This window comes from Sarcophilus harrisii, chromosome 1, assembly GCF_902635505.1.
Source record: "Sarcophilus harrisii chromosome 1, mSarHar1.11, whole genome shotgun sequence".
NCBI lineage: Eukaryota > Metazoa > Chordata > Mammalia > Dasyuromorphia > Dasyuridae > Sarcophilus > Sarcophilus harrisii.
The window spans coordinates 641,192,922-641,253,869 of record NC_045426.1 but is presented as its reverse complement, the minus strand read 5'-3'; the positions used below and the strand labels follow the sequence as shown (position 1 = coordinate 641,253,869).

Sequence of the window (60,948 nt, the reverse complement as noted above, 5' to 3'; positions counted from 1 at the left end):
AGAAATGAAACTAATTAGAAATCTAAAATCTGAAAAGACATCAAGGAATAATCAATGATAGAGATTAGTTATCTTACCCCAGAAGAATGTAATGCTCCTTGGGAGCAGGGACTGGCTATATAATGAGGGGTGGAAATTCATGTCATATAACTTCTGTAATATCCAATTAATGGGGAATCAGGGGAGGGACTTATGTTTCAGCAGGGACTTAAATGCTGCCTTTGGAGTTTCAAAGGTGTGTCTACTCATCTAGGCATCCATTCTTGCAAGAATGCAAAATAAGTATGTCAGTGGAGTTCTTCATAAGATATTTAGTTTCTTTCATTAGCTATTTATCTTGGTATAAATAGATATAGCAATAAAAAATTTGGTTAGAGACTAGAAATATGTTATTTTAAATTGATCTGTTCAGGAAATCATTTTGAATTTTGGAAGGAAAATAACTGGCCAATTTAAAGCTACTGCCCAATGATAAGTAAGTTTGCTAAGGAAGTAAACGATAGAATGAAATGTCTCATATATACCAGAATATTTATAGCAGCACTCATTATAAGAGGAAAATGTGTAGGGTAGAGAGAAGAGAGAAGATTTTGAGGTTAGGAAGGGGAACCCCAAAAGTTTGGGATCATAGACTAGTATCAGGATGTCTCAAAAAAATTCACAGGCTTGAACCCATCTCTTTAGCCAAAGGGCAAAGTTTATTGTAACACCATTACAAAGCTGGCTGACCGTACAAAAGAAATTAGCAGATAAACAGAAGCAAGGAGACACATTTATCCAGCTTTCTATCATTGATGTGCTAATTCTATGAGCTCATAAGTAGGAAGGAGGAGTGGTCCTTTGGTTCTCACTGACCATTATCACTCAAGAGTTTTGTCCATGGGACTATCTTGAGGATAGATGCTATTTGATGGTCAGTAATGAATTGAGGAGTGGTCTATTCAAAATTAGACAGATTGTTGTTCTTAGGTTGGGAGCATGGGAAGTTCTTGAGATAGACTCCAAAGCCAGGAGATTTAGGATTACTGACTTATTGTTAGAGCAGAAGCCTCTCCTCCAAATCATATTCCATCATCATTACATATTACAAATCACAAAATCATATTATATCAAAGATTATGGACAATTGGCTTTTGAATGGTCAGAGAAATCATAATGAATAGAATATTATTAATTTTTAATTAATTACAGACAGGAGGAATTTAGGAAAACATGGCTAGAAAAGTATGAATTAGTAAAGAAGAAAATGAACATCATTAGGATAATATATAGAATGACAGCTGTAGGATCTCCTGAGGCTTCTTTTCTTGGCAGATAACATGTCATATTCTCCTTGATTCTGCTATTTTCCTATTTATCTTACGAAAGAGAAATCCTCTGAATCTTGTAACAAATTCCTATTCACTTGCTCAAGATCAATTGGTTCTGAAGAGCACACAGGAGGCCCTCAGATTTTTGCTAATTGATTGTCCATAAACTCTTCATCTTTCCCTGAGGGACTCCAGGCATCTAGCATATTCATTCCAAAAATACTTGTCCTTCATCTATCTTCACTTTACATTAGCAAGCCTCCATAAATCCAAGCCCTTGAATTGTTGGAGAAAAAAAAAGCCAACTAATGAGTACTTATGTAGAGGAACTTCAGTGATAAAGTAAAGACAGCTGTAATCTCTCTAGTATCTACGCCTAACAATGGAGTTGGGCACAGGTGTCTGTGTAGCAAAGGACATAATACCTTTAAATTAAATGGGCCCCAAAGCAACCTGAGTTCAGTGGTCCTCAAGTAAAGCCCAGTTACATGTTATGTCTTAGCTGACCATTACCCTGTTACTTCAGGTGAGTGGATTTTTGAAGTTTGTCTCACCAAGATGGCAGAATATGGGTATTCAGGGGTAACAAGACAAAGATTTAGGTAGAGAAGGATCAGTATGATTACAGTTTTGGTGCTTTTTTGACCCTTGTTGCCTTTATCTTCTGAAGGTATCCTCAGGAGGTTATACCTTGATTCCATATCCAGTTTCTCCATATAGGCTACCTAAGGCTCATTCTTTTTTAGAGGGTGGGAAGAGTGAAGAGAAGTAAAGAAAAGAAGAGAGAGGCATTGAGCTAATTTAATTCAGTTATGGCCATATTATTAGTTCGTGGTGGAATTGTAGTAAATCTTTTTCCTCTATCGGCCTTGATTTCCATTTACAAAATAATCAGAAAGCTGGAGTTGTCAGTCTCTAGTTTGTTTTCTAGTTCTGTAGCTTTTCTACAAAAAAAAAGAGTAGGGAGGGTGTTAACATGGGAACTTAGGCTGAGGACTGTCAGAAGGAATGGTTCATGTGATTGGAAATGAGATATTTGGAGGCAGAAGGGAATTCATTTTTTTCATTTATTTTTATTCATTTATTGTTTATTTTTTTCAGTTATATTGAACTCTGAGTGACCTCTTTTTAGGGCAAGTTTCCTGATAAAGTTCCAGGTCCATTGCTCTAGCTCTAGCAAGTCAAATCTTCTCTGACTTTCCAGGACTTCCTATTTCAAAGCTAATCATCATAATAGCATAAATGTCAGAAACCTCCTTTCTCTAGCAACTCCTAGGTTGGAGTATTGCTGTTTTCAATTTCAGATACCTTAAACAACTTGTCTAAGGTCACAGAATTGTTAAAAGTGTCAGAGTTGAAAACTGGTCTAACCTTAAGGGAAGAGTTCTTTGTGATGGCAATAACAATGGTGACCTTTCTTGGGCCAGGTAGTTGGATAAAAGTATTGGGAAAATATGGTGGCCCAATTTGAAGAATGGGAAGCTTAAAAAAAAGCTTTGGAGGTGTTTCTAGCTCAGCCTAGGAAACAGGGCAAGCTGAGGGGCAATTGGTAGATTGGGATTAAACATTTCCTGTACCTACGTTTGTAATTCTAATTATATTTGTTGGTCTGCATTTACTGGTGGCCTAGAATAGGATGAGTGGGATTGAAAAGGTAGAATAGTGTTATTAAATCCCCAGGATTCATTATTCGATTTCTGACCTTTCCCCTTGGCAGGTCTTGGCAATTCTGTGTTTGGGTCCCAGGTCCCAAAGCCCTTCTCATGTACTCTCTGACTTATCTAAGTGCTCGGCAACTGGTCCAGGATGAGGAGGCTACATGTAAACTCTTGGAATTTATGCCACGGATCATGTATATTATCCTATTCAAGGTGGCTTTCAGAGAAAATAAGAAAAAGCTGCTGTGTGAACTGGTGAAGATGTGGCCTTACTCCCAACTTAAATTCCAACAGCTGCTGCAAACATGTTGGTGCTGGTCTTGGACATCTTCTGAGAAGTGTCCTGAATGTCAGTGGTCTGTCATACATAGTGAGTCAAACAGAGGTAAAATTGATGCCATCATCTTGGGACTGATGAAATATATAAGGAAAGTACTCATGGATGATCCACAGCAGCTCCCAAACAGGTTTGTCCTTAAAATATACCTGGGAAGTTCTACTTCATTCTGGGAAACAGATTCTGTGAATTTATTTCAGCTGTGATTTGCTAAGCATTTTTTTCATATGAAAGGATACTAGGGTGGGAATTTAAAGAGACGATGGATACAGTACATATTTAGATTATTTAATGCAGAGCAACCTCCATATGGGAAAAACACTACGCTAGGGAGTGGGGAGTGGGTGTTGGGGAAGGGGAGTGAGAGTGGATTTGGAGGTGAAGGGAAGATGGCAAAAATGACCTCAAGCAAGACATGATAGAACTTTGAATACCCACATTCATGAAGGCAAAATTAAGTGAACTAAATGAACACTAAATTACAAGAAAATAATGATAAGCAACTTTAATGTAATTCCCTCAGAGTTGGGCACATTTAACATAAAGACAAGCAAAAAGGAAAATGTAGAATTTAACAAATTTCTGGAGAAATAAGAGTTAAAAACTTATTGTATCATTTGAGTGGGAAGCTTTCAGTGATGAAATAAAAGTAAAGAGAGAGTATATTTTAGTTTGAGTTTTGAAAAAGCTCAGGTCAATGGGAGGAAAAAGGTATTAGTCAACCAGGTTAATCAGGACAGTGTATGTGTCAAAGATAAATACAAAAAAGAAAGGAGTAGAAAGAAACATGGGAGTTAAAAAAAAATCTTCATCTTGATACTGGATTCCTCAAGAGGAAATGGGGAGCACCTGAAGACTGAGCAGGGAAGTGATGTCAAACTTACCTTTTAGGAATGTAAATTTGAATAGAATATATAAAGGTTGGATTGGAATGGGGGAGATTCTGGAGTGATGTCAAACTTACCTTTTAGGAATGTAAATTTGAAGAGAATATGTAAAGGTTGGATTGGAATGGGGGAGATTCTAGAAGCAGGGAGACAAACTCAGAAGCTATTCAAATCCTATTAGTTCCTAGGCTAGGTCAAGCTACGTGACAGGAGATGGGGAAACAACAAAAGAGATGTGTTCAAAAAATCAAGACAACGGGAAACTGACTATAGAGCATAAGGGGAAAGAGAAGGAAGGAAGAGAAGGATGAAGATGTACAGTACAATACAATGACTACCAGTCAGTTGGTGTAAAGCACTTAAGACTGACATAGCAGATACCGATTTGGCCTCAAAACCAGGAAGATCTGGGTTCAAGACTCGCCTCTAATATCAGTTACTTGGCAAGTCACTGAAGTTCTCAGTGTTCTGGGTTTTGAGGTTGGAAAGGGACCCCAATCCAAAGGTGAGGGGTCACAGACTGGTGTTTCCAGGTGTCTCAAAAGAATTTGCAGACTTGAACCCATATCCAAGTCAAGGGGCAAAGTTTATGTAATTGTAATGCCAATTGAAGCATTTGAAGGCAAAATTCCAAATGAATTTAGTGAAGCACCTGGAGCAAGGAGACAAATTTATCCAGTTCATGCCATTGATATGCTAATTTTACCTCCTAGAGGTAGAACTGAAGAGTGGGCTCAGGAATTTAGTTATTACTGACCAGCAGACCTAGGACTATTCTAGGCCAGAAGACTTTAGAATCATTGACAGTCATGATTGTCAGAACAACAGTATTCTAAGGTTAGAGAGTCTCAGGATCACTAATGTATCTTCCCTAAAGTTTAAGTGAAGAAATATTATATTTCTAGGCCAGAGACTTTTACAATCATCAACAGACAGATTGCTAGGACAATAGTACTCCAATGTTGGTGGGGTGGGGAAAAGAGGAAGGGACCTTAAGAGCACAGATTCCAAAGCCAGAAGACTTTAGAATCACTGACAGATTGTTAGAATAGAAGAACCCTAAGGTCAGAGGACCTTAAAATTATTGCTGTCTCCTCTAGAGGCTATATTCTATCACAGGCATTCTCGATAGAATTTGCAAAGATGGTGGTGAGATGGATTGGTAAAGGAAGTTTCCCATATTGAATTTATATTGAATGTCATATATTAATTACACCCTCAGTCTTACGTCTTGCCCTAAGAGATACTATATTTGGCACTAGATATAAAAATGCCAAAGAGAATTAATCTCTCCCATCAGAAAGGCTACAATTTTGCAAGAGAGACAATGTATATTTAAGTATATACAAGGTATGAGAAATGAACGGACATTTATTTGATTTCCACAGAAAACTAAATTGGAGAAATGAAACTTAAAAGTAGAAAAGTGAAATCCACAAGGACATCAAAGAATAATCAAGGGTGGAGATTAGTTATTTTACCCAAAAGAAATTAAGCTTCTTGGGGGCAAGAACTGACAAAGAATATTTTGTTCTTTGTCCTTAGCCCTCCTCTGTTACCTTCCCCCTTTTAGGATGTAAGCTTCTTTGGGGCAGGGACTGGCTATATAATGAGGGGTGGAGATTCATGTTATGTAACTTCTATAACAACATCCAATTAATGGGGAATCAGAGAAGGGACTTGTGCTTCAGGGGGGAAAAAAAATCTGCCTTGGGAATTTCAAAGGTGAGTCTACTCACCTAGGCACCCATTTTTATAAGAATTTAAAATAAATCTTTCCTGCATTTACAACGATTTTTTTTTTCTTCATGATAGGAAGGAAGTTAACATTGGAGGATGTCAAGAAAGGCTCTATAGATCTTTTTTTCTAAGGCAGAGGAGTAGACAAATAGGTGCATTACAAAAAATAAATATCATCCCCAACAGAAGTGAAGATTCATTCAAATGAGATCAAAGTTATGATTGTTGATAACCTCTAAGTGTGGTTGAGGCAGAATGGTAAATTATGGGGAGCTGAATAGGCTAAGAACATCAGCATGTTCCCTAATACAAAGGCAGGAACAGGAGTGAGAAGAAGGATGGCCACAAGTCGGTAGATACATCTAGGATCTTGCCTAGCTGATAATTTTGAATAGAGTAAATCTCAAAGGAGCAATGATTTCTTAGTGCTAACAGTAGATAGACTACATCATTGAGAAGTAAGGAGTCTTCAGACTTCCACCACCAAGATGAATGTATTCAGAGTTATGAGGGGAAGACAGCCAGAGTGAATACAATAGCCAGGAACAGTGCAATCTCAACTTAATGAGAATCAGACAATTGAAGAAGCTGGAGGTAGAAATTAAAAAACAAAAAAAGAGTTGTGCTACTTATTAAAAAGGATCTTCTAGAAAACAGAATAAATGCATGCATAAGGAGTGATGGTATATTTGGCAAGGTTGTTGGAATTGAGCAAACAGAGAGCTATGTTTGAGAAGAAGGTTGCACTTATTGACAGATGGGTATTCAGTATCACTGAGTAGAGGAAGAGGCAGTGGAGATGTGCTAAACTCTGAGGAATGTATGTAAATAGTGTATCAGTGGGTGAGAAAACGCTGAAGAAGACAAGTAGTTAGAAATTTCAAAGTTTGGCTCATTCATTAACTGCTGGTTTTCATGGCAAGCAGTGCAACTCTCCCCTGAGAGAATTTCAGAATTGTTTGGAAGTCATAGCTTTAGGAGTTATATCCTCAGCCAAGAAAAAAAGGATGGCTGGTATTGTGGACACTAAGGGGCAGCCTAAGGTAGTAAGCGCTGGGCCTGGAAACTTGACACAGAAATAAGCAAAATTAGAGTGGTGTGTGTGTGCCTTTAGGAGGAAGGCATGAATGACTTGTCCTAGGGCAGTTTTGTTGAGAATCAGGGCTAGATCTAGGATATCACTGAAATAGAGAATTTTTGGATAAATTAAGTATCATAATCAATGCTTGTTGGTAACTTTTCTGCCATAAACAGTCTTGGGAAGTTGCCTAGAACACTGAAAAATTACGTGACTTATCCAATTTATATGTGTCAGAGGTAGAACTTTAACCCAGGTCTTCTTTGAATCCTGGTTTTTGATTATGCCACAAAAACTCTCAAGGAGGATCAAATAAAGATATGCAGAACTGTGATTATTTTTCAGTTGATGTCAGAGTCTGAGGCATCCATCTCCATTTACCTCCATTGTGGAGGTGGAAAAGGTTATAGTTGGGGGGAAAAAGGCTATTTGTCCAAAAGAGTCCATGGAGCCAATTACTTTTGGGATAAAACAAAAAGGTCTATTCTTGGCCAATCAACCAGTTATGACATCCTTGACTATCCAGTTGATTCTTCTGTTTAATGATCTCTTAATAGGAGGAAAGACAAGAAAGGTGAATTTTGGACCACATTGGACCTCTTATCATAAAGCTAATAGAACTCAACAAATAAATTGAGCCAGGTTATGACTTATTTTTTTGTTTGTGTGGTGTGTGTGTGTGTGTATGTATGTATGTATATTGGGTTTTGTTTGTTTGTTTTTTGTCCTTAATTCAGGAGGCTACGGCAGCTAGATATGACAGGATTATTTAATGAACGTTTTATTTGGAACTTGAGATTCGTGAGGCTGTGGACCATCTCAGTAAGCAGAGCCCATATCCACATCTTCCGTCAACAGGCAACATGTGACTTAGGAAGTCAAGCAAGGAACAAGGAGACAAAAGTATCTCTAGCCACATTTCCAATGGAAGCACTTGTGAATCTCCTGGTGGACCTCCATGTGGAACCTTCCTCTGAAGAGTTTCTAAAAGTAGCCCTCCAGGACAATGTCAACAGCCTTTTGCCTGTTCTCTGCCGAGATTTCTACTGTACCTATGACTTTGCTGTTAAGGCTGAAAAATTCCTGCCCCTTTTGGACCCTCTGGCACTACGTAGAATGGACCTAATTCATAGCAGTATAACCTTGGGAGATATCAGATGGCTTGTGTCACAGATTATTAGCTTCCAAAACCTAAAGAGCTTGAAACTACCCACTTTTGCTGAAAAAGGACAATGGTGGAAAGATCCCATGTTAAAGGCCAACTTTGACTTTTTGGTTGAAAAGCTGAACCAATTGAGACACCTCAGGGAGATTGCCTTACGTGGTATTTGTCTTTCAGGTCAACTGGAATATCTACTTGGGTAAGTGAGGCTGGGGGACAATGCTAAGCCCCATCTTCTTCAAATGTCCTGTCTTGAAATTTCTGCCAGGATAATGGAAGATTTTTTGGCAACAATATCTGGTCCATTAGGCTAGGGAAGAGCAGGTTAAATGACACATCTCATAGCCACTGTAAGGTCATTAGAGGGAAGCAGTGGAAAGAATGTCACAGAAGCTGGGCTTCAATCTGAAACCAAAATTTCCTGCTCATGCATGGGCACACACACATACACACACAAATATATATGTACAATTATGCATATTTCTATTTATCATTTCTCTGGACAGCATCTTTATGTATCCTTTATAGTTACTTTGAGTATTTATTCTTACCATATGCAATGTTCTCTTGGTTCTACTCGTTTCACTCTGTTGTTTAGTCCAAGTTTTTCCATATTTTTCTAAAAATCTGTAACAATAATATATCATATCGTATATATATATCAAATATATATCATAATTTGTTCAAACATTCCCTAGTTGTTTAACACTACAAAGAGATCTGCTGTAAATATTTTAAAACATAGATTATTTTCCTTTTTCCCTTATCATCTTTGGAAATAGACTAATTTGTGATATTGCTGGGTCAAAGATATAGGTAGTTTAATAACTTTTGGGAATAATTCCAGATTGCTTTACACATTGATTGGATCAATTTGCTATTCCATCAACAATGAATTCAACATCCATTCTAACAGTTGTCACTTTTCAATCTGGTAGGTGTAAAATGATATCTCAAGGTTATTTTAATGTATATTTTTTATAATTGATAATTTAGAGCATTTGTTTATATGAGTTTAAATTGCTTTGATTTCTTCGTTAGAAAACTACTTATTCAGAACCTTTGACAATTTATCATTTGAGTAATGTCATTATGTTATTGTTGTGGTCGAGTCATATCAGTCATGTGACCCCCACTTTGGTGTTTTCCTTGCAGATATTGGAGTGATTTGTCATTTCTTTCAGTAGCTTATTTTACTGGTGAGGAAACTGAGGCAAAAAGGGTCAAGTGAGTTTTGGGGAGTCACACGGATAGAAAATATCTGTTGCCAGATTTGAATCGATAAACATGAGTCTTTCTGATTCCAAACCCAATGCTCTATCCAATGTGCCATCTCACTCAATTATGATAATAATCTCTCCAAAATCATAGCCCCCAAATCTGAGGGGGAAGACACTTCCTTGTTGTAAATGAGCATAGTAACGTAAAACAAATCCATAAATTGGCCATGTCCAAAACAATGTGTATTGCTCTTCCTTTCTCAGGTCTATCATTTTTCCATAAGGCCGTACAGGTCTTATGCTTCGGCATATGCCTTCCTAAGTCCTGGCTTTTCAAAGTATTAGAGTTCTTAAGTATTTCAAAGTAATTCTTTATGGTCATTTAATTATAATGTTAATTTTTCTTTTACTTTTACTCTCTCTTTACATCTACTCTAAGAAGCTATCCTTTTCATAATTTGTCCAGTAATTTTCCCAGATGATATTAACCCCCTTAATATTCAATTCTATAAATATTTTTAAAATTCAACTGAATTATTTCCTTTTGCTTTGAATCTCTTTGGGGCATGACTAGCAACCCCACTCACTAAATCAAAGGTTATGTGCAATTTAATAACTTTTAGCATATAGCTCCACTTTGCTTTCCTGAAACAGCTTGACAATTCACAACTCCACTGAAAGTATGTTGGTATGTTTCTCTTTCTATATCTCCTCCAACAATCATCATTTATCTGTTTTGTCATGTTTGCCAATCTGATAGTGTGATATAGAATAGGTGATCTGTTTATACTCCATTTTTCCTGTCTTTTCCTTGTTCAAACAACTAAGATTGGATTTTTATTTTTATTTTTTTGTCCTTTTTATCCTCTCCTGACAAATTGATCTCCATATTTGGGATTAGATTTGCATATAACTAGTCTATATTTGGTCCAATGCTTCCTTATGTTGTTTAAATGTTTTTTCACTAAACTGTTTCTACATGTTTCATATACGTGTTCAAAAGTCCTTTGACTAGTTAAGAGGAAAGAAAAGTACAGATAATGTCAGTTCCTCATCTTCCCCACCTGTCCCCCATCCTTCACATTTGTAGAGACTTTTTCTCTGTTTTCTAGAATACATGGGCATATCAAGTCAGCCTGCCACAATACTTGATGAGGCCCTGGAGTGTCCATGCCTGGCCTCTTCCATGCCATTTGATCATTAAGTTTCACATCTTCCTGGCACTTTAGACATATCAGTGTAGGTTTGATGAAGCCATGGGACTTCTCTCATTAGCTTTCTATGTTTGTGAGCACATGGATCAACTAGAATTTTACAGAAGACCCTTCCATTTTTCCTTCTGGCCACTACTTTGATATTTTGATAAATCTTATCTGTGCTGCCATCGTAATCTTAGATGATTTTCTTTAAATCAGAGTCGGGGAACATGGACTTATAAAAAGTGAGGTTAACAAGATTTTAGCAATCTGCATTAGAACCTTCTGTGTATTTCTAGGTGAGATGCAAATCCTAAATTGACTTGCTTCTAATTTTGATATTTCTAGAATGACATGTCTCAGGTTTCCAGGGTATTTTCTCTTAGGTCTTCCTAAGTTTCTAGGGCTGAATGTTTTTCATTTCTTCACAACAATCTTCCAAAGCCCTTTTTTATAATCCTTTTACTCTACCCAGGCCTTCTTTGGTTATGATAAAAGATTCATTTTGATGGTCATTAATAGATTTTTTAAAAACTATAACTTTTTAAAGCTCTGTATTAGCAAGTTTCTTCATTAGTACATTTTATTACTATTTATTATTTATTTTTATTTATTTATTTCTTTGTCCATTTATTATTTATATATTATTTATTACTATTCTGTATCTATCTTGGTCAAAATATATATCTTCCATAAACAGGGCAAATTTGTTCTACTCGGGTAGAAATCTAGAAGCTGAAGGCATTCCATAAGCATGGAATAGGAGTGGAGATAGAAATGGACATTTCAGTTTTTATATATAAATCATGTCTTTATTTTTTATTTTATTTTCAGAGGTCTAGAGTACTCCCTGGAGAGCCTTCGACTTTCTTCTTGCTCTCTAACAAGCAAAGACTTAACCTACCTGTCCCAAAGTCACCATAGTTCCCATCTCATAAAGCTGGATCTTGAAGGCAATAACATAACAGATCAACTAGACTCCTTTCTGAAACTTCTAAAGTCAGTCTCAAACTCACTGAGGTGGCTGAATGTGTCAATGTGTAGGATCAAGGACGCAGACTTTTATAAAATCTTGCCCTATCTATATTCCTGTGCCAGACTCTCCCATCTTGGTCTGTATGGCAACCCTCTATCTGGCTTGAGTATTTTTATTTTCATGAAGCAGTGCAAGAGCAAATTGCCCAAACTGAAAGCAGTATCAGTTCCAGTCTTCCCAGAATGTGGTAAAGACCTGCTCCAGTATAATCGTTCTCCTGTACTATTGCAGCGTCCTATGGGCAATGAGGTGTTTTCCTCTGTGATGAATAAAATTCTACAGTCATCAACAATAAGACAAGAAGCTATCAATCAGTTTAATTTTAGTGACAGTCCTGAGATGGGTGACTATTTTGAATTACAGTAGTGGGCTGACTATCAGGAGTGGGATGGGGGGGGGGGAATCTCACACTCCTAAGATGATAATGATGATAGTTTATCATTTTTTGAGAACTATTTTAACTAGAATCTTAACCAAGAAAGATATAAGAAATAAATCTCATCTAAAACCCTAACATTTTACAAAAGAGAACAATAAGGATATCTAGTCACTATTCTCACAATCTTTGTGTAAAAACCTTTCATATCTTTCTATGTTTTTAATTTATCATTTTAAATAAATGTGAATTTAAAGCATTGTTTACATGAGTATAATGTAATTTATTATTTTTCTTAGACATGTTTTCAAATTTTGGCTAACATAAAGCAGCTATAGATAGTTTTGAGATGGGTTTGTGTGTGCATGTATACACCTGTGTGTGCATACATATATACATATACATACATGTACACATGTATGTGTATACTATGTGTGTACATATATACATGTGTGCACACATGCCCATGCATGCACACACATGCTCAAATATGTGTGTGTATATATATACCTGCATAAACAAAGTTTCCCACTGCAAACCCAAGGTCAAAGCCAAGACACAGAGCTGTATAGGAAGCTTGAGACAGCATCCCCTTTACCCCAGGAGCAGAGCTCGATCATAAAAGTGAAAAAAGAACAATACCAAAAGAAAAGGAAAGAAGATGAACAAGAAACAGAAAAGAACTTTAACCATACAAAGCTACTAGGGTGATGGTGAAGACTAAAACACCAACTCAGAAGAGGACAAAATATCCATAGAGGAAATCTCAGAGTGATATGAATTGTTCTTCAGCCCAAAGAAGTTTCTTAGAAGTGTTCATAAAATACTTTAAAAGGCAAATAAGAGAGGTAGAAATAAAAATGAGAAAAGAAATGAGGTATACAAGAGAGAGTCAACAACTTGGAAAAGGAAGACAATTCCTTTAAAAAGACAATACTATATTCACTTATTTTTTCTGTTTTTTTTTCTCCTATGTTTTTTCCCTTTTGTTCTGATTTTTTTTCCCCTCCTAACATGTTTCATAAAAGCAATGTATACTAAAAACAAATAAATTAATTTAAAAAAATATGGGTAGGATTAGATTGCTTATGTACTTATTACATATATGTAATAAGTACATAAGCAATCTAATCTATATTACATATGAAAAACTGTATATTTTCAGAAATGTTTGCTACAAAGAATTATATGTAAAACAATATTTTCAGCAATCTATAGTAAAAGAACATAATTTTTGGTGATTACAGTGACCTAATCTCTAATTTCCATTGGTTCACTATTTGAATTTTTACTTTAACATTTATCCCACAAAAAAAATTGACTATATGTGAAATCCAAATGAATTTGGAGTTGGGGGTGGGGAAGCAAGGAGACAGAGATCTAGTAGCACTTAAAGAATACAGAAAATCTTTCCTAAATGATAGATTACTAAATAAAAATGAAGAATAAAAGAAATACATTCTAGATATGGGTGAAAGTTTAAGCCAGGGATGAGAAATGGAACATCATGTATAAGGATCAAGGTTTTGAAGAGATATGGAATATTTGTATGGAATGATGTACAATGAAGTGTATGGTACCAGAAAAGCAATTTATCTTACAATATCAAAGTTATAAAAATGAAAACTTTTGAAAGACTCTGATTCAATAAATGATCCACTGTGATTCTAATAGACTCATCTAAAACCTGATATCAAGGAGATTATGAACCAATATGCAGAATAAAAATACATTTTCCTGAGACAATAGGCTAGCATTTTTTGCTGACTGGACTTTTTTTTTTTTTAAGACAAGGGCAATGATGCTAACTAGTAGAAAAACAGGATTAAAGTTGAGTTAGTTCTGTAGCAGATGCACTTGGACAGCAGAGCTTTTAAGGCTAATTACTTATTGGACATACTCTATTAGCATATGCTTGGAAAATGGCCCGCTCCACTATTCTGTGTTGGCTTGATCTGTTGGTGTATACAGAGAATTGTAGGAGGAGAATTGTAGAGGGTGGAGTAAGACAAGCCAGAGTTAGGCTGGAGAGAAAGAAGAAAGGTGTGGAGATTCCTGTGTCCATTCTTCTCACTTCGACAAAGAATAAAGACCAAGGGCTTTTTTGCTTATCCTAACTCCGGCTGATTTTAAAGTATCCAGGGTGCTGATTCTAAAGGTCCAATTACTGACTACTTTTGCTTTTTTTAAGTCCCAAATAAAATCCCATTTTCTGTAGGAATCTTCTCTAAGCCCTCTTAATTCTTGTGCCTTTCTACTGTTAAGTATTTCTTTTCTAACTTGTATATAGCTTACTTTAAATATATGTCTGTACATTGCCTCCCCATTAAATTCTAAGCCCCTTGATAGCAGGAACTCTTGCTTATTTTTGTAGACCAAGCACTTAGAACAGAGCCTGAAACAGAGCAAACACTAAAAACGTTCATTGATTGAGAAAGGATCAGAAAACAGAATCATTCTATGGAGTACATGGGATAAATGACAACAACAACAAAAAAAACCAGGTGGAAACTGTGGACATCTTACTGTGTTTCTCTTTTTATGCAAAAGATAATGAATGCGAATTAACATCTGTGGTAGCCCAAAAAGCTCATGTAGTGGAAAGAAAATGGTCTCAGAAAGAATGGAAAGCTAGAGGAAATTGAAGCTCTCTCTTCTCCATAAATATACACATTGAATCACCAGGATGAGATTCCTCCTACTGTCTCCTCTTTCTGTTATCAGTTGAAGATGAAGCCCTCAAGGGAATATAATAAAGATGACAATACTCCCTAAACTAATCTCTTTATTTAGTGCTATACCAGACTCCCAAGAAACTATTTTAATGACCTAGAAAAAGTAACAACAAAATTCATATGGAAGAACAAATATTTATATATTATTTATTACCATTCTGTATTGATCACAAAATAGAAAATTTTGATTATATCAAATTATATCAAATCAAAAGCCTTTGTACAAACAAAACTAATGCAAACAAGATTAGAAGGGAAGCAACAAACTGGGAAAATATTTTTACAGTTAAAGGTTTGAATAAAGGTCTCATGTCCAAAATATATAGCGAACTCTATTTTATAAAACTCTAATTTATAGGAAATCAAGCCATTCTCCAATTGATAAATGGTCAAAGGATATGAACAGAATTTTCAGATGATGAAATTGAAATTATTTCCACTCATTGAAAGAGAGCTCCAAATCACTATTGATCTGAGAAATGCAAATTAAGACAACTCTGAGATACCACTACACACCTGTCAAATTGGCTAAGATGACAGGAAAAAATAATGATGATTGTTGGAGGGGATGTGGGAAAACTGGGACACTGATGCATTGTTGGTGGAGTTGTAAACGAATCCATCCATTCTGGAGAGCAATCTGGAATTATGCCCCAAAAGTTATCAAACTGTGCATACCCTTTGATCCAGCAGTGCTACTACTGGGCTTATATCCCAAAGAGATCATAAAGAGGGGAAAGAGACCTGTATTGCCAAAATGTTTGTGGCAGCCCTTTTTGTAGTGGCTAGAAACTGGAAATTGAATGGATGGCCACCAATTGGAGAATGGCTGAATAAATTGTGGTATACGAATGTTATGGAATATTATTGATCTGTAAGAAATGACCAGGAGGATGAATACAGAGAGACATAGAAAGACTTTACATGAACTGATGCTGAGTGAAATGAGCAGAACCAGGAGATCATTATATACTTCAACAACAATACTGTATGAGGATGTATTCTGATGGAAGTGGATATCTTCAACAAAGAGAAGATCTAACTCAGTTCCAATTGATCAATGATGGACAGAATTAGCTACACCCAGAGAAGGGACACTGGGAAATGAGTGTGAACTGTTTGCATTTTTGTTTTTCTTCCCAGGTTATTTTTACCTTCTGAATCCAATTCTTCCTGTGCAACAAGAGAACTGTTCGGTTCTGCACACATATATTGTATCTAAGATATACTATGACATATTTAACATGTATAAGACTGCCTGCCATATAGGGGAGAGGGTGGAGGGAGGGAAGGGACAAATCTGAACAGAAGTGAGTACAAGGGATAATGTTATAAAAAAATTAACCATGCACATATACTATCAATAAAAAGTTATAAGAAAAAAAAAGATGAGGCCCTTTTCAATTCCTCTAATAAAACACTTCATCCTTCTCCTTCAAAAAATTGCCATTTTGATGATCCCTCTCTCTTAATTTTCAGTCTCTGATCTATTGTTTAGTTCCCTACTGATTGCAAACATTTTCACTTCCTATCCTTAAAAAAATGCACTTGATTTTACCATCATCTCTAGCCAGCATCCAGAATCTCTCCTTTCACACATAGACTCTTGGAAAAGACAATCTATATTCATTGTCTCCATTTCATTATTTCATTTTTCTCCCCTTATCTATGCTTTTGTACCCAATATTTTTTCCAAACATCTTTCTGATACAGACAAGAAAGCAACAAAAAAGAGCAGCTGAGAAAACAAATTAATATCTATCTCACACTTGTCAGACTGGCCAATAGGACAGAAAAAGAAAAAGAAAAGGAGATTTGTTATAAAAGTCAAAGGCTTTGTGAAACCTGGGTTGATCTAACTGTTTAGAAGATAGTGTAAATATACTTCCAAAGTCAATAGAGTGTGCCTAACATTTGACCCAGCAATACCATTTTTAGGCTATTCTCCAAAGAGATCAAATAAAGAGAATAAGGATCATCTAGGTAAAAATATTTTAGTAGTTCCTTTTGTTAGAACAGAGAATTAGAAACTAAAGACCTTATGAAATGGAAAACAACTCAGACTCTGCAAAATGACATTGACCAAATAATTAAAAAAAAAAAAGGAAGGATTGTGAGATGATAAAGTACACTAGTGTAATGTTGCTGGAAATGTGAATTACTACAACCATTTTGGAAAATAATTTGAAGTTATGCACATAAGTTTACTAAAATGTCCATGTCTTTTGAAGCGGAGATTCTATTCATTGGTCATTAATGATAAAGTATCGATGCAAACCAAAATATTTATTATAACACTTTGTGTTATAGCAAAGAATTGGAAACAAAGTTCATTCCCATTGATTGAGAAATGGCTAAGCAAATTGTGAAACATAAATGTAATGGAAAAGCACTGTACTATAAGCAATAATGAATTGATATTGTTCTGTAAGAAATGACCAGCAGGATGAATACAGAGAGGCTTGGAGAGACTTACATGAACTGATGCTAAGTGAAATGAGCAGAACCAGGAGATTATTATACACTTCAACAACGATACTGTCTGTATAAGGATGTATTCTGATGGAAGTGGATTTCTTCGACAAAGAGATCTTCCTGTGCAACAAGAGAACTGTTTGATTCTGCACATATACATTGTATCTAGGATATACTGTGACATATTTAGCATGTATAGGACTGCTTGCCATCTGGGGTGGAGGGAGGGAGGGGAAAAGTTGGAACAGAAGTGAGTGCAAGGGATAATGTTGTAAAAAATTACCCAGGCATGGGTTCTGTCAATAAAAAGTTATAATTATTTAAAAAAAAGAAATAATGAATTGAATGATCATAGAGGTATAGATACACAGAATCTAATGTGAAGTAAATTCAAGAAAAATATACCCAATGTTCATAACAATGTAAAAGGATTAAAAAAAAATCAAGTGAACATTGAAAGTAAAAAAGGACAAGTGTGGCTCATCAGAAGAGAGATGCAAAGCCTCCTCTCCTTCCAAAAGCCCAATCTCTTTGCTGAGGTGAGAGATCTACAATGGCACATTTTTTTCAGACTTAGTGATGTATTCATCAACTATGCAGGTTCTTTTGATTATTTTTAATTTTTTAAAAACGCTGTTTTGTGGGATGATCATGGGGAAGAAGAGGAAGTAGCACCAGAGAATGTTATGGTGATGTAGAAAACAAGACATAAAAACATTTTTGAAATCTTTGATTTTTTTACTCCATACTCAAAAATTGGGGAATTGTGAGAAAATATGGGAACTGCCAATATTAGAGTGGTTGTGGGGGGAAATGCAATCTAGTGCATTGTTGGTAGGACTCTGAACTAAAACAATCATTTTGGAAAGCAATTTAAAATTTTTTAAAATATTGTGACTGAAACGTGTACGACCATCGATGCAGAGATTTCAATACTAGGCTTATTCCCCATAGAGGTGATTCATAATAAATACATACTATAAATGCCAAAATAGTTATAGGAACATTATTTTTATAGTAAAGTACTGGAATCAAAATGAATGTTCATAAAATGGGGAATACAAAATAAGTTGTGGTACATGAAAGTAAAGGAATTCTTCTTAGCTGTGAAAATTACAAATATGATGAATATAGATTAGTTTAGAAAGATTTACAGTATATGAAATAGATTGAAGTGAGCAGAGGAAAAAAAAAACAAACAAACCCCATTATAAACAGTATAACTGGAAATAGCAACCATTAAAAAAATCAAAAGTAAATGCTGTAAAATTACGATATTAAGCATGTTCTAAAAATGAACAACAAAAAACATGTTAGACCACAGAAAGAGAGAAGAGATACAAGTATGATACATTACACATATTTTCTACTTTTTCTATATATTTATTAGTTTTGAAGTTTTTTATGTTTTCTTTTAAATATTTATTATATGGGATGATTCTCTGGGAGGAAGAAGAAGAGGGATCCTGGGAGAAATTATAGTGACTCAAAAAAATTAATCTTTCCTTTAAAAAAAATTTTTATAAAGCAAAGCTTAAAGAGCAGCTTTATTGCAATATCCAAATGAAAACTCCCCAGTTTTTGCTGAGTGACCATTTTACACAGTATACACAGGTATACCCAATGAGAAATAAATAACTGATCTCCATTGCTGAGGTGTTAGAAGAAAAGATTTTTCTGCCTTCTGAGTCATGGTTGAGAAGTTGAAAATAAGCTTCACAAATCATCACCATTATATTGTTACCAAAAGGTAATGATAATGTGTGGGCCCTCTGAGTAGATATTTTATTCAGCATATAGGATTGATTTGCTGACACAACTTATAAGATCCAGACCTGCTGCTCAGCCAGGTAAGTATCTTTCATGTTTAGTATTATGTAAAAAGTCACCTCCTTTGAAGGTGGTATAGCTGTAGGAAGGACCTTCTTGGGGACTATTCAAACCAGCATGAGAGCCTAAAAAATCTCTAATTCTTGTTGCTACTTATTGAACCAGCCCCAAGGAAAAAAACACAACATCTAAATAAGTGATCTTGTGACTGAGACTTAACCAGGCAGACTTATAATTTTATTACTATGTGATTGTGGCTGCCATTACTGCTGGAAGGAAAAAGTAGAGAGTTGGGGGAAATGTTGGGAAGAGATGACAAGAGAAAGAAATTTTCATACTCTTCCTTTTTTTCTTCTCTTTCCTAGAAGCCTGTAATTTATGAAATGATGCAAAGGACAGACTCAGAAGAATGGAGAACACATTAACTACTACCATGTTAAAAGAAAAATATAAATAAAGTATAGCAAGTGTTGATATCTGATTGAAAGACTTTGGAGCTCTAGCCTCAAAGAGCACACATGAATAACCTAGCATATCCTATTTGGTTCCTTTGTTTGAGTGTGTATGTGTGTCTGAGTGTGTATTTTACTGAAGGTGATTAGTTATAAAAATCAAGATGAATTACACTTTGTTCTTAACACAATGTTTGATAGATAGTAGACTTAATAATGTGTTGATGAAATTTATTAAAATAATGCCTTACAGATTTCTTTTTATGCCTCAAACTTAATTACAATGTAGTATTTTAATATATTAATGTCTTATAATTTTTTTGAACTATCTTCATATCTTTGGGTAGCTTCAGATTTTCTGTAATTACATATATTGCTTCTAGGAAAATTTTTGACCAAGACTCTTTAAAAAGTTTTTTTTATTTTTAACTTAAAATCAAATGCAAAAAAATCAAAGAATATCCCCATAAGATAGAAGAAGAGAAAGAGGATTGTATATGAATAAACCTAAACCTCCATTTCATATCTTATTAATTGTTTGTGGTTGCTGTTGCTTGGTCATATATAATTCTTCATGACCTCATTTAGAGTTTTCCTGACAAAGATACCAAAATGATTTCCCATTTCCTTATCTAACTCATTTTTCAGATGAGAAAACTGAAGAAAATAGGGTTAAGTGACTTGCCCAGAGTCACACAACAAGTGAATGTTTGAAGTTAGATTTGAACTCACAAAGATGAGTTTTCCCAGATCAATCTCAGAACTCTATCCATTGCACCAAATACTATATAATAAAAACCACACAATACTTTCTTCTAGCATTTTTGGAAATATTTCAATCTCATACTCTTTTTGTAATCACTATTTCCATCCTTTCTTTCCCATTCCATTCTCCCTCTTCCCCACCACTCAAAAAAAAAAAAAAAAGCAGAAACAAAACAAAACAGAGAAAAACTCATAGTAGTAAAAAAAAAAGTCACAAAAAGTGAAATGAAAGTATACATATCCAAAAATGTCTATTTGGTGCTGTTCCTTGACTATATCACCACTGTTAGGTGTTGAGTATTATATTTTGCCATAAATTCTTTAAACTATAGTTTGTAGACAGTCAGAAATGAGCCAGTAATGAGGGAGATATTGAAAATAAGTGCAAGAGTAGAGAATGACATAAGGGAAATCCTATTGAAGGAGATGGGGAAGAATGGGATCATTTGAACAAGTACAGGGATTAACCTTGGTAAAGTCAAGACCACTTCATTATGTTGAAAAGGAGTGAAGGAAGTTACCTGAGTGATATATAAGGAAGGGGGTAGAATTGGTGGTAAACGATCTCAATTTCTTTCCTGTGAAATATGAGGCAAGGTTTTCAGCCTAAAGGGAGGATGGAGCAGGAATCATTAGAGGACTGAGGAAAAATGAAAAGTTTTGGAAGAGTAGTTGTGAATAGTGGGATAATAAGTTAATAAGAGGTATATAGAAGAATCAAGTTATATAACTTAAATTTGTAGTAGACTCAGAATAGTTGCAAATTTTTTTTACCTTCATTAAAAAGCATATGTAAGCAAGAAGATGATAAATAATGGAAGTTATACAAGGCTTAGTTTTGGCTGGTGTTGCCAGTGAAATTCTATTGAGGCACAGTTTTTCTATGGAAAAAAACACTTTACAAGTAGGGGCACTATCTGCCAAGAGAATGGATCAGTAACTTTGCCTTAAAATAAGCCAAAGACCTTGAGGTATACATATAGCTCTTTTCTTATTCAACCATTCCTCAATTGATGAGCATCTACTCACTTTCCAATTCTTTTTCACCATAAAAAGAGTTGTTACATTTGTGTACATGTGGATATTTCCCCCTCCTTTATGATTTCTTTGGGTTACAGATTCTATAACAGCACTGCTGAGTCAAAGGGTATGCACAATTTTATAACCCTTTGGGCATAGTTTCAAATTGCTCTCCAGAATGGTTGGATCATTTCACAACTCCACCAACAATGCATCAGTAGCCCAGTTTTCTCACATCCCCATCAGTATTTATCATTATATTTTCTTGTCATCTTAGCCAATCTGAGAGGTGTGAAGTGGTACCTCAAAGTTATAATAATAGTAATTTAGAGCATTTTTTCATATGACTATAGATAGCTTTAATTTCTTCATCTGAAAATTGTTTGTTCTTATCCTTTGACCATTTCTCAAGTGGGGAATGATTTATGTTCTTATAAATTTGATGCAATTCTTTATATATTTTAGAAATTCATATATTTATGTCTTTTAGAATAAGGCCTTTATCAGGAACACTAGATGTTTAAAAAAAAAAGTTTTTCCGACCAGCCCTGAAGTCAATAGGACCTGAGTTCAAATCTGGCCTCAGATACTTAACACTTCCTAGCTGTGTGACCTCTTCAAGATAACTTTACAGATATAATATAATACAAATAGAATGGATATAACTATTGTCCTATAATAAAAAATGAACAAGAGGGTTTCAGAAACACCTGGGAAGATTTATATGAAGTGATGCAAAGTGAAGTAAGCAACACTAAGAAAACATTGTACACAATAACAACAATATTGTAAAAATGATCAAATGTGAAAGATTTAGCTATTCTAATCAGGAAAATGATCCAAGAAACTTCCAAAAGACCCATGATGAAAAATGGCATTCACCTCCAAAGAGAGAATTGATGGATTCTAAAGCTAGTTTTTTTTAACTTTAGTACCTTCCTTGTATTGATCATTTACAGTTGATCCTACATGTAACTTGTTTTTAGAATGTTTTTCTCCACTCTCTACTCATGTCAGACTATGAGCTCCACAAGAGCAAGGATTATCTTTTGCCTTTCTTCGCACTCCCTGCATGTATCCCCTTATGGCTGAATGTGATTTAGCCCACATAAAACTATAATTTTACACTTAAATTTTGTTTATTTGTTCTGATTTATTTTTCTTTTTACAGGATTATAGTTTGTGTTTGCCACGCTTTGTTTCTAGTTTTTCCACTATATTCTTTCAGAAAGATCTGTCAAGACCTTATACTCTTCAGACTTAATTGCATTTAGTGCAACAATTAGCATAACATCTGGCACCATCATAAAGTGTGGGAAAAAAAATATATGCCTGGACTTTCCTTCCAGCTTTTTCCCTTCTTACTTGGTAGACTTGAACAAGTAGGATTAATTCTCTAAACCTCAGTTTCTAACTTCTCTAAAACTGGAAAGATGATATTTATACTACCTGGCAGCTTGTTTTGAGGAAAGTTCCTCATAAGCCAAAAGCATTATGTGTCTGTCAATCTAGTGTCCTAGCTATTAATCTTGCTACACATAGATACTGTAATAGAGATTTTGTTAGAAATGTACAATTCTGAATTAGACTATCTGTTCTGGAAATAAATTTTGAGAGGAATATAACCAAACAATTCAAAGCTACTGACCCAGTGGTCCCATTGATGATTATGCATGCCAAGGAAGTAAATGACAGAATGAAATGTCTTATATATACCAGAATATTTATAGCAGAATTCAATGTAATAGGATGAAATGGCTAGGAGAAGTAGAATTAAGGATCATGGATTGTAGAATAGCCAGAGAAATAATTTTGAATAGCCACAATAAAATATTATTGGTTTGTAAGTAACTAAGGATAGGAGGAATTAAAGGAAACATAGCAAGAAATGTATAAATGGAGACAGAGGAAAGTAATCCTCCCAATTAATACACTTGGTTCTGGGGAGTACATAGATCCTTCTGAACTGATTGTGAAGAAACTTTTCATCTCTCCTTAAGGGATCCCAGGCATCTAGCAATTCTTTCCAAAAATGCTTATCCTTTAACTACTGAAGGAAAAAGTCAACAATTGAAAATTTAGGTCAATTAACCTGTGTGATAAAGTAAAGGCAGGTGTAATCTCTCTAGCATCTGTGCTTAATAAGGGACCTGGGCACAGGTGTTTTAGTATAACAGAAGTATAAATTAAATGGGCCCCAGAGCAAGCTGAGTTTAGCTTGTTCTTAAGTAATATCCAGTTGCGTGTGTGTTCTAGTTGACCATTACACGTTATTGCCAGAATATTTCCCAACAAAACATCAGGTAAGTAGTTGGTTGGAAGTGGTCTCAAATACAAAGGTAGTAGAATTTGCTTATTCAAGGATAGCAACAGTCTTGCTGCCTCATTGACCTACGGGTTCCTTACCTTCTGATAGTCTCCTCAGAAGGTTATATCTTGGTTCCACACCAAGTTTCTCCACAGAGACTATTGAGCCTCTGCTACATGTATGGCTCATGCTTTTGGTAGAGGGTGAAAAGAGGAACTGAAGTAAAGAGAGGCATTAAGAAGAGGGAGATAATTAATTTATATTTTAATATATTTAACATTTACTGGTCATCCTGTCATCTGGGGGAGGGGGTGGGGGGTAAGAGGTGAAAAATTAGAACAAGAAGTTTGGCAATTGTTAATGCTGTAAAGTTACCCATGCATATAACCTGTAAATAAAAGGCTATTAAATTAAAAAAAATTAAAATTAAAAAAAAAGAGGGAGATACTGAAGTATTTGAGTTCTACTATGGTCTTATTACTAAGTTTATGTGACTTTGGACAAACCCTTTTGTTCTTTGTACCTAGGTTTCTAATTATGAAACAGCTGGAGTTGACAGTCCCTTTAGCTCTTTAAAATTATTTGAAAAAGTATTAGGAGGCTATTAAGTTACCAAGAGGGCTTAGGCTGAGGACTGTGAGAAAGGGTGGTCCATGTGACTGGAAACATGATGTTTGGGTTAAGAGGAAAATAAGTTAGATTTGAATTATTTATTATTGTTTAGTCATTTTTAATTGTGTCCAACTCTTTGTGAGCCTTTCTTTGGTGAGCGTATTGGCAAAATGGCAGGCCCAGTGCTCTACCCTGGTACCACCTAGCTGGCCTAAGATTGAACAGGAAAGGCCAAAAGAGATTCAATCTTCTCAGACTTTCCAGGACTGTTACCATTTAATTATCATAGTGGCACACTTGTATACATTGCTTTAAATGTCAGAAATTTCCTTCCACCAGCCACCCTGCAAGGTAAAAGTATTGCTATCTTTGATTTCATAGAAAGACAAACAGATTTAGAAGCTAAGCAACCTACCCAAAGTTATACAGATGTTGAAAGTGTCTGAGCTCTGATATTAAGGACAAAGTTCTTTGTTCTTTACCAGGCTGGCTTATTTGATAGTGATAACTTCGGTGACATTTCTCAGATCATGTATTTGGATTTAGGGATTGAAAAAATATGATGACCTCATCTTAAGATTGGGAAGCTTAGAGAAAAATTTTAGAAGGGTTTCTAGACCAGTCTAGAGCAAGCCCAAAGGAACAGATGCAATTGGATGATTAGTATTAAGCCTTTGATATCTTTACCTTTATATTTTTAAAATTAAATTATAGACCCTGGAAAAACCATGAGAGCAAATACTCCCAAGAAGTGAGGAAAAACAAAGATGAGTTTAACCTTACAAACATTTTTAAAGCATCCACTATGTGCTAGGTACAAAGCCAGCCATCGGGGAATATAAAGTTGACAAAAGAAGGAAGAGCCCTGACTTCACAGTTGATTGTGAAAGTGGAGAAAAATATTCATGCCCATCCCATAGGTAAAGAAATATAAAGTTAGCTTGAAAGGGGCTTTGTCAATGGGGAAAAAAAACATATCCCTTTACTTTTTCCCCCTATAAATAAAGTTTGGTTTTTTTCATTTGAGAGTTCGAAAAAGTAGATACCTCAAGGTAATGTTTTTAAATATGCAACACACATAGGATTATCAAGGAAAGCAAGGAAAGTTGCTTGGTTTTTATTTCTACTTAACTACATCGAATATCACAACAATGTTTTAATCAGAGCCAAGTCTTTGGCAGAGTCTTTTTTGCACTTCAGCCCATCGGCAGCCTTTCCCATAAAGGGATCCTGTTCTATATTACATGGGATCCAGATTCATTCTCAGAGGAGGGTAATGTCAAAACAGATTTCTCTCATGTTGATTCATTATGCTTCCATATACAGAATTGCAGAAAATTTTCTAAGTTGTAACATATTTATGACATGTCCAAGGTCTCCCCACAGTCTCTCTAATTGGTCAATGTACAAACTGGATATTGAACATAACGTGGTTATGTGTTTTTCTATCACTAAAGAAATTAAAGAAAAATAAGGAAATAAAGGAAAAGATTCAGAAGCAAAAAGCATGGTAAAATAAAACAAGAATATGTCAGTACTATGTTGTCACAAAAAGATAAAAGTAATATTTCAGATGTCTTACTAGATGCTTGATTCAGCCTGTTGTCCTGCAATACCCACATGACTCACAGAATCCATAACTACGGACCAGTCAGACATGGGTTTTGGGGTTCAACGTCCTATTAAGGTAATCTCCTTTGAAGTACAATGAAGTTGTAAAAATGATCCTCTCTGGGGGAGTCCAAATCAACTTGGAAACCCTGGAACTCCCTCATTCTGAAGGCAGTTGTCAATATTTTAATTCCACACTATTTTTGGCATCAATATTACTAATATTCCTACTGTTGCCTTTGAGGGGAAAAATGGGAGAAAAAAAATGTTGTAACAACAAAAACCAGTCAAACAAAGCAAACTCATGAAATGGCTATGTCCAAAAATATATTTCTATTTTTGCACTATATGTTCTGTAGTAATTGAGTCATTCTTTGAGTTTACCAGAGTTCCTAAGTCTTTTTAAAGTGTTTGTTTTGAAAAAGTTTTATTTTTGCATAAAGTTAAGAAAGAAAGAGGAGTGACCTGGGGACTATGTAGACAAGTTACCAGAATTTTATTATTTATTGGATGACATTTATAAATAGTAAGAACATCCAAAAAAGATTGAGTCTAGAAAGAAAGGGGAGAACTTTGAAGGGTCAATGGAATTCCCATCTCAACTGGAGTGAGTTGAAGAGAATGGGTGAAAGAAAAGAAAAGGTGGCCAGGGAAACTTATTAGGGAAATTCAGATCTTAATAAGAGGTAGTAGATCCAAGGAATGGAAAAGAAGTAATTTTAAGATAAAGATAAATTTATGGAACACGCATTCCAGGATGTATAGAAGAAGGGCTGGATGAATATAGGATGAAATTTAGGGGTAGGTGTTTGAGGATGGTAGGAATGAGGAATCAGGTGGTAAAGGGGTTTGGATCATGATGTTCAGGACTTCAGAATCAATGAAATATGAGATGTGAACAGGTGAAGATGATCATCATTGAGCAGAGGGCTTCTACAAAAAATTAAGGCACACAAGAGATAGGTAGCCTAAGGTAGAAGGGAGGATTGGCTTTTTGACACTGGAGGTTTTCCACCTCCCATTTGGGAGATGGAGTCCTCAAGAGGAGGAGAAAAATGCCTTGTGATGGGACAAATGGAAATGGCCTCTTTGGGGAAGATCCCCATTCTTACTAGACTTTCCTTAAGTAATACATTCTGCATAGCAGGTCTATGCCCAGTATTCTCAGGTCCTGCCCAAGGAAGCTAATTTGAACTGGCACCAGGAAAAGGCAGAATTTCTATGAAGATTATAGGCATTTGGTCTGCCTAATCCCATGGGATGAATGACTTCCCTAGTAGTCCCATTGTCTGAGGTCTTCTCACCAATGATGCTGGCTGTGAAGAAGCAGGAAATGATAGCTTCTTGTGAAGATGGAAGAAGCCCAGTTTGGTATCTAGCAGCCTTCCATTGGGGGCATATTGTGTCTACTAGGACATGGAAGGATTAAGTCTCCCTCATTTTAGAAAGTTGGGATTGTACTTTCCCGATTACATTTAAAGATAGTTTTCAACATACATTCTGTAAGATTTTGAAGTTTAAATTTTTTCACTTACCTCTTCCATCCCCAAGACAGCAAACAATCTGATATAAGTTATACATATGGAATTATTTTAAATATATTTCAGAATTTTTCATGTTGTAAAAGAAATTCAAACAAAAAAGGAAAAACCCACAAGAAAGAAAAAGCAAACAAAAAAAGGTGAAAATAGTATACTTTAATCCACATTGTCTTCATAGTTTTCCCTCTGGAAACGAATGGCATTTTCCATCCCAAGTCTATGAGAATTGTATTGGATAGCTGCATTGCTGAGATGTCTATACTTTCTTCAAAATTACTGTTTTCACTTGCATAGTGACAATATTTTCTTTTAATAATAATTTCCTTCTCTCCTTTTGTGTACTTGTATTGCCAATGTATTATCTTTGTTTCTTTGAGACTTATAATTCCAGTTTTTTTATTCTTATTATTTTTGAATAATGAAGGCCATAAATTCTACTCTCATACTTTTCTTTCCTTTGTAGAACCACTCAGAAACAGCATGTTGGGGGTTTTTTTGTCCTTAAATTTCAGAGTCCTTCAGGGTTTCAGTAGATTTTGGATCATTTTCCTTTGTTTAGTAAGTCTTACTCATAGGTATCTGAACTCCTTCAGTAGATCTAAGGAACATTAATTCCTTGTATTAATACTGTTTTTTGCTATAGGTCTTTTGCGTTTTCATCTTCTGAAATCTTTGGTAATTTCAGTATTTACTTTCTTTCTTTTCCCCAACTCCCATCTATCATTTCCTATCATTCACTTTCTGAATCTTTCCCTTTTATTGTGGTTTTTCTGAATGCTGGATTTCAAATTGTCTCAAACTCTTCCTATTCGGAACAATTGATAGTTACACTTGAATGTAATGGCATATTATGAAGAAGTATCCTCTCCATTTGTCACATTAGGAGCTCCTTGAAGATAGGAATTCTCTTTTGGGTAAACAATATAACCTTATCAAGCATGGACTAGCTGCTCAAATGAAAAGATCAAGGATGTTGAGAATAGTGCAAACATAGATGCCTGTTATAAGTTATCACTGTGACATGCCTACCAAGGGCTCTACTGTTCAAGTGTCCTAGAAGAAGAAAAGTCATGGCTCACTTGGAGAAAATAGTCTAGAAGGTGGAGAGATGAAAGAGCTTGGCAATATGTAATCTATAGGAAGTATTAATTAGAACAAATTAATTACAGGTCAGCATCAGTGGAAATAATGAAGGGGTAAAGGTAGCTTGGGGATGTGTAATACTCTCCAAAAAATGACTTATCAGGACAGTTAGGTAGTACAGTGAAGCGGTCACCAGCCCCAGAGTCAGGATAACCCAAGTTCAAATTTGGCCTCTGATTCTTGATACTTATTAACTGTGTGACCCTGAACAAGCCACTTGATTCCAATTTCCTTGCCAAAAAAGACTAGTCAACTGAATACTGATGACTGTTGAAAAGACAGATGCTATGGTTTCATGGAGTTGATGAGTGGGATTGAAAAAGGGGTCTAGAACTATTAAATACCTAGGACTAATTCTTAATTTTATGACTTCTCTCCCTTTGCAGGTATTGGCAATTCTTTGTTTGGATACCAGATCCCCTAATACAAGCCATGTACTCTCTGACTTTTCTAAGTGCTCAGCAACTGGTCCAGGATGAGGAGGCTATGTGTAAAATCTTGGAATCTATGCCACGGAGCATGTTTAATATTCTATTCAAGATGGCTTTCAGAAAAAATAAGACTCAACTGCTGTGTGAGCTGGTGAAGATGTGGCCTTATTCGGAATTTAAATTACAGCTGCAGCTGCAGACATGTCGGCACTGTTCTTGGACTTATAAAAAGTGTCCAGAATGTAGAAGAATTCTGACATATGATGAATTAGGCAAAAATAAAATTGATGCCATCATATTGGGAGTGATGAAATATATAAGAAAAGTAATCATGGATGGTTCCCAAGAGCCTCCACACAGGTTTGTCCTTAGTTTTTCAGAATAGGGGTAAAACTTTTCCAGGTATCCTAACATATGCAAAGATTGCAGATTGGGGATGTAAAGGGAGGATGGGTATAGCACAAATTCATATTAATTAATAAAAAGCAATTTCAAGATGGGGAGAACACTAATAGCTACAGTGGGATGGGAAAAGACCACCAGTAAGAATTAGTGAATATAACTTTGAGCATAAATTCACTAAGATAAAATTAACTGAACTTCAAGAAATTACAGCAAAAGATTAGTAGGAAATTTTAATGTGCTTCTGTCAAAGTTTGACACATTTATCATAAACACAAGCAAAAAGTAAAATATATAGAATTAAGCATTTCTAGAAAAATAAGAATTAAAAATTCATTGCATCATCTGAGCAGTAAGAAATTATATCTTTAAGACTTTGAAAAATGCTGCTAGTGATGACAAACCATCATAGGGCTCAGTTCAGAAAGGAGGAAACGGCTACTATGAGACCAGATTGACTGCAACAGTGTATAATGTATATCTATTAAATAAATACAAAAAAGGACTAGAAATTGAAATTAGACTGGAAGACTTAAATGTCAGTTTAAGGGTTGTTGTTGTTTTTTTAATCTTGCTCTAGAGGAACTAGAGCCCCCACGGATTGAGTAGGGAAGTAATATCAGATTTAATTTTTAGGAATGAAAGTTTGAAGATGGTAATGGAGGATGCTTTGGAGTGAAGATACTCTGGAAGCAGGGAGACGAATTCAGAAGTTATTAAAACAGTTCTCTTAGCTTGACCTAGCCTAGGAATTATATAACAGGAGATAGGGAGACAAAAAAGAGAGAGAGATGTGCTCAAAGAATTGAGAAGACTGGGAAATGAGCTATGAACCAAGTGGAATTGTGATAATGAAAACCACACAACAAATTGTGGATGACTTCCAGCCAGTTGATACTAAGCAATTAAGATAGCAAATATAGATTTGGCCTTGGAGCCAGAAACACCTGGGTCAAGGTCCACCTCTAATATTACTGAACAGGAAAGGCACTGAAGCTCTCAGGGTTCCAAATAATTTCTTCCCTAGAATTCGCAGAAAATGTGGTGATATGCACTAGTAAGAGGGAGTTTCCAATATTGGAAATATATTGAATTCCCTATATTAGCTACTTCATCGGTCTGATCACTTTCTTTATCATGTATTGTATGAAATACTATGGATAAAAATTCCAAAGAACAATAATCTTTACCCACAAAGTTTATATTTTGTAAGAATGATAGTAAGTAAAGCCTCAGAGTAAGTAAGAGACCAAATAGACTGAGATTCTCAACATGTTTTCTAGTACAAAACTAGAGTGAGGAGGACAATGTCTACTGATCAGTAGTTAACATCCAAGAGCTAGCATAGATGATCAGTTTGGGTAGAATGAATCTCAAAGGAGTGGTTTCTAAGTGATCAAAATAGAAATTGACCAGTGGAAAGCAAGGAGTCTTTAAACCTTTTCCAACCAAGACTAGTAAATCAGGATTTCAATGAGTATCAGAAAATTGAAGGAGCTAGGAGATTTGTAAAAGCATATTACTTAAGGGAAAGATATTTTACAAAAGTCAGTAAAGAAGTATATTATAAAGAGTGGTATATTTTGCAAAGTAATTAGAATTGAGAGTAAATAGCTGAAAATTGGAAATGAGCAAGTGAACACCTGTATAAGTAGAATGAAAGACTGTGGAAATAGGCTAACCATTGGGAAAAGAATTCAGATAAAGTGCAAGAAATTCACTGAAGACAGTTGAAAGTGTTTGGATCTGGTCCTGTTCTTAATTTCCTGGCTTCTTGACAAGTAGTGTGCCTCTGCTCTGATAGACTTGCAGAAGTCTACAGGACCCCAAACCGGAGGAGTCAAGTCCTTAGTCTGGGGTGGGGAAAACAAACAAACAGATGAAGTAGTTTTATGGCCTTGGGGATAGCTTAAGGCAATAAGAGTTAGGTTCTCGATCAGCTGGAAGCTTGATATGTAATTAAGACATATTTGTGTATGTGTGTGTGTGTTTTGAATTAAGTCCCATAGGCAATGCTTGTTGGCAACTTCTCTGCTACCTACAGTCTTAGGGAGTTTCTTAGAAGACTGAAGAACTATATGCATTTCCTAGTTAGTATTCCTCAGAGAAAAGAATTCACCCCAGGATTTCCTGACCGTGGATTTTACACTTTCTACTCTGCCACAAATATCTGTCAGGATAGGTCAAATGGAGAAATGCAGAGTTGTAACTATTTTTCAATTCATGTCAGCCTCTAGCATCCATCTCCATCGTGGAAGTGGAGAAGTCTACAGTAGAGTGAAATCCATTCTGTCAAAAAGTGTCCATAGGGCAAATGACTTATGAGATTAAATAAAATTTCTCAGTCATTCAAACAGGTATGATATCAGTGACTATAACCCAGCTGACTCCTCTGCTTGGTGATCTTTTCATGAGTGGAACTCAAAGAAGGATGATATTTTGGACCCAGCTGGTCCTCCTTTCAAAAGGATGAACAGAACTCAATAAGAATTTTTGGGCCAGGTTATAACTTTTTTTTTTTTTTTTTTGTCCTTGATGTAGGAGATTACAGCTTCTGGATATGACAGGATTACTTGATAAAGGTTTTTCTTGGAATTTAAAACTCACAAGGTTGTGGGTCAGCTCAATAAGGCAAGCCAGAGTCTACAGCTCTGGCCCACAAAGCCAGTCAAGTACTGAGGGAGCAGAAGCATCCTCAGTAACTTTTCCAGCAGAAGCAAGTGTGAATCTCTTGGTGGATCTCGTCTTGTGCCCTCCCACTGCGGACATGCTAAAGGAACTTCTCCAAGAAAATGCCAACGGCCCTCTCCACCTGAAGTGCAGAGATTTCTACATCACTTTCATGGTTTTTCGTGATGTGTTAAAATTCCTGCCTATTTTGGACCCTCTGGAACTCCGCCGCATAGACATAAGTCATTGCTTTATGACCTCGGAGCTTATCGTGTCCCTATTATCACATTTCACAACCTTCCCAAACTTTCAGAGCTTTAAACTGACTTTTAATATAAATAAGGTATCGAACTTGGTGCCTATGCTAAATACCGAGACTGAGCTTCTAGCTGCAGAGCTGAGAAAATTGAGATGGCTCAAAGAGATTGCTTTGCCCAGTATGTGTCTTTCAGACCAACTAGAGAATCTGCTTGGGTAAGTGGGACTGTGCAAAAGCCCCAATAGCTCATGGATTATACCTTGTTGTATTTCTCTTTCCACCTCCCCTCCAAATATCATTATTTATCTGTTTGGACATCTTTGCCCATTTGATGGATGTGAGGTAAAACTCGCAGATGATCTGCTACACACACACACACACACACACACACACATACACTTCTTCCCCCCTTATTTAGACCTGTAATAGTAGGTTTTTCATCTCTTTTCTTACCTGTTTCTTCTTTTGTGACAAGCCAATCTTCATATTTGGAGTTGAATTGGTCTGGTCTGTATTAGAGCCCCTGCTTCCTTATATAGTTCATAGTATTCTATTTTTATTGTCTTTGGTTTTTTTTTTTTTTTCCTCTAAACTCTCTCTCTCTCTAATATATAATGTTCAATCCTTTTTTGACTACTTCAGATGAAAGTAAAATTCTAGTGTTAGGTTGCCCACTACATGTCCAAGTTGTAGATAGTTTTGTTTTTGTTTTGTTTTTCTCTTGTACCTATTGCTCCCCGGAAATATCAAGTTAGTCTGCCAGAATACTTAATAGGCCCTAGAGACTTTCCTATAAAATCATTAAACTTCACATCATTCTGGCATCTATCATACATTAGTGTGAGTTCCATGTTCCTATGCAACTTCTTCTGTACTGCTAGTTTTCTGAGCACATGAATCATTTAGACTTTTATGAAATTCATTTGCATTGGATCTCTGGGTTTCAGTACATAAAAGACATCTTTATTTTTAAATTTTATTTTCAGAGGTCTACAGTACTCCCTGGAGAGCCTTCAACTATCTTTCTGTTCTTTGACAAAGAAAGACCTAACTTATCTGGCCCGGAGTCACCATAGCACCCATCTCATAAAGCTGGATCTTTCAGGCAATGACATAATACAACAACTAGACATCTTCCTGGAACTTCTAAAGTCAACCTCAAAGTCACTGAAGTGGCTGAATATGACATTGTGTGAGATCAAGGACAGTGACTTTTATGCAACTTTGCCTTATCTATCTTCCTGTACCAAGCTCTCCCATCTTGGTCTGAGTGACAATCCACTTTCTAGCAAGAGTATTTTCACTTTCCTGGGGTCACCCTATCACAAACTGTCCAACTTAAAATTAATGTCACTCCCAATATTCCTGGATTGTTGCCAGAATCTGCCCCAGTCTCTTCCTAGATCACTGGAATCTTACGTGAACGCTGAAATGACTTCCCATGTAATAAATAAAATAAAGCAGATGCTAATCGGGAGAAGAAACTCTGACATTGTGTTCACTCCAAGGTTTACCTTTGATGTGGGTGACTATTTTGACCTATGATAATGGATTAACAGGAATGGGAAGAATCGCATAGTTCCATAATGATGGTTCATTTTCAAGAAATTTTTAATACAATTTTAATTATGAAAGATACTTAAATGTACAAAAATAAAGAATAAATCTCACATAAACCCATAGCATTTAACAAAGAACAAAAGGGATTTACAGACAACTAAGACACAAATGTTTAATTACTATTTTTAATCTCAAGTTGGATACAATGTATATCATTATTCTCATTATCTCTTTTTAAGAAAACCTTTCATAGCTTTCCATGTTCCTATTTATCATTTTAAATAAATTTGTATTTTAAAGTATTGTTTCTTAAAGGTTATACCATAATTTATTGTCGTTGTTTGATATGTTTAGAATTTGAGCTTGATACAAATAAAATAGTTATAGATATTTTTATGGAGACAATTATTTTAAATGAAATTTCCCTTTATTTTTTACAGCTGGTCTTTGAGAATATATAAAAATGCTGATGTTTTATGTGAGCTAGTATAATATCCTGCAACTTTGCTAAAGTTGTTAATTATTTCAACTAGTCTTTAGTTAATGCTATAGTATTCTCTAAGTATGTCATATCATCTGCAAAAAGTGATAATTTGTTTCCTTGTTCCTTATATTTATTTTATTTGCCTTATTGCTGTAGATAGCATTTCTGGAACAATATTTAATAGTAATGGTCATAATAGATATTCTGGCTTGAAACCTTTCCGATATTAGAGTTAAAGTTGATTTCCTTTACAGCTAGTGTTTGCTCTTGGGTTTTAGATAAATACTCATCTTTAATTTTTATATTATATGTATATATATATAATATATATATTATATGTGTATATATATGTATGTATATACTCCTTTTGTTGAATCTTTAGTTTGAATTTGAGATCAATGATCACTAGTTCTTTTTTTCCTTAAATCCTATTCCTAATTCTTTTTATAGTAATTTGTATATATCTCATTTCCTATCCTGCTAACTTCTGTTTTAATTCTACTCAACTTGCATTGCTAGTGTTTAACCTCCCCCATCCATGGATCCTTTACTTGTCTTCTTCCACCTGTTCCTTCCCTCTTTATCCTATTCCCATTAATGAACAGACTTTATTCCATTCTTAATTTAAATATCCTTTTATATCGTACACTGTCCTCTTCCCTCTCCCCTTATTTCTTTATAAATCTCAGGGTGCTATACCCTTCATGATATATGTATTGTTCCTTATTCAAAGCATTCTCGATATGAATTTGTTTTCAGAACTAACACACCCTTCTTCCCCCACCAACACTGTCAGTTCTTCCTCTGTACCTCATTGGTTACCTTTTTTTAAACTGTTTTGCTTTTTTAGAATCAGATCATATTCAGCTCTGCCCCAATATTTCTTTTGACCTATTGATGTCCCTATTAAACATAGGGTTTACATTTCCATGTAAAAACATGAACAATTTATTCTTGAGTCCCTTGAAATGAATATTTATTGGCTCTTATGTTAAATATGTTTAAGATCACATTTGATTCACAGTTTTGAAAATATGTGAGTTCATTGAATATCTGGGTTTTTTTTTTTGTTGTTGTTGTTCAATATTATGCTTAGTTTTGCTAGATAGATTTTTTTTTTTTTTTTGACCAGGGGCCTAGTTTGTTGATCTATATTCCATGACCTGCAATCTTTTGTTTTAAATGCTGATAAATCCTATATAATTCTAATTGTAATTCCAGCCTCACTTCAGTTTTCCCCCCCTGACCTGGAACCTCAAATCAAGAACTTTCCCCTCTCCTGCAAGTGCTCACAGGCAACAGTGTTCTTGCCCCACTGCTTCTACACTCTCCCTCTGTGTTGGTTCCTTCTCCTTCAGGGTTATGTTTCTTCAGTACCTGGCATTCCTAATCAGTCAAGGTTCCTTCAGTCTTCCTGATCTAGGACTCGAATTCCACACATCATCCCCAGAGATGAAAGTTCCTGTGATTCGGGTTTGCTGTTTGAGGAACTAGCCTGAAGGTTTCTACATTGAGACCAGTTAAACCCTTCTCCAGGTCTTCTTAGGTTGTCCTAGGAGAACCCCTGTTCTCCCCCAAATTTTATTTGTTTTTCCATCAATCTATGTTAACCTTGAGACAAAATTGTCTTTATGGCAAATCTGGAGCTCTTGGCAATTTCTGACCTGCTCTGCCATTCTCCCAGAATGCTCTACCCATTCTAGTGTTTTTAATAGTGTTGCTATGGCATGACAGATTTTTCTATCATAGTAAAAAAAAAACAAAACAAAACAAAACCTGCAATAAAGAGAAACTGAGGCATAAATTGAGTGATCAATTTATTAGCATAGGCAATATACCAATAAATTGGATCCAAGATCTCTCAGTAGTAAAGATTCTATCTAATAGAGCAACTTTTATAAGACTGTACAGACATTAATTTTCTGATTGGTTGTATCGTTTCCTTACCAAGTAGTTACTAACATCCTTAGGATGTTTACCCATCATGAGATTTTCCAATGTTTGTCTCATTTAATGCTATAATAAACAAAAGGTCACAGATTTGAATTTTGGGGCTTAGACTTTAGCCCATAGGTACAGAGAAGTTAAACTTTTACAAATTTTACTAACGTGACCTATACAATGAAGTCTGAATTTGGTCCACAAATACTCATTCTGATCAGATACATTGATATTCTGTAGTCAATTATTGTTTGAGAATGATATCAATTTTCAATTTTCACAATAAGCAAAGGAAGTTATAAGCTTCAGGTACCTCAAACTCCATAAAGAGGGAGCTAACTAACATATGGTGAATTGATCATTAATAATGAAAAAATTTAAAGTATCAAAATAAAATGGGGTATCAATTTTCGGTTTCACAGTTGAAAAACTTAAGAACTCTGGGTCAATTCCTTGAATAACCATAAATACAGAAGATTGATGACAAAACATCTTTTGTCTAACTAACTTTGACACAGTGGTGATGAATCCAAGAATTCTTTATTTTATTAAAACTTTTTAAATTTTCAAAACATGCATGGATAATTTTTCAACATTAACCTTTGCAAAACCTTGTGTTCCAGTTTTCCTCCCTTCCCCCAACCATGTTTACCATGTTAAACGTGGTAAGTGTTAAATCCAATGTATAGATGCATTATTTATACAATTATCTTGCTGCACAATAAAAATCGAATCAAAAAGAAAATAAAATGCAAGCAAACCACAACTAAATGAGTGAAAATACTATGTTGTGATCCACACTCGGTTCCCACAGTCCTCTCTTTGGGTGTAGATGGTTCTCTTCAACACAAGATCATTGGAACTGGCCTGAATCATCTTTGTTGAAAAGAGCCAAGTTCATCAGAACTGATCATTGTATACTCTTGTTGTTGCCACGTATAATCTTCTGGTTCTGCTCATTTCACTTAGCATCAACTCATGAAAGTTCAAGATGAATTTTTAAAAATCATTCATTAAGAATTTTGCATGCATTCTGGGAGGGTTATGGAGTTAGAAATTTCCAGGGTCTATATATGTCTTCTAGAAACAGACAGAAAATTTCCATGAAATTAATGTAAAAAGCAAAAAAAACCAAAGGGGTAAAGCAGTTGTCCGTCTTCCTCAGGCAATTGAGATCATCTCAGGAAAGACTCCAGGGCTGAAATTTTACCATGGTGCAGTGTTAATACTCAAAGGCCTGCTTCACTGAATTAACAAACAGCAGGCCCTGGAAACATCTTCTTGAAAACAGACTCTCAAGAAATTTCACCTCACTTATAACATCAAGAAATTTCACCTTAAACATTCTTCTCATAGCCATAGGAACTTTTACATTGTCAATTTTCTTTCCATACTTTCCATACTACATACTTACTCAAAAGCAGATGGCTGGGTGAAGAATGGACAAAAATGAATAAGCTAAAATAAAAGAATCTCACCATACATAGCTACTATAGTGTAAAAGAAAATCTGGATTCATATTCAGGGGAAGATAGTGAATTAAAAACAAAAAGTCAGTGATCATAAGCCAATAAATACTTCTTGGAATAATATTAAAAGGAATTCAAAACTCATAAGAAAGATCAAAAAATAAGAGAAGAAAAAGCAATCCAAGAAAATTATAAAAAGGAAAGTTAATCAATTGTGGGGGGAAAGTTCAAAATGTTAAGGAAGAGAATAATTCCTTGGGTAAAAGGAATTGGATGACATAAGATACCAAGAAATAATAAAAGTAGGAAAAATAGAAAAAAATCTGAAACATCTTTTTAAATTAAAGCTTTTTATTTATGAAGTATATGCACGGGTAATTTTTCCAACATTGACCCTTGCATAACCTTTTGTTGCAAATTTTCCCCTTCAACCCCACCTCCTCCCCCATCTGGCAGGTAGTCTAATACATGTTAATATGTTGAAATACATGTTAGATCCAATATGTGTATACATATTTATACAGTTATCTGGTTGCACAAGAAAAATCAGATCAAGAAGGAAGAAAAAAAACTGAGAAAAAAATGCAAGCAAATAACAGAGAGAACATTACTGACCTTATCTTGATATATGGTGTTAAGCGTGGTCTATGCTTATTTTCTGCCATACTAGTTGCCAATTTTCCCAGCAGTTTTTGTCAAATAGTGAATTCATATCCCAAAAGATGGAGCCTTTCTGTTTATCAAATACTAGATTGTTATAGTCATTGGCTATTTTATTCTATGAGCCTAACCTATTCCACTGATCAACTAGTCTATTTTTTAGTCAGTACAAAATGGTTTTGATGACCACTGCTTTATAATATAGTTTTAGATATGGAACAGCTAGGCCACCTTCATTTGCTTTTCATTAATTCCTTTGAAATTCTTGACCTTTTGTTCTTCCAGATGAATTTTGTTGTTATTTTTTCTAGTTCAGTAAAATAGTTTCTTGGGAGTTTGGTATAGCACTAAATAGTTTAGGTAGTATTACCATCTTTATTGAATTTTGCTCAACCTATCCATGAGTACTTGATATTTTTCCAATTGCTTAGATCTGACTTTATGTGGAAAGTGTTTTGGGGGTTTTGCTCATATAGTTTCTGACTTTCCCTTGGCAGATAAATTCCCAAATATTTTAAATGGAATTTCTCTTTGTATCTCTTGCTGATGGATTTTGTTAGTGATATATAAGAATGTTGATGATTTATGTGGATTTATTTTGTATCCTGGAACTTTGCTAAAGTTGTATATTATTTCTAATAGGTTTTTAGTTGATTCTCTGGAGTTCTCTAAGTATACCATCATATCATCTGCAAAAAGTGATCATTTTGTTTCCTCGTTACCTACTGGAATTCCTTTCATCTCTTTTTCAACTCTTATTGCCAAAGCATTTCTAATACAATATTGAATAGTAATGGTGATAGTGAGCAACCTTGTTTCACTCCTCATCTTATTGGGAATGGTTCCAGTTTATCCCCATTACATATGATGCTTACTAATGGTTTTAAATAGATGCTACTGACTATTTTTAGAAAAAGTCCATTTATTCCTATGCTCTCTAGTGTTTTTAATAGGAATGGATAAAATCCAAATTTTTTATCAAATGCTTTTTCTGCATCTATTCAGGTAATCATATGGTTATTGCTAATTTGGTTATTGATATAGTCAATTATGGTAATAGTTTTCTTAATATTGAACCAGCTCTGCATTCCTGGTATAAATTCTACTTAGTCATGGCATATTATCATGGGGATAATTATCTGTAATCTCTTTGCTAATATTTTGGGTTTTTTTGCATCAATATTCATTAGGGAGTTTGGTCTATAATTTTCTTTCTCTGTTTCCATCCTATCTGGTTTAGGTATCTGTACCATGTCTTTATCATAAAAGGAATTTGTAAAAGCCCTTCATTCCCTATTTTTTCCAAATTGTTTATATATTATTGGAGTTAATTGTACTTTAAATGTTTGGTAAAATTCACATGTAAATCCATCTGCTCCTGGGGATTTTTCTTAATTGATTAATAGCTTGTTTTATTTCTTTTTTCTAAAATGGAACTATTTAAGCCATTTACTTCCTCCTCTGTTAATCTGGGCAGCCTATATTTTTGCAGGTATTCCTCTATTTTACTTAAGTTATCAAATTTATTGGCATAAAGTTGGGCAAAGTAACTTAATTATTGCTCTAATTTCCTCTTCATTAATGGAAAATTCTCCCTTTTTATTTTTAACTAACAATTTGATTTTCCTCTTTCCTTTTTCAAATCAAATTTACCAAAGGTTTATTTTGTTGTTTTTTTCATAAAACCAACTCTTAGTTTTATTTATTAATTCAATAGTTTTTTATTTTCAATTTTATTAACCTCTCCTTTTATTTTTAGAATTTCAAGTTTAGTATTTGATTGGGAGTTTTTAATTTGTTCTTTTTCTAGGTTTTTTAGCTGCAAGCCCAATTCATTGATCTTCTCTTTTTCTATTTTATGCTAGTAAGCTCTAGAGATATAAAATTTTCCCTTATTACCTCTTTGGCTGCATCCTACAAATTTTGGTATGTTGTCTCATTATTTTCATTCTCTTGGATAAAATTATTCGTTGTGTCTATGATTTGCTGTTTCACCCATTCATTCTTTAGATGAGATTATTAATTTCCAATTATCTTTTGGTCTATTTTCCCCTGGCTTTTTTGTGATTTGAAAAGAATGCATTTCCTATTTCTGCCTTTCTGCACTTGATTTTGAGGTCTTTATGTCCTAATATATAGTCAGTTTTTGTATAGGTTCCATGAACTGCTGAGAAGAAAGTGTACTCCTTTCTGTATCAATTCAATTTTCTCCAAAGATCTATCATAACTAATTTTTCTAGTATTCTATTAACCTCTTTAACTTCTTTCATATTTATTTTGTAGTTTGATTTATCTAATTCTGAGAGTGCAAAGTTGAGATCTCCCACTATTATAGTTTTGCTGTCTGTTTCTTCTTGCAGCACTCTTAACTCCTTTAGGAGTTTAGATGCTATATCACTTTAGTATTGATATTGCTTCATTATCTATAGTACCTTTTAGCAAGATATAGTTTCCTTCCTTATCTCTTTTAATTAGATCAATTTTTGCCTTTGCTTGATCTGAGCAAGCTTTTTTATTTTTTACTTCACCTGAAGCATAGTAGATCCTGCTCCAGTCTTTTACTTTTACTCTCTATGTATCACTCTGTTTTAAATGTGTTTCCTGTAAACAACATATTGTAGGATTCTGGTATTTAATCCAGTCTGCTATCTGCCTCCGCTTTATGGGAGAGTTTACCCCATTCACATTTATGGTTAAAACTACTAATTCTGTATTTCCTGCCATATTATTATCCCCAGATTATACTTTCTCTTTCCTTTTCCGCTTAGCCCCCTCCCCAGTATTTAGCTTATGGGCATTCCTTGCCTCAAGCAGCCCTCCCCCCCCGTCTCATACCTTTCCCCTACTATTTCTGTATCCCTTCTATTTAGCCTACCCTTTCCCTTTTTACTTTTCCCTTCCCACTTTTCAATAAGGTGAGAGAAGTTTCTCTATAAATTACCTTCTGCTGGTAATTTGCTGCACTCCCAATTTTCTTGGATTCTGCCAGTCCAGTGCTATTTCAGAGGCTGAATTTTTTAATTAATGTAAGGGTGGTAGGAGAGCTCAGAAAAAAGCTGTGTCCTCTCTGCCATCTTTACTCCGCCCCCTATAATAATATTTTAAGAGTAGGAGAGTTTAATCTTTTCCTCTTAAACCTAAACTAAACAAAAAAAAAAAAGAAAAGAAAAAAAAGGGAAGTGAGTAGAATTTTAGATAAACTGGATATTGAATGGAAATGGAGACTTGACTGGAAATAGAAAGGAATACATTTTTTCCTCAGCTATTCTTGATACAAAGATTGAGCATATATTAGAACATATGAATTTTACATTGAAAGCAGAAAACCAGAAATATCTAAAAGTATCTTTTTTTAGATCATTATGCAATAAAAATTATATTTAGTAAGGGACCATGGAAACATAGATGAAAAAACTAATTGGAGATTAAATAACCTAATCTTAAAGAATGAGTAGATTAAAGAACAAATCATAGAAACAATAATTTTATTATAATAACAATAATGAGACAATATGTCAGAATCCATGGAACATAGCAAAAGCAGTGCCGCTTACATCAATAAACTAGAGAAAGAACAGACCAATAAATTGGATATATAATTTTTTAAAAACTAGAAAAAGAAGAAATAAAAGAATCCCCAATTAAACACCTAATTGCAAATACTAAAAATTAAAATGAAATTAATTAAATTGAGTTTTAAGAAACCAGTGAATTAATAAAACTAGGAGTTGGTTTTATGAACAACAAAAAAAAAGATATACCATTGGTTAATCTGATTGTCAAAAAGAGATCAGAAAACCAAACCTCTAGCTTCAAAATTGAAATGGAGGAATATACTACTATGGAGGATAAATTTAAAGCAATTATAAGGAGTTATTATGACATTTATATGACAATAAATTTAACAATTTAAGTAAAATGGAAGAATATTTAGAAAAATACAAATTGCTTAGATTAGCAGAAGAGGAAATAGAATAACTACATAGGCATATATTAGAAAAAGGAAATTGAAAAGGCTATAAATGAATTTCCAAAAAAACCCCACCAGGATTAGACAGATTTATAAGTGAATTCTACCAAACATTTAGAGATCAACTAATTCCAATATTAAATAAATTAGAAAAATAGAAAAAGAAAATTAGAAACCAATTTCATTAATGTAGATGCAAAAATCTTAAGTAAAACACTAACTAAAAGATTGCCATAATATATTACAAAGATTATACATTATGGCCAAATGAAATTTATAGTAGGAATATGGTTATTGCTTAGTATAAAAAATTATTAGCACAATTTTATCAATAATAAAAGGTTTTCTTAAAATTGTATCATTTTTTTTCTTGTGCAGCATGACAAATGTGCAAATATATTTGGGAGAATTGCACATTTTAACCCTATATTGGATTATTTGCTATCTAGAGGAGAGAAATTGTGGGAAGGGAGAGAGAAAAATATGGAACATAAGGTTTTATAAAGGTAAATGTTGAAAACTAACTCTGCATATTTTTTGAAAAATAAAGCTATTATTTAAAATAGATATATGCATATATATTCTCATCTGTATACCTCCTCTGTTTCTGTTTATTTTTGGTTTGAATAAATCGGCACAGCAAATATTATTTGTAATGCACATAAATGGGAAGACATTCCAGTAAGATCAAGTGTAAAATAAGGATGTTCACTGTCACCAGTATTACTCAATATTGTATTGGAAATCATAGCAATAGCAAGAAGAGAAGAAAAAGAAATAGAAGGAATCTGAATAAAGAATGAAGTAATAAAACTATCTATTTTGCAAACAATATAATGATATATTTGGAAAATCCCAAAGATTCAACTAAAAAATTAGTTGAAACAATAATTTTAACAAAAGAGCAAGATATAAAGTAAATCCACATAAATCATCAGCATTCCTGTATATCACAAATAAAATCCTGCAAGAAGAGATAGTAAAAGACACCTTATAGAAAATAAATATAAATAGTATAAAATACCTGGGAATATGCCTGCCAAAATAATCTCAAGAACTACATTTTTTAAGTTATAAAAATAATTTTTATACAAATAAAATCATATTTAAGTAATTGAATAGTAATTTATCATAGGGAGGTAAGATCAATAATATTAAAATAACAATTTTATCTAAACTAATTTACATATTTAATGCCATCCCAATTAAATTACCCAAAAAATGTTTTACAGAATTAGAAAAATAATAATAAGGTTCATATGAAAGAATAAAAAGTCAAAAATATCAAATGAACTAATAAAAATATAAAGAAAAGAGGATTAGTAGAATAATAAAGCAGCAATTTTCAAAATTCTGATTTTGGCTAAAATAGAAAAATAGATCAATGAAATAGACCAGATACAAAATTTATAGCAGCAAATAAATACAGTACCCTCTTACTTTACAAATGTAAAAACTTAACATTTTGAGAAAAGAATTCATCATTTGGCAAAAATTATTGGAGACAATGAAAAAATTAAGCAGAGACTGTTTACCAAGATAAGGTCAAATGAATCAATGATATAGACTTAAGGGTGATATCATAAGTAAATTAGAGAAACAAAAAATTTATTTGACAGATTGATAGGTAAGGGAAGAATTTATGACCACAAAGGAAATAAAAAGTAAAAAATACAGCATATTTTCTGAAATCATATGTGTAACTTAAAATATTTCTCCACAAACAAATCTAAAACTGTCAAAATTAGAAGGTAAACTGGAAAGTTGGAGGGAAATTTTTATAGTATATTTCCCCCATAAAGGTATTATCTCTCAAATATGTAAGGAACTGACAATATTTTTGTAAAAATATATGCCATTACCCATTGAGAAATGGTTAAAGAATATAAAAAGATGGCTTTCAGGGAGAAAAAAAAAGAACCTAAAACTATAGTTACGTTTTAAAAGGTTCTAAATTACTACTGATTAGATAAATGCAAACTTAAAATGACTGTGTGATAGCAAATCTAAGATATCAGAAATGGAAAATGATAAATGCTGCAGGAGTTGTAAAAAAAGAAAAACAAACAAAACCTTGGGACATTAATATATTGTTAGTAGAGTTGTGAACCGGTCCACTCAATCATTCTAAAGAACAATATGGAACTATGGGGGAAAAAAGGCAATAAAACTATGCCTATCCTTTGATCCAGCAATGTCACTACTAGATCTATATCCCAAAGAAATTAAAGAAAAGAAAAAAGGACCTATATGTTACAAAACTATTTATAACATTGAGAGGATATTCATTAAAATGGGAATGGTTGAACAAGTCATAGTAAATGACTGCAATGGAATCTTGTTATTGTTATTCAGTCATTTTAATCATATTCAACTTTTTTTGGCACTGTTTGGGATTTTCTTGATAAAGATACTGGAGTGGTTTGCCATTTATTTTCCTAGCTCATTTTACAGATGTCATGAAATACTATGGTGCTATAAGAAATTATAAGCAGGAGAATTTCAGAAAAACCTGGGAAGATTTATATGAAATGATGCAAAGTGAAACACACTAGGAAAATATTGTACACAGTAACAATATTATTTTAAGGATGATTGAATGGGAGAGAGAACTACTCTGATCAAGGCAATGAGCCAAGAAAATTCCAAAAGATCTATGAATAGATTCTCCTGCAGAGAGATAACTGATGACCCCTGAATTGAAGCAGACCTTTTTTTAAACTTTATTTTTCCCTTTTTTTGGGTTTATGTTTTGTAATGTAATATGACAAATATTGAAATGTGTTTTGCATTATTACATACATATAATTGATAGAATATTGCTGCCCCCTTTCAGTAACTATGTGGGGGAAGACCAAGAGAGAAAATTTGAACTTAAAATTTTCAAAAATATATTACAATTTTTATGTAATGGAAAATGTAGTGAAATCAATAGATAAAAATGCTTCTAAAATTTTATTGCTTTCCCTCTGTTGATTATTTCTTATTTATCCTGCATGTAGCTTATTTGTACAATGTTATTTCTTCCCTTCTCTTCTACTACTGTTAGACCATGCGCTCCATAAGAACAAGGATTGTCTTTTGTCTTTCTTTGGATCACTAGTATGTAGCACAATATCTGTCTCATAGTAAGCCATGGAAGAAATGTTTGACTGGCAATACTTGTATTCAAAAAGTCTTGAGTTTAGTTCCATCTTTGTCACTTTCTTATTGTGTAATCTTGAACAAGTCAGGTAAATTCTCTAGACCTCAATTTCTATCTTCTCCAAAACTGGGATAAACTTTTACTAGTGGATTTATTTTGAGGAAAGCTTCTTATAAAATGAAAGTATTGTCTCTTAAGTGTCCTAGCTATTTATCTTGCTATATATAGGTATAGTAATAGAGATTTAGTTAGAAATGTAGAAATACATAATTCTAAATTGCACTACTTATTCTAGAAATCAATTTGGATTTTGGAAGGAAAATAACCAAGCAATTCAAAGTCATTGACCCAATGATCCCACTGATGAGGAAGTAAATGACACACAGAAATATCTCATACATAAAAGAACTTATTGTAATGGGGGAGGAGGGAAGAGAAGAAATAGAGTTAAGGCTCAATGGATATAGAATTATAATGTTCTCTTTTCAGTTTTCTTGGGGTCTCTGTGAGCAGCCTTCCTTTCAGTTCAGTAATCACCACAAGTACAACCAGGTGTTAAAGTCCAAATCCTTTATTATCTCTTTCAAAGTCTTGTCTCCTTTCCTGGGGCCCGGTTAACTTTCTTAGAGATCTATCTCTTTCCTTGGTTCTGAGAGCTTGAGCTCCTGCCAGTCCTTTGTGTCTGCCACCACGGTCTCTGTCTTCCAGTTCTGATTCTGGCTGAGTATATGCTCTCTTATCATAGGTATGAATGTTGTAGAACTATATTAAGTACTAAGTACATGTACTGAACTACCATTGTCTTTATCAATTCCACTGACTTAACACCTTGTTTCAAGTTCAGAGTTCTGGCCCATAACATAGAATAACTAAAGAAATCATGATGCATAATTGTAAATGTGATATTATTGGGTTGTGAGTAATTATAGTCAGGAGGAATTCAGGGAAACTTGGCAAGTTTGCATGAAGTGACAGAGAAAAATAAGCAGAATTAGGATAACAATTTATAAAATGATAGCCCTTAAGTCTTCTGGAACTTCTCTTTTTGGCAAATAACATGTCACATTCTCTCTAATCCTGCTATTTCTCTGCTTACCTCTCCAAAAAGAAAGCTTCTATCTATAGGGACCTTGGAAACAAATACAGTCTCTATTCCTCCAAATCAATGTACTTGGTTCAGAGGAGCACTCAGGAGGCCCTAAGATCCTTGCTAATTAGTTGTTTTTAGTCTTCATCTTTTTCCAATGGACTACAGCCATCTAGTACCTTGTCTCTCACCTACTTCACTTTGGGACTACCAAGCCTCCTTATACTCAAACCTTTGAATTCTTGAAGAAAAAAAGTAAACTAGTGAGTACTTAGTCAACTAATCAGTGTAATAAAGACAGCTGTAATTTCTCTAAAATCTATATCGAGTAAGGGATTGATTGGGCACAGGTGTCTTAGTATAACAGAAGGTTATAACTGCTTTAAATTAAATGGGCCCCAGAGCAATCTGAATTCAGCATGTTCTCCAGTAATTGCATGTATGTACTAGCTGATCATTATATTTTATTGTTAGAACATTTCCTGAGAAGATGTCAGGTGAGTGGATGGTTGGAGGTAGTCCCAAAAATAAAGGCAGTAGGAGATGAGTATTCAAGAGTTGCAAGGTAGAGGATTAAGAAGAGGAAGGGGCAGTAGGAGAACAGGTTTACTGACTCATTGGTCCTTCTGAGAGGCTCCTCAGGAAGTTTTAGTCCTATCTCTCTAAGTATATCACTCTTTCTTTCCCTAATGACTTTATTTCTATATCAAACCCAACTATGTGATACTCCCTTCCTCAAGTGAAATTTATCTGTGTTCCCTATTCCCCAAATCTTTTTCCATGTGTTTACACTCTTTTTGTGTACCTACTTACAAGAAATTGAAAATGTAATCCTTTCTTTCTCTTTTCTAGATTAGTGTACTATATGCCTTTCATCCTCCCTGATCTTTTCCCTCTCAAAATTTCCAGAAAGAATTGTTCTAACTGAAGATTTATCCTTTTTTTCTATCCACAATAGACACTGAAAACCTTGAGGTTCAAGAGGGATACTTGTTTTTATTTCTACTATTAGAATGTTAGCACTATATCATCATATTAGCACTATATCATCATACAACCCTTTTCAGTTGCTTAAACAAATGTATATTTCCTTGTTTTCTTGACTCTGTATTGGTATTTCAAAGTATCATCACTGAGTTAATGAGTTCATAATATTTGATGCCAAACAGTAACACTTTTTGTATACTAGCTGATTTTCTGTACGTTATATCAGAGGAACTTGTTAAAAAAAATAATCTACCACATATTGTTACAGAATAGAAGTTAGTCATTGAAAAATGTCATTCTGACTCTGAGTTTCCTGTCTGGACTATAGCCTCATTTAAGAGAACAAGAGACATCATTTTATTGTACATATTGTAATGTGTACATGTACACATTATTGTACGTGTTTTGTACATTGTACATTTTTTGAGAAAATGGATCAGAATATGATTTCATCTGATCAAGTATTGTGCGTGGTTTCTAGCCTCCATCAAAAAGAGGAAAAAAAATCATACAATAACAAGTCAATATCCTGTCTTTGGAGTTACAGGGGGAAAAAAACCAGTATTTCAATGTGGCAAATATCCTGCCTGGACTTCATGTTCATGGGGGAAGAAATTAAACATAATTCCATTACACCCAAGAACTCATGCTTAATCTTTAGCCTCAATGCTGAAGAGGAGAAATAACATTGCATCCTATAGTAATTTCTTGTCTTTTATGTATGGGGAGAGAAAATCCCATTCCAACAATCTAGGTCTTCTGCCTCACTAAGAGCATCATGCCATTCAACACAAGAATCCTCCCTTTCAGGAAAGAGAAAAAGGACATTTTATTAAGTTTCCAGCCTTGTCTTTTGCTCTGAGGAAAGGGAATAACACTATTCCTACAAGCTCTAATCATCTGTTTTCTCATCTGAATTCCCTAAGGCCCTAATTCCCTAAGAGAAAATTCTATACCCTGAGGACAAACTCCAATTCAAAGAGGAAACCTATTTGACCTCCTTTTAGTGATTCTGAACCACTAGCTGTTATCATTTGAACTCTGTACCCATCCACCCCATACACACACTGCTTGATATCTTATTTCCATTGCCTTCAAGCTAACCAACCTCTAAATCCCTATTATAATTCTATCCATGTCCTCCAATGTGCTCGCTGGAATGCCTTTTCCACAGGAAACAAACTTGTTTCATCTTCAAATCTTTAGCTTTCCTACTTATTCTATATTCTGGCCCTTGCTGAAATCAACTCCATCCTCATAATACAGCATCCCAAGCTACTCTTTCTAGCACTGGCTGTAATATTTCTCTAATTGACTGAGATGGGAGGAGAGATGCTAGTTAGAATACTCCTTGCTCCCTATTGCTGCTACCATATTTTCCTTCAACCATAATTAATAGATCATCTCTTCTCCCTTGAGGTTCTCTCAGCCTACATCTACTTCCCAATCAAAATGCTGGTAGCTGTGTCCATAAACTTCTTAATTTCATTTCACAAGATCTATTTTTCCACTTCACCCCAGTACACATGAGGATGGTTATTCACTGATTCTGTAATCACCCACTTACACTACCACCAACTCTGAAATGCCCTTGTTTGATCACAATCAATTGTCACTTCATCCCTCGCTTTACCTTGCAATGTCAAATCTTGTTCTTCTACACCATAACCCTTGTGATTGAATGTATATGACTCAATTTTGCACTTTGGAAGGTTTATCTCTGCATTTTTGCATTTTATAGTTTTTTATAGTTGGTTTGAGATGTTTCTTTTCATTTTTGTTTTGGGAATTTATTATTAATTAGACATTTGCCAATTTTTATGGATTCATTTTGAAGCAAGCAACTTCTATGAAGTTCTTAATTGTATTAGTGAGCATCTCTTTTGATTCCCTGAAATTTTCCAAGTAAACAATTACATCATCAGCAAACAGGAATGGTTTTTTCTCTTCTTTACCTATCCTCCCTTTAATTCCTTTCTCTTGGGTTATGTCTATAACTAGCTTTTCCAGAATTTTAATAAATAATTGTTGGGAAAGGGAGCACTCTTTCTTCACTCTTATATTTATTGAAAAAGTTTCCCATTTCATATATAACATTGCCTTTGGTTTTAAATAAATCATGCTAATAGTATTTAAAAAGCTCCTGCTATGCTCAAATTTTGGAGTGTTTTTGGCATTAAAGACTATTGTAATTTGGCAGAAAGCTTTTTCTGGAGCTATTCAGATCATGTGACTTTTGGTTTTTAATCTGGTTAGTTTTTTTTCCTGATGTTGAATTGTCCTTGCATCGCTGATATAAATCCCACGTGATCAAAATGGATCATTACTAGGATATATAATTGTAGTCTATTTGACAACTTACCCCTTTCCCCTTGAGAAATAAAGTTACTGATTCATTGTGGTTGAAAGAGAGCCTGCTAGTGGCAAAATAGCTTGAACATGGCAGTGAGGAATCTAAAATCACAACCTAGTGACTCTGAGGGCCTGGAAATATTGTGTTGACCTCTAGAGTAATAGGGAAGTTAGAAGGAGGAGGGTTTGGAGAAAAAGAAAATTAGTTCTGTTTTGAATATATTGAGTTTAAGATGTCGACAGAACATCTAGTTTGAGATACCTAAAAGACAGTCCAAAATAACTGGAATAGATGAGGTAGATTTGAGAATCATTAGCATGAAGATGATAATTAAATCCATGGAAGCTGATAAGATCAAGTGAAGTGCTATAGAGGGAACCTAAATGAAGTAGTATTGAAAAAGAAGACAAATGAACCCAGGACAGAGCCCTGAGAGAAACCTAAGAAAAAGGAACCAGGAACAGAGAAAGAGAAGGAACAATCAGACAGGTAGGATAACTAGAGAGAGTTATATCCTGAAAACTCTCAGGGAAGAGAGCCTCAAGGAGGGGAGATTATTCAACAATGTCAAACTGCAGAGAGGTCAAGGAGAATGAGAATTAAGAAAAGGCCATTGGATTTGGCAACTAAGATTTTAATAACTTCAGAGAGAGTAGATTCAATGGAATGATAAGGTCAGAAGCCAGATTTTAAGGAATTAAGAACAGAATGAGAGAAGAAAAAGTAGAGGCATCTACTGTACAAGGTGTTTTGAAGGAGTTTAGCTACAAAGAGCAGAATAGATAGAGGACAATAATTAGCAGGGATAAAAAGCTATAGTGAGAGTTTTTAAGAATAAGCCAGGTGGAGCAAATTTATAGACAATAGAAAATGAGTCAGCAGTGAGGGAGATATTCAAAACAAGTGAAAGAGTATGGATGACAGAAGGGGAAATGTGGTGAAGGAGATGGAAAGCAGTGGGATCACTTGGAAAATGAAGGAGTTAAGCTTGGTAAGGTCAAGAATACTTCATTACATTAAACAGGAGTGAAGGAAAAGAAAGTACTGTGCTGCACCTGAGAGATAGATAAGGAAAAAATGAGAAGAGAGAGTTTATGGTGAATGGCCTCAATTTATTCCTGTGAAATATGAGGCAAGGTTCTCAGCTAAAAGAATGGGTGGAGGAAGAGTCATGGAAAGTTTGACAAAGAATGGAAGTTTTGGAAGAGTAGCTATGGAGAATGGGATAATAAGTTAATAACAGAATTGCCTTGTAGCAGTGAGAACCCAATTCAGGTTATGTAACATATATTTGTAATGGATTCTGAATAATTGCAAATCATTTTTTCACCTTCAATCAGTAGCAGGCTGATGTGTAGGCAAAAAGATGATGAATAGTGTATATAAGCCAAGGCTGAGGTTCAGCTAATATTGAGAGTGAAATTCTACTAAGGTAGACTAAGGCATGTTTGCTCTGAGAAAAATATTTTACTAACAGGGGTACTACCTGCCAAAAAAAAATTAGGACACCTCAAGTAGAAGCTTGGATTACCACCTGGCTGACTGTTGCAGTCAGAGTAAATTTCAGAATTCTGGAGCCAAGGTCTTCAAGGTACTGAAAAGAGGGATAAGGTCTATGGGGTATTGGGTTTTCTATTAAGCTGAGTCACATCTCTGAATCTGCTATCACAGTTTCACTATTGGTAATGTGGGAAGTAGGAGAGAGCTACTGAGTTCATTCAGGTCAGTAAATATCATTACATGGGTTGACGGTGGGGAAGTAATCGTTTTTGGATTTTAGATGCCCTAGAACATGAAGACAGCTAAAATTACTTTATATTTGGTATTTAATTTCTCTTTTAGAGAAGTTTAAGAAGGACTGGAAATTAGTGAAAATGCCTCGTCTACAAACCTGTTGCTCATATTTTCTCTTACTTTTATATTAACTCTATATGCTGGCTTTCAACCTGATCACTCAAACAAAACCCCTGTCCACAATTACTAATAACCTCTCAATTACAAAATCTAATGCACATATCACAATTCTTATCTTTCTTGACTTCCTTGAAGCCCTTGTCACAAAAGGTCTCCATTTTTTAACTTCATACTTTCTTTTCTCTAGGTTCACAGCACTCCTCAGTTGATTCTCCTACTTATCTGACCATTCTTTCTCAGTCTCCTTTGCTAGATCTTTATATGAGTCAAGTCGTCTAAAGGCAAGTGTCCAACAGGACTCTGTCCTGCACCTTGCTTTCTTCTCCCTCTATAATACTGCAGTTGGTGAACTCATCAGTTGCCTGAATTAAATTCTCATCTGTATGTTGATGATTCTCAAATCTGCTTAACGAGTCCTAAATTCTTTGCTGACCTGCAGTCTCATATTTCCAACTGCCTAATGTCTCAAACTGATTGTCTTATAAAAAACTTAAAGATAACATGTCCGATACTGAACTCACTGCCTTCCCCCACAAACAACTTCTTTGTCAATGTCCCTATTATTGTTGAGTGCTAACATCCTTCTAATCATCCAGACTTGAAAGATGGGGGTCCTTGATTTGCTATTATCTTTTACCCCTCAGATCTAACCTGTTGCTACTCTCTCTGGATTCTATCTTTGCTCATTTATTAAATGGCCTATTTTTATCTTCTGATATTGTTAACACCCAGAACCTCATCTTATATCTAGACTAAACTGGTGGGACTGTCTCTTGACAGTAGTTAATTCTTGCTCCAAAAGTTCACATCTGCAAGTGATTCCACACCCCATCTAATCAATAAATTCTACTTGCTCACTGTCACCTATAAGATCAATGACAAAATCCTCTGTTTTCTTGTTCAGAATTATTCATCACCTGAACCTCCTATATTTTTAGTCTTTTTACATTATATGCCTCCCCACACATACTCTTCAGTCCCAAGATACTGGTCTCTCTGCTGTTTCCCAAAAAAGATACTTCACCTCTCTGCTCAAGGAATTTTTATTGACTATATATCATGCCTGGAATTCTCTCCCTACTCAATTCTGTGTCCTAGGTTTCCAGCCTTCCTTCAAGCTGCACCTAAAATTTCACCTTCTACAGGAAGATTTTCCCAATCCCTCTTAATTCTAGTGCTTTTCCTATATTATTTGTAATTTTCCCTGTACATAATTTTTTCATACATAGTTTTTTTGAATATTATTTCCCCAATAAATGAGAACTCTTCCAGGGAAAGAAATGTCTTTTGCATTGCTTTATAACTTCAGTGCTTAGCACAGTACCTGACAATGAATAAGTGTTTCTTAAATGCTTACTGACCGACTATCCCTAAGTTCAAGTAGCTTATATTCTTTTATTTCTCTAATCATTATTTCCATTGCTTAATCAATTTTTGAGCTTTTATGTGACTATTACAAAAGCCTATCTGTGGCTTTCTTCTTGTCCCTTTTCCTTTCCTTTGGCAAGCTTACAGTAACTGTTTTGATTTCTAAATAATTAAGTTCTACATGCATAGCTCTATTTCAAATAGCATTCTTGAACTCCAGTCCCATAATTTTATTTTTAAATCCTTTGATTTCTCATTAGTTCCTTAAGCCAACTATGTCTAAAAGACATCACTATTTTCTTCTCATTTGGACTTCATTATTTCTCCCTGGCAATAGCGAACTCTCACTTTCAGTAGTCTTAGATCCTGCCTTCCCTTCCTTTTTCATAGCCAACCAATGGATTTCATAGCCAAATCTATGGATTCTGTTTCTTCAGCTTTCATAACTATTACTTTAGGCTTCCCTCTGCCATTCCTTTGGATCATGCTCTTATTAGAACATCTTAAACTATTAGGAGAGTCACCTTTCTGGGTCTTTCTCCTGACCTTACTTTTGCCACAGAATTCCTATCTTTCAAAGCCTAAATAGAACTTCAACAGCACCAACAATATTCTCTTCTTGTGCCCTTAACTCTATTTTGTAAGAACCTTCTTCCATAGAGCTCAAAAAATAATTTACTCACATTTTATAATTATTAAGCAGCATCTTCTCCATTTGTGAAACTAGGAGCTCCTTGAGGACAGAAATTATATTTCTGGTAGCTTTATCCATCATTGATAATAACTCAAAGTGAAAGGATTAAAAATGTTGGAAGCTAAGAATAGTACAGATATATGTGCCTGTTCAATAAAAGTCACCAATGTGGCCTGCTTATCAGGGCTCTACCAGTGGAGTTCTCTCTCCTACAAAAGGAAAAGTGACTGGTGCCTCCTGAATTCATGCCAGCCTTCCAGGCCTTTACCTGTACCTGTCCTGCACCCTTGTTTCTCTCCTTCTGCCCCATCCACCATCTTCTGGCCTCCTGACCTGATCAGACATGTCCAAGAGTCCGAAATATGTGTCCTTCACTGTCACAGGCACTTCAGCTGCAATGGTCTTCGGCACTCTTGCTGTGGCAAAAAGTGGCACTAATGTTGCAGCCATTTCAGTTGTGCAACCTGAGCTAATCATGAAGTCAGTCATTAACCCTGTCTATAGCTGATATCATCACTATATGAGGTCTAGTGGGTGGCTGGTCTCATTGTCAACTCTGGGACACCAAGAATCCTTCAGCTGGGACAGGTCTCAGGACGGGTCTGAGCAGGCTGGCAGCCGGCTTTGACATTGCATTGTAGGTGATGCTGCTGTTCCTGGGACAGTGCAGCAGCCCCAATTATTTGTGGGGAAGATCCTGATTCTGATCTTTGCTGAAGTGCTTGGCCCTACAGCCCAACTGTGGCCCTCACTCTCCCTACAAAGTAGATCCTTTTTCCCCTTCTTCCCAGTGCCCCACCCCCCCCCCCCCCGCACTTAGACCTGCAGCCACAGAGTAGGATGTAAAAACTTATCCTGAACCACTTCATCTCTCCCAGTGTACCCCAGAACAAATGGCAGGATACTTTGTGCAGTTGTCCAGTTGGTAGTTAGTCTTGTAAATGCACAATGTCTTAGTGACTCTTCTGTCTATTCTGCACTGCACCAGATTGGATGGCACCTAGACTGGGGCTGAGGTCTCCTAGGTTCAACTAGTGGCCATTCAATCTCTCTATTCATTTGCCATTAGTACTCTGTGTATAAAGATAAATTAGAATTGTCATTATTCTCTTCATTGGATGTTTATTTATAAAGATTTGACATGTCCATAACATTTATTAAGCAAGAATTTTCAATTTTCTATGCTATATATTAATCTTAAATATATTATTATTTGCACTCACATTTGCGACAGAACTCCTAGCTATCCTTCAAAGCCAAATAGAACTTCAATAACACCAATAAGTCTGTAGTATTCTCTTGTCATGCCCTTCTCATGCCTCATGAACCTTCTTCCATAGAGCTCAAAGAACAATTTACTTGCATTTTATAACTATTAAAAGGCATCTTCTCCATTCGTAAAACTAGGAGCTCCTAGTTATTGTACTGAAAAGTTCTGTCAAGTTCTGAGAATTCCATGGATGTGACAATTTGAAATTCAAGATTGCTCTAGTGTCCTAACATTATTAAAAACTGTATGACTTGGGAACATATTGAACATGTGTTTCCAATGGTGCTGTATAGCATAGGGCCAGGGTTCACAGTGATGTTTCTAAATAAAATTTACTATTAAAAAAGTAATGACTGACTTATAAAAAAATGACCTGGAATATGGAGGAATGGAAATCTGGAAATACATAGTCCATAGGGGAAAGTAGCAAGAACATCAGTAGTAACAATGAAGAGGAAGGACATAGCCCAGCATTGGTTCAGGGCATGGTATCCTCTCCAAAAATGGTGGGTCAATTAAACACTGATTACTATGTTAGAAAAATAGATACTGATTGCAAGGAGTGGGATGAATGATATTGGGGAGATAGGATTGAACTGTTAAGCTCTTAGGATTCACTCTGAGCTTTTCTAACATTTCCCTTTGACAGGTACTGGCAATTCTGTTTGGGTTGCAGGTCCCCAGACACCAATTATGTGTTCCCTCACTTTCCTAAGTGTTCAGCAATTGATCAAGGATGAGAAAGCCACATGTAAAATATTGGGATTTATGCCACAGATCATATATAACATCCTATTCAAGGTGGCTTTCAGAGAAAATAAGACAAAGCTGCTGCACGAGTTGGTGAAGACATGGCCTTCCTCCCAACTTAAATGCCAGATGCTGCTGCAGACATGTTGGTGCTGTTACTGGACTTTTTCTAAGAAGTGTCCAGGGTCTCAGTGGCCTCTCAAATATAATGAGTCAAGCAAAAATAAAATTGATGAGATGACAGGAAAAAATAATGATGATTGTTGGAGGGGATGTGGGAAAACTGGGACATTGATTCATTGTTGGTGGAGTTGTGAACGAATCCAACCATTTTGGAGAGTAGTTTGGAACTATGCTCAAAAAGTTATCAAACTGTGCATACCCTTTGATCCAGCAGTGTTACTACTGGGATTATATCCCAAAGAGATTATAAAGAAGGGAAAGGGACCTGTATGTGCACGAATGTTTGTGGCAGCCCTTTTTGTAGTGGCTAGAAACTGGAAACTGAATGGATGTCCATCAGTTGGAGAATGGCTGAATAAATTGTGGTATATGAAAATTATGGAATATTACTGTTCTGTAAGAAATGACCAACAGGATGATTTCAGAAAGGCCTGGAGAGACTTACACGAACTGATGCTAAGTGAAATGAGCAGGACCAGGAGATCATTATATACTTCAACAACAATACTAGATGATGACCAGTCCTGATGGATCAGGCCATCCTCAGCAACGAGATCAACCAAATCATTTCTAATGGAGCAGTAATGAACTGAACTAGCTATACCCAGAAAAAGAACTCTGGGAGATGACTAAAAACCATTACATTGAATTCCCAGTCCCTATATTTATGCACACCTGCATCTTTGATTTCCTTCACAAGCTAATTGTACAATAATTCAGAGTCTGATTCTTTTTGTACAGCAAAATAATGTTGTGGTCATGTATACTTATTGTGTATCTAAGTTATATTTTAATATATTTAACATCTACTGGTCATCCTGCCATTTAGGGGAGGGGGTGGGGGGAGTAAGAGGTGAAAAATTGGAACAAGAGGTTTGGCAATTGTTAATGCTGTAAAGTTACCCATGTATATATCCTGTAAATTAAAGGCTATTAAATAAAAAAATAAAATAAAATAAAATTGATGCCATCATCTTGGGAGGGATGAGCTGTATAAGGAAATCATAAGTGGTTCACAGCAGCTTCCAAACAGGTTTGCCCTTAGGGTACCTAGGAAGCTTTTATCACATTCTGGGAAACAGATTCTGCTGGATTCATTTCATCTGACTTTTGCTAAGCTATAAGCAAGGGTATTAGCTTGAGCATTTAAAAGGATAATGGATACAGCACAAATTCAAATTACTTAATAAAAAGCAATCTCAAGATGGAAAAAAACACTAATAGCTGGGTATGGGGGGAGATGGGGAAAAAATCACAAGCAAAAAACAGTATGCAGAACTTTGATCACCTAAATTCATTAAGGTAAAATTAACTGAACTGCAAGAATATTAGTGTGCTTCACTCAAAGTTGGGCAAATTTAACAAAGATAACCAAAAAGAAAAATATAGAATTGGACAAGTTTTTAGAGTAATAAGGGCTAACATATTATTGCTCTGAGTGATAATAAATGACATCTTCTTTTTAGATTTTGAAAAAAGCTAGCAGTGATGAAATAAAAGTGAAGAGGGAACATATTTTCAACGTGGAAACGATTTCTAAGAAGACTCAGTTGAGAAGGGAAGCTGCTAATAAGCTAGGTTGATTGGGACAATAAGATAAATACAAAAAAAAAGGACTAGAAAAAGGCATGGGAGTTAGATTATAGAGTACTCAAATCTCAGCTTGAGGATTTTTATATATCAGCCTAGAAAAAAGTGGGGAGCACTTGAACATTGAATAAGGAAGTAATATAAAACTTAGGTTTTAGTTTTAATTTGGAAACTGTGTGGAGTTTGGATTGGAATGGGGAGATTCTAGAAGCAAGGAGAAAAATTCAGAAGCTATTCAAATAGTCCTATTAGCTTGAACAAGGCAAGAGATTATGTGACAGGATTTAGGGAGACAAAAAAAAAGATGTGTTGAAAGAATTGAGAAAATTGGGAAACTGGCTATGAAGCATAAGGGAAAGAAAAAGACAAGGATAATGCTGAGATTGGGATCCTGAAAGCCCACAAATCAACCAGTTGGACTCCAGCATACCCAAGGTTTAGGATTTACCAGATAAGAAAGAGAAGGAATGATGGGAGATTATGAAGAGTAATCAAATGTTTAGAATTCATGATCATGAAATTAGAGCACAGCAGTGATGACAGTGTTATGGTTGCTCCCCTCTAAATAGCTGAGGCAGAATGAATGGAGGCTGAATAGACTGAGGATATCAACATCTCTTCTAATATGAAGGTATGAACTGGAGTGAGAAGAATAATGTCTACTGGTCAGTAGATGCATCCAGGATTTATTCTGGATGATCAGTTTAGATGTTGTGAATCTCAAAGGAATAGTGGTTTCTAAGTAATGAGTATAAAGTGTATGCCAGTGGAGAACAGAGTTGTTAAACTTCCCCACCAAGACCACTGAGTCTTAGAGATAACAGAGGGAAGATAAGAGGCAGCCATAATGAATCCAATGCCAGAAATGCAGTGCAGTCTCACGGAGCTACAACTCAATGAGGCCCAGAAAATTGAAGAAGTTAAGAAGAGTTGTAAAAGGAAATTAAACATGTTACTTATGGGGAAAAAAGCATTCTAGAAGGGTCAGTGAAGATGTATTTATATAAGAATTGGTATATTTGGCAAGGTAATTCGAATTGAGAGAGTAGACATCTACATTTAGAGAGAGTTGTGTTTTGGGGCGTTCACTATCACTGGAATGAATAAAGTAAAAGGAAGTAGGAGCATTCCAGTCACTGAAGAATGAATCCAGAAAGAGTATCGGAAGATACTTGAGTATATGAAAGCTTAAGCTTTTTAGAAGCAAGATTAGGGGTGCGTGAGAGAGAACTGGGGGTGGGGAAAGGGAGAAGAAGAGAGGGAGAGGGGAGAAGAAAAAGGAGGGGGAGGAAGGGAGAGGGAATATTGGAGTGGGGCGAGATAGGGGAATTTAGGAAAAATAGATGAGTGATTTGTCTTGGAAGCTCATATTTCAGCAATTTTGGTGGAAATGAAGGCTGGACCTAACATGTCACTGACATAGATAACTTTTGGATTAGTTATCTCCCATCATTAATGTTTCTTAGCAACTTCTCTGCTGCCAAGTCTTAGGCAGTTAGCCTAAGTTAAGTAACTTTCCCAGTTGGTATAAATCAGAGGCAGGACTTCAACCCAAGTCTTCCTGACCTTGAAATCTGTTCTTTCCATTATGGGGCAAATATGACTTAAGGAAAAGAAAATAGAGAGTTGATTATTTTTCAGTTGATGTCAGATTCTAGGGCATTCATCTCCATTGTGATGGAGGATGTGGATAAAGCCTATAGTTAGAAAAGACCCAATCAGTCCAAAAGAGTTCAAGAATCCAGTGATTTATAAGATCAAAGAAAAAGGTCTGTTCTCAGTCATTCAACCAGCTATGACAATCCCTGACTGCAACCCAATTGGTTCTTCTGCTTGGTAACAACTTAATAGAAGGAAATGGAAGGGGAGGGCATGTAGGACCCAGCTGACCCTTCTGTCATGATAAGTAGAACTCCTAAGGATTTCTGGCCCAGGTTATGACTTTTTTTCTTTTTTTTTGTCCTTCATTCAGGGGATTACGGCAGATGGATATGACAGGATTACTTAATAAAAATATTTTTTGGAATTTTAAACTTATGAGGTTATGGGCTAGCTCAACAAGCAGAGTCAGAGTCTACAACTCCTTACAGTACCAGAGACATGTCCCAGAAAGCCAGGCAAGGGACCACCTGGCAGAAGAAACCCCAGTCACAACTTTCCCAATAGAAACTTATGTGGAACTCCTAGTAGATCTCCAAGTGAGCTCACCCTCTAAGGAGTTTTTAACAGAAGCTCTCCAGGACAACACCAACAGCCCTTTCCAACTAAAGTGCAGCGATTTCTACACTGCTCTCATCTTTTTTCATGATGCTGTAAAAATTCTGACTCTTTTGGACCCTTTGGCAATTTGCAGAGTGGACCTAAGTCATTGCATGATAATCTTGATGGATTTCAGGTCCTTTGTATCACAGATTGCAACCTTCCAAAATTTGCAGAGCTTGAAACTGCCTTCTTTTAGTGGAAATGAAAAACAGGGGATAGATTTCACATTAAAGACCAGTATTCTTGCTGCAGAACTGAGCAAATTGAGGCACCTCACGGAGATTGCTTTATGTAGCCTTTGTCTTTCTGACCAGGTGGAATATCTGCTTAGGTAAGTGAGTTAGGGATATGACTTCCCACATCTCCACTGAGAAAACATGGTGTATTTCTTTTTCCAATTCCCCTCCAACTATCATCATTTATCTGTTTTGTCATCTGTATCAGTTTGATAGATGTGATAGAAAACTGACAAATGAACTACTTATATTTCACTTCTCTTTCCTTACATTGTTGAGACCTCGAATATTGGATTTTTATCTTTTTTCTAGCTTATTTATTCTTTCATGACAAGCTACCCTCCATATTTGGAGTTGAATTTGTTTGATTAGTCTATATTAGAGCCCCTATTTCCTGATAGAGTTTAATTTTTTCCACTAACCTCTGTGTTTCTATATATGTTCAACCTTTCTTTGACTAATTCAGATGAAAATAAAGTTCAATCAAAGTCAGGTTCCCTGCCCCACAAAAAAGTCTTTGTTTATAGAGACTCTTCTGAGTCCAGAATATATGCTCTTAAAAACATATCAGGCAGGTCAGACTGCCACAATACTTAAAGAAGAGCTAGCTTAAAGAGAAGAGCTAAAGAAGAGCCTTATATAGCCTCTTCCATGTTCATCTGATCATTAAAATTCACATTTTCTTGACATCTTAGACACATTAATGTGGGTTTCATGAATTCATGGTGCCACTGGTTAATACTGCTAGATTTCTGAAGACCTTTCTATTAG

At 35.1% G+C, this 60,948-nt stretch overlaps 2 protein-coding genes across 3 annotated transcripts; both read left to right on the top strand.

Moving 5' to 3' along the window:
* The first annotated feature begins 1,705 nt into the window (after nucleotides 1–1,705).
* LOC116420720 (leucine-rich repeat-containing protein 14-like) lies at nucleotides 1,706–12,227 on the top strand. The gene is made up of 4 exons (XM_031947337.1): nucleotides 1,706–1,836; nucleotides 3,028–3,435; nucleotides 7,748–8,371; nucleotides 11,423–12,227. The coding sequence occupies exons 2-4, from the start codon at nucleotides 3,074–3,076 to the stop codon at nucleotides 11,988–11,990; spliced, it is 1,554 nt and encodes a 517-aa protein (XP_031803197.1). The 5' UTR covers nucleotides 1,706–1,836; nucleotides 3,028–3,073; the 3' UTR covers nucleotides 11,991–12,227.
* Nucleotides 12,228–23,474: 11,247 nt separating this feature from the next.
* Nucleotides 23,475–34,116, top strand: LOC116421378 (leucine-rich repeat-containing protein 14-like). Of its 2 annotated transcripts, XM_031950555.1 has the most exons (5): nucleotides 23,475–23,580; nucleotides 25,783–25,884; nucleotides 28,879–29,283; nucleotides 31,867–32,469; nucleotides 33,241–34,116. In XM_031950555.1, the coding sequence occupies exons 3-5, from the start codon at nucleotides 28,925–28,927 to the stop codon at nucleotides 33,797–33,799; spliced, it is 1,521 nt and encodes a 506-aa protein (XP_031806415.1). In that variant the 5' UTR covers nucleotides 23,475–23,580; nucleotides 25,783–25,884; nucleotides 28,879–28,924; the 3' UTR covers nucleotides 33,800–34,116. The 2 variants fall into 2 exon arrangements, with proteins under 2 accessions (XP_031806415.1, XP_031806410.1); XM_031950550.1 differs by lacking the exon at nucleotides 25,783–25,884.
* Nucleotides 34,117–60,948: the final 26,832 nt, after the last annotated feature.

Excerpts from the sequence above, each read along its gene's own strand:
- LOC116420720 (XM_031947337.1), top strand. The coding sequence starts at position 3,074 with ATGTACTCTCTGACTTATCTAAGTGCTCGGCAACTGGTCCAGGATGAG. Across the intron at positions 3,436-7,747 it reads CCACAGCAGCTCCCAAACAG|GAGGCTACGGCAGCTAGATA; the intron begins GTTTGTCCTTAA and ends TCCTTAATTCAG. Across the intron at positions 8,372-11,422 it reads CAACTGGAATATCTACTTGG|AGGTCTAGAGTACTCCCTGG; the intron begins GTAAGTGAGGCT and ends TTTTATTTTCAG.
- LOC116421378 (XM_031950550.1), top strand. The coding sequence starts at position 28,925 with ATGTACTCTCTGACTTTTCTAAGTGCTCAGCAACTGGTCCAGGATGAG. Across the intron at positions 29,284-31,866 it reads TCCCAAGAGCCTCCACACAG|GAGATTACAGCTTCTGGATA; the intron begins GTTTGTCCTTAG and ends TCCTTGATGTAG. Across the intron at positions 32,470-33,240 it reads CAACTAGAGAATCTGCTTGG|AGGTCTACAGTACTCCCTGG; the intron begins GTAAGTGGGACT and ends TTTTATTTTCAG.